At 43.5% G+C, this 71,290-nt stretch overlaps 2 protein-coding genes and 1 non-coding gene across 10 annotated transcripts; 1 reads left to right on the top strand and 2 right to left on the bottom strand.

Annotated features, from left to right (window-relative positions):
• Positions 1-28,722: 28,722 nt before the first annotated feature.
• On the bottom strand, positions 28,723-38,214 carry LOC129327710 (zinc finger protein 345-like). Its single transcript, XM_054976465.1, has 5 exons — positions 38,155-38,214; positions 37,198-37,309; positions 35,777-35,845; positions 34,116-34,229; positions 28,723-31,007 (listed from the first exon to the last, which is right to left on the bottom strand). Exons 2-5 carry the CDS (start codon positions 37,229-37,231, stop codon positions 28,723-28,725), a joined length of 2,502 nt encoding a protein of 833 aa, XP_054832440.1. The 5' UTR covers positions 37,232-37,309; positions 38,155-38,214.
• A 3,796-nt stretch (positions 38,215-42,010) lies between these two features.
• On the top strand, positions 42,011-70,298 carry LOC129327468 (L-amino-acid oxidase-like). 8 transcript variants are annotated; one of them, XM_054976154.1, is made up of 10 exons: positions 42,011-42,151; positions 48,652-48,769; positions 49,481-49,655; positions 53,299-53,386; positions 56,346-56,551; positions 61,631-61,743; positions 62,780-62,981; positions 63,914-63,982; positions 65,036-65,172; positions 68,656-70,298. In XM_054976154.1, the coding sequence occupies exons 5-10, from the start codon at positions 56,366-56,368 to the stop codon at positions 69,497-69,499; spliced, it is 1,551 nt and encodes a 516-aa protein (XP_054832129.1). In that variant the 5' UTR covers positions 42,011-42,151; positions 48,652-48,769; positions 49,481-49,655; positions 53,299-53,386; positions 56,346-56,365; the 3' UTR covers positions 69,500-70,298. The 8 variants fall into 8 exon arrangements, with proteins under 8 accessions (XP_054832129.1, XP_054832127.1, XP_054832131.1 ...); XM_054976152.1 differs by lacking the exon at positions 49,481-49,655; XM_054976156.1 differs by lacking the exon at positions 53,299-53,386.
• On the bottom strand, positions 50,659-50,746 carry TRNAY-GUA (transfer RNA tyrosine (anticodon GUA)). The gene is given in 2 exon segments: positions 50,659-50,694; positions 50,710-50,746. It is a non-coding gene; the product is annotated as a tRNA-Tyr (tRNA).
• Positions 70,299-71,290: the final 992 nt, after the last annotated feature.

Here is a 71,290-nt window from a genome sequence, read left to right as displayed (position 1 = left end):
TTGGGCAGCTGGCTGGTGAACACTGTATAACCCCACACTTAGTGGGAGGCTGGTGGGAGGCTCAGTGAGGATCTCATGCTGGCCTCAACCATACACCTGGTGGAGCATCTCTGTCTTACAGGCCCGCTGAAATGATAGATGATAGAAGATCCTTACGGGCCCGGGTGTCCCCTGTCTCGATCAATTGAGACTTTTATAAATCACTAAACAACCTGAAAGAAATGAAGAAAGTGTGCGTGTGTGGGGGGGAATACAAATAAACTCTCTCCGATGAAATCAGGATCTCTCCTAGCTTATTTCCAGTCAGCAAGTCGAGGAACGAGCAAAGCAGCAGAAGAAACTGACAGGAAAAAAAATGGAGGCTTCTGAGGAACTGAAGGCAGGAGATAACTCTCTCTTAATGTGGGAAGAATTTCACTGTTCTATGAATACTCTGAAGTAAAACAGACAGTATTGAGAAAGGATCCTTGACAAGATTGCCATTATAATAAAGCCTCTGATGGACAGGATTGAAGAAATCAACACCAATCTGCAAAAAGTCTCTCAAGTTGCTGAGGAGGCTATGGAATCAAGCCTGATGCTTCAAGAAAATGTTAAACACTTACAGGAAGCAGATTATAAAACAGAAGAACGAGTGGCAATTTTGGAAAACTCAAGTAAAAAATTTAATTAAAAATTTCGTGGGATGCCAGAGTGCTTGGAAGGAAACACTGACCTTGTCCACTTTATGTCTAACTGGCTGGCACACATTATGACTCTAGAAGAAGGGGTAACTCCAGTAATCAGAGCTGCCTACAGACAAGGCACATTAAACAATCCTGTCAGAACAGGACCCAGGGACATGGTCATAATACTGGATGACATGAGGAAAACATCCTGGATCTAGCCAGAACCAGAGGATCTTTAAATTACCAAGGATCTGCTATCCAATTCTACCCAGATCTCTCTTCTGCAGCAATACAAAAGAAGAACTCAAAATTATTACTTCAACTTTACAAGCAGCAAACATTCAATACAAGTGGGTAACACCGCTCAAGCTTCAGGTTTTTTACAGAGGCAAACTTTATTATGTGCTGGATGAAGACAGTGGCTATGCTCTCCTCAGAATTATGCAATTTGATGACCAGAATTGTATGGAGAAACAATCATCTAAAAGAAAGCTTGCACTTCAATCTACTCCACCGAAAGTATCCAAAGCTAGTCATCTGTGCTGTTAATTGAACCTACGATTTGGAAATCTGGTCCAATACGTGAAATAGTTTGTATTTTTCAGGCATTTCAGCTTTAACTCTGTTTATATTATGGTTGTTATATTTATTTATAAATAAGTCTCAAAGTTATCCCCTCAGAAGGTGGATGGGAATGAGTGGTATACATCAAATGACTCGCATTGCTGCCATAAAAAATAGCAGTAATAGCAAAAGGGGAGATACCACACAATTTATATATACAGGGGGAAAGGGTAGAGTCTTAGAAAAGTTGTGCCCTGAACAGTTTTGTCAGCCTCCAGCTAGGGGAAAAAAGAGTTGTGAACCCTGTTTCATCATTTGTTTTGGAGAGGAAGCTGATAGGCTTCCTCTGTGTGACCCATCAAATTAAAAGTTCTTATTAATTAATATTTTCTCTAACCTAGCACTTTATTAATCTACAAAATCTTAGGTGAATGGACAACACAGAAGGAAAAGGCAGGAAAAGACGAACAATGTTTTGTCTCATTTGAGCAGATCAGTAGTTGAGAAGGGGGGAGGGTGGGTCAGGGAGTAATTTTTGTTAACAATCAATTTATCTTAATCCATTGTGGGAATTAGAGATTAACTTTTTATTTCATTCTTGTGGGTAACAGAATAGTTAAGGGAGGGGTAAGGGAGGAGAGGGGGAATTTGGGAATAATATATAATACAGGGATTGAATTCTAATTTTCTAGAAGTGGGAAGAGAGGGAAAAAATTATTGGGACATTCTTTTTTTAAGAAGAGGGGGAACTGGAGGGAATTCTAGTTTCATATTTGATATTGTTTTTAGAGGGTAGAGGAATTTTGTGGGAGGGGTAGTTGGGGAAAACTGATCTGTTCTTGATTTGTATTCAACTTTATTATACTTATAATCAAATGTTATTTTTTTTGTTACCAATTTAAAATTGTTGACTTTTTTGCACTGTACTAATCTGATCTAAGAATTAAAAGACAGTGGGTTTTTTTAAAGGGGGGATTGAGGGGGGAATTCTAGTTTCATATTTAATAATGTTTTTTAGGAGACAGAGGGTATCTGCGGGAGGGAGTAGTAGGGGTAATCTAAACTGTTTTTGATTTATAATATCTAAATACAAATTTATGTTTATAATATAAATATAATATACTTATAATAAATTCCATTATTTTTATCATTAAACACTCATTGTTTTGTTAATGTTTTAAAATTGTTAATGCATTTGCATGGTAGTAATCACATATTCTAAAGTCATTTGAAGCTATTTTTTTACATACTATCCAAATGGAAGGGAGGTGAGAGTCTGGGTGAGAAAAAAGGACGTGAAGAGGTGAGTATAGATGCATAATTAACACACATCTCTAAAGCCAGCACAAATTAGTCATTCAACACCATATTTTACTGAAAGATAGTTAACAATAAGGAATCTAGATTTTTATCTTTAGCTCTGTTTTAAGGAAAGCTCATAATCAGAACCTTAACTGTATCTTTACCAAACGAGACAAAGCACCAACTAATAATCACTGCTTGACTAGAAATATTAGATAGTGACATTCAATCTAGACTAAAAGGCTGCCCTGTCCCTACTGCTATTTGCCCTGGGGATGGAGCCCCTAGCTGAAGCAATATGAGCCAATAAAAAGATCAAAGGAATACATGTAGGAAGCCAAGAACATAAAATAAGCTTGTTTGCTGACAATATGGTGCTCTATATATCACATCCAATACAATCTTTACCAGCATTGAGCAAAACACTAGCAGATTTCAGCAGTTTCTGGTCTTAGTGTGAATCAATAAAAATCAGAACTCTTCCCTATAAAAATTTCTGAGGAGGAAAAAGAGATTTTAAAAACTACTTTTACATTCAGCGGGGTCACCCCTAGCTGGAGACATCTTGGTATACAAACCCCTCTAGAACTAAAACACCTTTTCACATTCAATTATACTAACTACTGATATTGCAAATCAGCTGAGAAAATGGCATTAACAAATCCTAACCTGGCCTGACAGATTAGATCTAATAAAGAGTTTTGTGTTCCCAAGATTCTTATTTCTTTTTTGCTCCCTCCCAATAGTGGTATCTGATACACAACTAAACAAATGGCAAACAATGTTAAATAAAGTTGACATAGAGTCAACTTTAGAGTATTACATAATCACTCCAAGAAGGGAGGGTTACGTATACCAGATCTAAAACTATATTACCTTGCAGCTAAATTTGTCAATGTAGGTCAAATGCTAAACAAACATGTGACAGAGGACTGGATACACATAGAAGGAACTTATATTTGCCCCAAAACCTTAAATGAAGTATTTTGGAATTTTCCCTTCCTCCATCCCATTCAGGCACTGAAAAATGAATTCCTACATACATCCTTAAAGACTTGGGATAGGTGGAGAAAGAAATTAGCCCCTGATTTCTCTCCATTGCAGGCATTTACTAACCAACCGGTTTCCTCCAGGTAAGGAATTCCAGCCTCATTGGAAACAAACAGGCACGTTAACACTAGCTGACATTACTCACAAAGGTACTCTCAGAGGAAAGGTTGATTTAGAACAATCTTTAGATATGAAAATACCGTGGTACGGCTATCTCCAGGTATAACATTTAATGAGAGACCTAAATATACAGAAAGCACTAAAGAGACCTAAAACTGACTTTGAAAAAATACTCAATACAAATGAGAGTGCTACGAGAGGGTTACTCTCAATTATATATAAAATTTTGCTTGGAGAGGATGCAGTGAAGGCTCCAAAATATTGAAAGACCTGGCAGACTATGTGTGCAATAGATTTGACAGAGGTATATTGGAATCACATCTGGAAATAATTTTCAATGAGAGCCTTCCCTATTCGATTGCAAGCATTCAAAATTTTGACAAACTCCCCCAAAATTACACTATATGAATAGCTCTAGATCTCTCTTATGCTGGAAGAATTGTAGGAATCCTGGCATTTATGCTCACTACTGGTGGGCTTGCCCAAAAGTGAACAAATTTTGGAAGGACATAAAAAATATCCATGAAATAGTTGGGTGTTCCATATCAAATTCACCAGAATCATTGCTGTTAAATGTCTGGGGAAACAGGTCTGATTTTGTCATCAAGGAGAGAACTTACAGCCATTCTAGTAGGAAAAGCAAAAATGGCTATTGCAGCCAAATGGAAAGACAACTGCTCTCCCACCATTCAAGCATGGCATAAAAAACTATGAGAGTTTTTCGTTTACGAGAAAATATCACATAGTCTAAAACAATCTGATACTGAAGATTCCTAAGACAAAGTCACACAAATCTAGTTTCCGCTGCTGACTTAGTAAACATGGTATTCTAGCACCCTCCTATGTCCCCCAGGCACTCACCTCCTTCTGAAATGTTGGAATTTTACATATGAATAGTAAGCTAAACTCTTTTGCTGTTACTCTAATATATTCTATGTTCAGTTTTAATCTCTTCTTGCACACTGTTATATTTGATTCCTATATTGAATTGTTATTATTGGAAATTGCAATCTCTGTAATACGGACTTTTAAAGAGCAACAATAAAGTTTTTTTAAAAAAAAGAAATCGGCAATACCACTAGTTATTCATGAAAAGCACACTATAAATATGAGTCTTGTTTGGTATTTTATATGTGTACCCCAGCAGTGATTGTACAGTGATAATCACAAATGGAGAAGCAGCTATTTTGTAAGCTATAGAAAAAGTTATTTCACACTGTAAGCATATCCTTTGCTGGAACAATAGTATTAAAAATTCAGAATTCTGGATTTCAGTGCAAGGAGGGAGGGAAGGCTGACAGGAAAGTTTACACTAACATTGTTTGGCTGTTGGTCTGTAAGAGTGAAAGGATTTTCTAGAACTGCTGAGAAAACTGAAGGCCAAAAGAGTAGTGCCAGCTTTTTCAGTTACTTTGAATAGAAGCTGAGAAAAGTTCTTGTGAGAAAGTGTGGCAGATGGAAGAAATATATATAAGGAAACCAGCAGCAACAATGCATCTATCTGAAAGTATGAATGCAATGTTCAAGAGCCTCTGTAATGAAAAAGAACAGAATATGGATTAAATAATTCTGGCTTTTTACTTTAGTCAAGGGTACTATCTGAAAGAAATTTCTGAGAGGTCTGTGTGTCATTAGAAATTATCACACCTGAGTGGAAAATAACAGACCACCTGGCCTAGAACTTGCCTTTCATTCACAAATAAGCTACAATGATGAAAACACTACAAGTTATAAAATAAAAACCCTCAAGACCCTTTATTCTCGGTGTTCGTGGCTTTTTTTAGTTACATGAAAAATACTAGGCTTCTCTGCATACTCACTATCAGCAGGTTTTCTGGATATTTGGCCGGTGACAATCAGATCGTCTTTGAGCTCCTGTAATTCTGCACTTGAGGGAGTCAAACCAACGTGGTGTCTGGTTGGGATCTGTTTTTCATTTATGAACTTAAAAAAACACCCCGTTTCCACTGGGGGAATTCTAGGGGAAGATGACATGAGTGGTTTTGTCAGTGTAGCTTTTTGCATTACTATGTTGTAATGTTGGGACATTAGAGGGAGTTGTGGTTAATCTCTACCTCACCCAGTATTTAAGAAAAGGGGTGGACTCTGACATTTCAGGCCACAGTTCCCTCCCTGCTGTCCTCAGGTTCCACCACCAGATCTCAAGGGATTTCCCAACCCAGAGCTGGCAACCCTGCGTGGTCAGGGTCATCAGCAGTCAATGTCTTGTTATCCTTAATGGCATTATCTACCGACTGGACCCCAAGGGGAGAGAGCTCTTTCATTATACCACCTAATTAACCCTGTTGGAGGGTAGGGGGAACGTGCATGTAAGTGCATCTTTGGTGGTGGTGGTGGGAGCTAGTTGGGCAAAGATTAAAAGGTCAAAACTATTACTTCTCTCCACTCCATCTACTGTATGTTTATATTTAAACAGGGCATTTTTTTCAGCTGGAACATGGTGGAACGGAGTTCTGGCCCCTCTTGAAAATGGTCACATGGCCGGTGGCCCCGCCCCCTGATCTCCAGACAGAGAGGAGTTTAAACATGTGGCCATTTCCGCCAAGGGCAATTTAAACTTAAAAGAACTACCCCCCCATTGTTCCAGCTGACCCAAAGTGACGTCATTGTGTGGTCCTGAGTTCCACCATCTCTTCCCCCCCCACAAAAGCCCTATATTTAAGGCTTTATCCAAATTAAGCATTGCTGCCCCATTTTTTTTCTGTTCTCTCCCTTGCTCCTTGTGCATTTCTCATACAGAGAACTTCCTCCTTCCAAGACTTGCAGGTTTCAGGGATCTGTTAATGATATATTTTCACAGCTGCCCAGGGTCTACATAGTGCCCCTGCTACATTTCATCCAGCATGCTGAAAACAGCTGTGCTGGAATAGTTTGGGGAATGATGAGAAGGATTGTGAGGCAGCCGTCTATAGGATGGTTTAGTCAGTGAGCAGTCTTACTTCCTGCTAAAAGAAAATGGCAGTTTAAAAAATGGTGGGTGTGGTAAGGGGGGGAGAATAACTCTTTTTAAAAGGCTCTGTTTCAGATCTTAAAAGACTTCTTCCAGGGTGGAAAAAACAAAAAAAGTCCAACTTCTACCCTTTGCAGGGTCAGACCTGTCCAGCCCAATCTAAAAAATTCTGTATCTTTTTAATGGGGTTCTAGATTTTGTGTGAAAAGACAAAGTGGAGACCAGTGATATATTTCAGAATGTGTGGTGGCCTTTGCAACTTTCTTAAGTAAATGAGGCAAAACCCTGCAAATCTGGGTGCATTCGATACACTGGTAGCTCTTCCCACCTGTATGCATCTTCAGATGCTGCAGGAAGTGAGAGTTCTATCTGAAGTCTTGCTCGCAGTGTAGGCACAGGTAGGGTTTCTCGCCCTAATGGTTTCTCTGATGTTTGATCAGAGCTGACATGTCCCCAAAACATTTTCCACATTCTGGGCAAGAGCAAGGTCTCTCTCCCGAGTGGACCCCTTGTGGATAACCAAGTGCGAGTCCTGGTGGAAACTCTTCGCACACTACCTGTACCTGAAGTGTTTCTCTCCCACATGGATCCTCTGGTGTTTGAGGAGGTGGTCACAAAGCTCTTTTTGCAATCTACACAAGCTTTCTCTTCTGAGTGGACTTTCCTGTGAAGGAGAAGGTAGGAGTTCTGATTGAAGCTCTTCCTGCGGTTGGGACATTTATTGAGTTTCTCTCCTGTGTGGAGTCGCTAATGGATATCTAAAGCAGTCCTGGTGACAAATTTCTTCCAGCCATCTGTTTGTCCCCTGTATGAATCCTCTGATGCCTGATCAAGTGGGAGCTGTCCCCAAAACTTTTCCCACAGTCACCACATTTAAAGGTCCTCCCTTCTGAACAGGATCTGTAGGAAGCCTGAATTTCCCTCCTCTTGTACAGAGTTTTCTTCATGTACCAAGAAATCTTCCAGATCAACTATTTGGAATGTTGATTTCTGCTCTCCCTTTGCTTTGAAAAACCGTCTTCCACCACTTTTATCTTGTCCCCCACAAGTACCTCCATAGTCATGAATCTGGGAGATGTTCCACTCTGATCTCCGTATTTCCAACTGCAGCAGATTCACTCTTTTAGTGTCTGTTTTCTGGAAAGTCTCCTTCTCACTTATTATCCCAGTATCTGCTGGAATAAACAGAGCCATGACTTGTGGTGGCGATGTATAGCCCAAGGCTTTATTTCCAAGGCATGATTAGATGCCTCTGTGTGGTACAGTGGATACAGCTGGATTTGGGAGATTTTAAAAGGGGAGAGACAAATTATGGAAGTTACATCACCTACACTGACTATTTGCTGTGAAAGTTAAATAGAACCTCCATGTTCAGAGGCAGTCTCTCTCAAAGTATCAATGGTTCAAAATATCTGCCTCAAAGTAATGACTGCGGCAGACAAACAACAGAGACAGACTGTTACCTTCATTCTAAAACAAAGACATTACCATGCATACATACAAACCCACCTACCCATAATTCCACAACTGGCACAAAACATATAAAATAAAGGCATGCATATTCATATAACAGATTTCGACTGTCTTCTTTTAGCACAGAATTTGATGGCAAACACAGTCTGCAGTATGAATATAGACAAATGCCTGTACTCCAGTTAACAGAATGTTTGTTTTTAGTTTTGGAGAAATGGATTCAAACCTCAAAGTCCACTCCCCAAGGCCAACAGACAGCTTTGTTCTGCAAACCAAACATTCCAGTTAGGCAGCCGAAATCCAATGTTTGCATAGCAAACAGCTTTTAAGTTTATGTTTAAACATATATGAGACTGATCTCATATAGCAGCAAACCAACACGGCTGGTTGTAGCTGGTTGTTTTGCTGCTACAAACCAACACGGCAAACTCCTTTGAAGCCTCACACAAGCCAATTAATCTCCATACCAAAAGGAGATGTTTACATTTACTAGCAAAGGAATGTTTTGGTTGCATCCTCCTCTCCCCCCATAATTTCATCTTCTCTCCCCTCCCCTCCTCCTCTTCTATATTTGACCAGTTTCTGTACCATGCATCTGACGAAGAGAACTTGATTCTCGAAAGCTTATGCTACAATAAAATTGGTTAGTCTTAAAGGTGCTACTGGACTCTTTTTGATTTCAAAAGCAGCGTGCCTCTGAACACCAGCTGCTAGGAAGCAGCAGCTTTGGCCTCCGTGCCTTTGCTTACAGTCCTTCAATCCAACTGACCCCTACAGAGAACTCTAAACTGGAGAAGAGGGACTCTGGGTCGGATAAACCAGTGTTCTTTTTATATTCCTTAGGTGTCCAATCCCATAGTACAAAGTGGCATCAAAGATGATTTCCAGGTGGGCAGCACTGCTAGTCTGTTTCAAGAAAAATCAATAGAAAGTCTTACAGCTCCTTCAAGAAAAAAATTATTGTGACTTTCATATGCAAGCACCCACTTTGTCTGATAGAATGAATGGGCTGTAGTCCACTGCACATTATGCTATCATCATGGGGGGGGTGTCACAAGCCTCACCATTGTTTTTGCCAAAACAGATTAAAGCAGCCACCCCTCTGGACCCTGTTATCAGAAGTCAAGTAACATATTGGCATCAAGATCATTCAGTTACATAATATTTTTTCCAGGAAAACAAAATAATTCAATGCTATTAACAAATGAGATATTATCTTGCTCTGAGGTTTAGCAAGCGAGGCAGAGTGACACTTGTACAGCTTCTTTCTTTGCCCTCTACGGCCACTATTGCCAGTGAGAGTGGAGGTCAGTGACATCAGATAAGTTTTCAACACAGTGGTGGCCCTGTAAGAGCAGTGTGAGCAGGGAGAACTTGGAAATTCAGCAGCAGAATCTGGAAAGTACGGTTAACAGTTGCTCAATGCATGAAGTTGCCTTCTACTGAGTCAGGCCATTAGTTTATCAAGGTCAGTCTTATCTACCCTGACCAGCAGCAAGTCTCCAGATCTTTTTAATTGGGGGTGTCAGGGACTGAACCTGGGACCTTCTGCATACAAAGCAGGTGCCCCACCACTGAGTCACATCCATTCACTATCCTGATACCAGTTCTTGAGGGGGACCGTATGACATAAAGCCTACCCCAGTCACCAAAACAACTGACTCAGCCAGGGGTCGATTGGAATGACTGTTCCAGGAGCAAGCGGAACTGAGCAGCCCCCACAGTGCTGTGGTGATACAGGAGAGAGACACATGCACACCCAGGCTCTCATAATTACTGGCCAGGGCCAAGTCAAACACACCCTCCAGCGCTGCCAGCGCCACTGGGGCTCAGCTCAGCTGGACAGCAAAGACCCTAATCCACTCACCTTTGGGTTTAGCAGGGCACCAACCACTGAAAGGACTTCTTTCGATAGCAGGGCATTGCTCACTAGCATCATCTCAAAGCAGGGTAGTTGGTCTGCATTTGTTTTGTACTGGCAGGGCTCTTGCTCTTTTAACAGCCATGCTAGAATGCTATTTTCCCAGTTGCTTGTGGCTGGCTTTTTGTGCTTTGCCTTAGTTCAATGCTACTGTGATATTTTCCCTTCAGTTCAGCAACTGCTTATTGCATTGCTCTGTCTTTATATTAGAGGCATCTATCATATTACTGAGTGCCTTAAAAATGTTTGCAATCCTCACTTTCACAGCTGGCATGTTTAGTGTAAAGCTAAGAGTGCATCTGAGCATGTCCAAAGTACCTCTCTCTCAGGTAACTGCAGCATAAATTTTGGTAGTGGACCAGTTTGACAGGAAAGGAGGCTCCTTCTTGTTAACTTGACTTCACTACTAAGCTCCAGGTCCAAAGCATGTGGTAAGAAAACAGGGTTGCACCTACCTGTAACTTGTTTATCAAGTGTTCTTCTGTGCAGGCACACATGGGAACCATACATGTGCAGGCCAGCGGCTGGTCTGCGCATGCACAATCCCCATTTGGGACTGCACAGAAGACACAGCGATGGAAACAGGGTTCTTTTGTGCAGGCACACATGGGGACTGTACAGAAGACACAATGGTGAAACTGTGCTGAGCATCACCTGACTACAACTATGCAGGGACTAGACACAGGAGGATCTGAACTTAGTAATGTCTTTTGCAGTGTCACACTACTGGTCCCTCCAACTCAGCAGTCTGAATGGCACCAGTTCTCAAGCTGAGTAAGGTCCTTCCCAAGACTCTCATAGAACCTGGGACCTTCTACATGCAAAATCAGGGAGTCAGCAACAGATCCTTCCTAAACACGACAATGAGGATTCTCACAGATTTTAACTGAAGGCTTCTTTAGGGCTGCATTTCTCCAACATACTTTCAGTAATTTTTATCCTGCCCACCAGGGGGCTCTTGCAACTAGTCTCAGATGCAAAGCAGCATCTTTCCTCTTTGCCTTCTTAGGCAGGTATTCAATTGCACTAGGCAGTAACTTCATTAAGTGACCAACCTCTTCTATGAGGGATCTCTGCTTTCATAATCTGGTGGGGACGAGGGGAGTGCAGGGCATAACCAACCTAGAGTAGAGAGAGGCTGAGACCTGTTCACATTTTACCACCTTCCATGGCAGGCTTCAAAGGAGAGGTCAACAGGTGGCATCCTTTGCCCTCCAGCCTCCCACTCACTCCTGCATCATCCAAGATCCAGCCAAGAGAAGGAGCTTTGGAAGAACTCTTCAGCCTCTCACTGCCATTGGCTTGTGTGGCTGCTCATGCAGCTGAGTGGCTGAAGGGGAGAACTCTGTCCAAGAAAGACTGGAGAGCTCTCAGTTCGGGTGGAGGAAATTGGAGGGGCGCAGAATGAAGGCCACCTAAGTCTCTAATAGCTGACTTGAGTGCCCCCCCCACTTCCAACTGCTCACCTGCACCCAAACAAGCCATTTTTGTACTACATCATCTGCAAGCAAAACTTTGGTTGAGCTTAGGAAGAAGCTTCCTACAGAAAAAGCAGAAACTCCATTTGCATGATGTTTATTGGGACATCTGTTGCACAGACTATTATATAGACTACAATAACATGTTACAGTAGATCATCAGCTGTAAACTGCATACTGCTTGAGAGAAAATAAATACATTCAGATTTTTTTAAAAGAAAATTTTTCCACATTGACAGAATGTCCCAAAGATGTTCAGATTTGCATAGGAAAGGGAGGGCTGCTTGAATATAGGACGATGTACAGGGTAGGATGTTGTGCTGAGCTGCTGATAGAAGACACTTACTTTAAGCACAAGCATTTGGTTGTTGTACACATTAATGGGACTTACGCAAGATCAGGTGTTCCCTTGAATATCTCCCACAAGGCAGATGCAGAAGACATTTATGGTGCGGCAGACCTGCTTGCCTAAAAGATGAAAGTCGATTTGCAATCCCTCTAATCCCAAAGTTCTGGACGAATATACTTGAAACATGCCCAAGATAAAATTTCCTAAAAGAACTGGACGATTGAAAATTCCAGCTACCAAAGATACCATCGCTGTTACTGTCAGGCTGACATCACATATATCATGGCTGATGATGACACAGCAAAAAAAGTGAAGAAACCCAGCCTTTCAGGGAACTCTTATTTGCCATCGGTTGGCTACCCAAAGTGCAACCTGGTGCTACAAAGGATGTTTATTCCTACGCATGGAAGGCACCACTAGTGAAATTTTCCCCAACACAGACTCTAAAAGGGGCTGTGTTACTGCTGCAAGAGCTCCCCTCTTCAATACAGTTTAAGCCTGAAGGCTTAGTGCAAGGGAGGGAGTATTTTTCCCTAAACCACTACAGAAAGTACTAGCTAAAATTGTGTTAGAAGGGAGGGGGGGAGCTGAGAATATTATCTTTGACTCATGCAACCTTCAGAATTCTGGACACAAGATCCTCACTTAAAAAAGCCTGACATTTAACAAAAAAAGATGGACATAAATATCTCTAGACAAAGACAGTATTTAAAGCTTTGTTACAAGAAGTTTTGAAAGCTTCAAGTGTTCCCAGATGGATATGGTCAATACTCCATATCTTAAAAGTGACTTTTTCAGATGTTTCCTGACCTTATTGATTTGACTGGATTTTGACTATGTAAGTCAGTTCATACAGAATTTTAAAATTCTGTCATCCAGGTGAGGCAAGTAAATGTTTCAGATCAGCATTTTGAGAACCTTTCTATTTCCCCCCTTTCTGTTGTACTGTGTGCAACTATTTTTTCCTCTTGGTGGGTACCAAGAATGTTATTGTAACATCAGTTAAAAAACCAAAGATGCTTTGAACAGCAGCAGGAGGGCTACTTGGAAGACAACAGTCAACCCCAGTTGGTCTCAGTTTCCACTGCACTGAGCTCTTCTGTGAAGTGACTGAGAAGGCCCATCTGTTGTTCAATGGTGTGGACTCTTTCCTCAATGTCGGTCATGGCTTTCAGCAGCCCATCCACAAGACCCTTCAGCACATCCTGGTTCATCAAGATCTTTTGGAGAGTCTCTTGGTTCTTTAGGATGGCATCTGCCCAGGACAAAATGCATACTTTTAAAAGGAATGGGACAGATCTACAGTCATTCCTGGCTTGTCTGATCCCATTGTTTAGAACTTTACCCCCCTGTGTCCACATATGCATCTGTCAACTGAGTGGAGAAATAATGATACCCTGTCTCTCTATATAAATATTCCCAATATTGTAAAATGGACACTTGGGGAAATGGATTCTACTCCATAAAGTTGTGCTGCAACTACTTGCATCTGTCAACTGAGTGGAAAAATAATGGTATCCTGCATCTCTATATAAATATTCCCAATATAGTAAGATAGACACTTGGTGAAATGTATTCTACTCCATAAAATTTGTGCTGCAACCGAACTGCTATCCTTTAAGGCCTCCTGGGACTCAGTTTATACTAGAACAGTGAGGCAGAATTCATTCTCCATGGAAGTTATTCCAAGAAACTGACTATATATTTTTTGTAAAGAGAACAACTATTTTGTAGGGGTGCTTTAAGATATGCAGACAGTTGCTCCCTAGTTTCAGAGGTTTAAAACTATGGTACTAAAAGCATCTGTTTGCATAATTGCACTCCATATTTTCAAAAGGAGCTAGCCATAAAGCTACTCTGGACATTTTTCTGTCTTCAAGTCAAGTGCAAACAGATACAGGCTAGAACTTATTCAAGTAGGCTAGGAGAACCTATTCAACTCCAGACTATGTTTTTCTCAATTCCTACTCCCAACTAACAATCACAGGTTCAAACAAAGAGCCCACAAAAGGTTTAGAGGTAGTGTGGCTTATGAAAACATCTGCAGGCTATGTTTACACCACTGTTTCCTAGGACGTATCTCTGCTCGTTGTGAAGTAGCAGCTCTACATTCCTTCCTGAAACACTCCTATGTTCAGGGCTCCAGATTCAAGTTTAGGCCCCAGAAACACCATTCTTTGTAATTTATCCATAATGCCCAGGTTCTGCAAGGGGTATGATCAGAATTTGCCCTGGGCAAACAAATTTATACATTGCACAATCACTTCCAGTGCAAGATTCAGGCTGTTGGTTACAGATGCACAGGGGAAATATTGCAGCAAGTAGAGAATTCCAGGCTCCTGATGTGTAATCAACCAGATTCTAACTTTATCACCATGGGCTACTTACCAAGCACAGGCAGGCACTGATCGCTGTTGCTGCCCAGAGGGGTTGCATCAGTGACCCTTGAAGATATTGTCTGCAGAAGCTGAGGTATAAGTGGCAGCTCGGTGTTCTGTGTGGCTTCATCAGATGACAAGACAGGTACCTCTTGGGAGCTGCCTTGATCTCTGCCAACTTTAGCAGACTGACACGCTGCTGTAAAATATAATCAGGACTTAAATCTCATATTTGATATAAGATAACTGTCTGGTTCCCTCAGGTTAAGAAAGGTACAGGTAACAGAACATATCCATCCTCAACACACATACTTACTGCATGCACATTACATTGTCAGTTACCTTTAAAGTAGTTTTCTAACCCTCAAGGTTTCTAAGCAAATGGGTGTAGCAATGGGGCTACAAGGAAATGGATCTGAAAAGGTTAATGGGTGCTGGCCAAGTGATTCCAGCCCCTGAAATAGGAAGTGTAAGCAGGTCTCATTAGCTGAAGTACAACACCAGATTATTATCCTACTCAAGTCTTACTGAAATTCAGTTCAAAGGACATCACATGTACTTTCCTGCCATTTCAGTGGGTCTCATGCAGAACTCCCTGCTGGGCTGTACTTTGTTGTCAGATCCACCTGTTAACAGTATCTGAATGCCAGTTCTTAAGTAGCAGCCACAACTTTAGAAAGTTGCATGTTACACTTGGTGGGACCTTTGCTTTCCCTCCCCACCCACCCCCATTCAACCAGGCATCTGATAATGAAATAACCTAATTAGAGATTATGGATGCTTAGCACTGCTGAACAACTGGAAAGGAAGCATGAGCTGGGAGGTGTTCGGCATATATTCAGGCAGATGATCAGCATGGCTGCATTCAGTCAATTGCTTCTCACAACAAAAAGGTTCAGCAATATAGCTGGTTTTAAGGATTTTAACTGAGAAGGGATTAGAGAACAGGCTTTCAAAGCCCAAAAACCAAATGCTCAAAACTTTCACTTAAAATGTTCTGCTGTTTAATTGTGACTCTTGAGAACATCTCTGTACCCTATTTGCTCAGAAACCATGACAGCCAGAAACCTGGTGATTAAAAGGAATGGGACTGTAGGGAACAAAGATCATTGATTCATGGCTAAGCCCCACAAGCACTCTTAATTCAGTCCAAGTGCAGTCAATGCTTCACAAGACAAAGTTTAGAAACATTTGGAGTTAGAAAAGCTAGCATGCCAGGGGCTATTTAACTTGGTCGAGGTGGTTTCACTTTTAAAAAGTTGTTTCAGCTTTCCTCTAGCATATTCAGAGTGCATTCCCCTCACTCTCCAGCCGCACCAGTGCATCTTGATAGAAGTCAAATCAGAGCACCTCTCCACTGGAAAATTCTTAGCTTGAGCACCTCCGCTTGAGAGCTGGACCATGGGACACGCCTGGTTTCAGAACCACCTCGTGGGCGGGTATTAAAAGACCTCACATCATTACAAGACGAAGGAACCGGGGCTCCTCACCCAGTTCAACTTGCAGGTCGTCCTTCAAGGCCATGGCGCACTGCACCAGCGCCATGAGCCTCTCCCCCATCTCCTGCAACCTCACGGTCCGCTCAGCCATCCCAGCGAACCCACCAACCGCCCCCAACGCTCATCATATGCGTTCTGAGCGACAAACAGCCTCACCCCAGGCCCCGCGCCTCCGCTCCCTCCTGCAGGCTTCACTCCAGTCCGCCCACGGCAAGCTCCCGTCCATTGGCGCGTGAAGCGGCGCTCGCTCGCTCTGGTTTCCGTTATCCGGTTATCCTTTTCCCGCCCTTTTTAAAGTGGGAGTTGATATCAACAAGTTTCTTTAAATTTTCCTCTTTGCTTTTTTTTAAAGGGAAGCGGAGTGCCAGACAATGTGCTTTCCTTCACAAATGAATGAACTAGAGACTCGTGGCACTTTAAAGGTTTTATTCTCCCGTAAACTTTCGTGGACTCGTGAGCCATCCACGCAGGTTTATGCCTGAATAAAATCTTTTTACAGTGAAATCCTAAACAGAGTTAGATCAGTCTAAGCATATTGATTTAACTGTAGAAAAAAGCAAGAGTCCAGTAGCAAGTATAAGACCAATAAAATTTGTGGTAGGGTATGAGCTTCCGTGAGTTACATCTCTCTGTCAATCTATAAAGTACCCCCAAACATTTATTTGACTCTCGAAAGCTCATATTGTGGAAATCTAGTTGGTCTTTAAGGTGCTGTTGGACTCAGATCTTGCTCTTCGACTGCAGACCAACACAGCTGCCCCCCTGAAACAGAATAACACGGTTATCCTACGGAATTCTTTCCTTCGCATCCATACCGGTCTAACTGTAGAAGGTTTGTTTCAAACAAGATTCAGGAATCTCCCACTATTTCTCCCCCATTCTGTTAGAAAATCTGGTAACTCTTCAGTTTTATCTGGAATGGCAATTGTGCTAGAAATAGCTGTATGACATCCAGAAGTACAACAGGTGAAGCCTCTCCCTCCCCAGCAAGGGAAGCACTGAAGAAAAAGGTCTCCAATTCTGAACTTCTGCCTCTTAATCACCTCAGAAGCCGTGGGAGAGGAAGGCAAAAGATGCCCCCCACCCCACCCCGTTTCGTGCCAGACATAGCTGATGTACCGTGTGATACCTCAGCTGCGGAGCAAGTATTTATTTCGCTGCTTACATGTAGTTACTTTTCAGCCTCAAAAGTGAGATCAGCTCGCAGAAATCAACGTCCAGACATTATGGAAGAATAAGTTGCGGCTTCCCGCTTTAATTTAACGTCAAATAGTACCTGCCAAGCAATTTAAAGCAGGAAAACGACACAGAGGAAGGTCATACCTACCCTTTTTGGGAAACCCGTCCCCCCTTTTATTCCTTGGAAGAGCCGATCTCGGCTCTCCAGCTTTTCAGATCTGTTTTGTCCCTTAGCTATCACATCTCTTCTTTGCAAAAAACTTCGTTTTCAAAGAAGCAGAACCAGGAAGACATTTTGGGTTCCAATGGCAGCGTCTCCTTTTATTGAGGTGAGCCGACCTCAGCAATAATAATAGTACAATAACGATAATAATAAAGAATATTATAATAGTAATAATCATTTAAAAACACCCATACACACAACCTAACAAACTCCCGTGCTGCTGCGTTCCAGATGCAGAGAGTTCCTTTCAGATGGCTCCATGGCATTGATCTCCCAAGTAATAAAAACAGGGCTGAAAGAAGCAGGAAGGAGGGATACGGAGCAACACACACACACACACACAGAGAAACGCCAGTCAGAAAGCAAAGGGTCTGGTCCAAATTTTTAGGCTCTTGATGCGACTCTTAGGAATTCTTGCGATCAATTTCCTTCTTGGCAGGCAGCTGCTTTTCATGGTGCCTCCAGCAGCAGCAGCAAAAAGAAAGACCTGCCTCCTTCCCACCAGTAATTCAGCATCTTGTACAGCATTTTAATGTGCAAAGTGAACTCTTGAGGTTTTTAAAAAATCACAAAAAAATCACAGCCTTATGAAGCTGCTCACTCCAATCCTCATTTTACAGATGGGAACCAGTCAATCTGCAACTAGGATGGAATTTGAATCCATGTCTTAATTTCAACCTTCTCATCCAGCCGGCACCACCAGTTTTCCCAGACAGAACTCTAACTTTAAGAGCAAGGCCGTCCTCCTGATCCAAAGCATCCTTATTCAGGAGTAAATGCCAGTGACCTAAACTGCCATGCTTCCAACCAAGTAAGTAGTGCACAGGATAGCAACTCTTTATCATTACCACACAAAATCTGCTTTTTGGAGCAGTCTGTGTGGACCTGTGCATTGTTGAAAAGTTTCCAGGTCTCGTTTGAAAGTCAAGATCTTTTGAAGATTCAACTGCATGTAGAGTATATCTCCTGAGGGTTACCACTCCTCCCTATAGAATTTCTGGTCTCTTTTTCTTATTACATTCTTAAGGTGTTTACAAAAACTCTTGGCCTAATGTTTTGTATTCTGCTATGTTGCAAATATTAAGCTCGTAACAAAACAAGCAAACCTCTCAACAGTTTTTCCAATGTTACATTGCAGCTGTGTGGATACCAGAATTGGATCAAAGCTACTGCATGAGGTGTGGGGGGAGAACTCCCCCATGCCATTTTCACACTATTTGCTCATCCTCCCATCTCCAGTCCAAACCAATCATTTGAAGCTGAAAGTGGGAGAGAATAAATCTTCTGTAGTGACATCAAGTTTGGCCCCAAGAAAATTCGTGCAAGATACTGTACAAGAAATATGCACAAATATAGTGCAGGCTACCTCTATACCAACTGCTCTAAAGTAAAACACCCTGCCTTTTTAACAGAGGCTGAATGGGATTTTTTTTTAACCAGGTGATGTTATTTACCTTCATGCCAGGAAAAGATTCAGTTGCCACTTTCCACACATTATGCCTGTGTTAAAGGGGCAGGGCATTTTCCTCTAGGAAGCCCCACTATGAGATGGCTTTATTCAATAAAGAAAGCCACCACTTCCAGTCTGCAAGTCCTGAGCAAGGCTATTAATGTTAGGACATTTTGGAGGTGGTTTATTCGTAAGATCACCACAAGTCAGAAGCGATTTGACAGCACCTATCATGCACATGCTGTTGGCAACCAAGTGTGCGATGGAACCCCAAAAAAGGTCTCTCCTAACAGAGGAGCGATAGAGATGGGAGATGGCACAATCAGCCAGGCAATGTATTTAACCAGCATGCCCTTGGCCAGTGAAGCCTGTCTGTGGGTCTGTCTTCACACTACATATTCACAGAGGCCTCTTGCTTTTAGCTGGAACCTTCTCGTGACTTTCATTCCTCATCCCGAATCTCTGCAAAGCGTTAAGACCAGCTAGCCCTCAGCATTTCTCCTGAGGCAACAGAAGTTCTACCCTTCCCTTCCTCAGAAGGCCCTTAATCCCAATTAGATGGACCCCAGTCCTCTTCTGTATGATTCTAAGTAAGTTGGACTCTCTCAAGCTTGTTCCCTTGCTGGAGTTCATGACCACACTGCTCTCTCCTTGGAGCTGGGGTCTGGCATTGTCCCAGTTAGAAGGGAACTTTTAAATGTTAGTGCTTTCCACTTGGCTGGAAAGTACCCTCAGCCTGTTTTTCACAAGGGCCTAACTACAAGTTACAGCGTATACCTGTCCACACCAACTACAAGTTGCAGTTTACCTGTCTTGTCTCCCTGCATCCTGTTAGATATATTGCAAATTCCGTGTGGAAACAATTCCAAGACAAGTGAGAAGAGGGGCAATTTGGACTTGGATCACAGCCCATATGGTCTTAAGCCTCTCACCATGCTATTTTCCTCAACTGCAAACAGCCGTGGGAAGCCACTGTTTGCTTCACTACTGGTGGGCTACACATTTCTTCAACAAGGCAGTAACTTCCTGAGATCACTTTCAGGCTGGGGAAAAGGAACAAGGGAAGGCTTAGGTGTTTTTTTTTTCCAATTGGGCCCAGGTACACTTGGGTACAATCCAGAAAACAAGCGGTATAATGCTAATTAGGTCCTCAGTCAAGAAACTTCCAGCAAATCTAGGCATCAGTGACAATGACCTAACAGGACGAAAAAGTAGCCCTGTCTCTGCGTGTCCTACTCCTATTTGTAGGCATTATGAATGCTGTCTCCTCGGGGAGGGGCCAGCAAAGGTGGTACATCATTCCAGAGGTTCCAGCTAGGCACCTGTGCCTGTTGTGGCTGCTGGAGAGTCACACAATAATGAGAGGTCTGTAGCTGCCGTGCAGGGACAGTAAGGGATTATGTCACACCCATTCGCACATATTGAACCTCATCTGGGAAAGGGGGAACAAAGATGGTATAATTTGTGTGTGCAGGGAAGGAACTAGTGTAAGCATGGCATTTAGAAGCTACAAATCCCCTTGGCTCCCTGGAAGTTGCTTCATACTTTCCCAGAACGTTGGTCCATAGATCTGTACTGCCTTCACTGGCAGCAGCTCTGCTGGTGCAATTTTTGACAGACCAGGTGCTGGAGATTTTTTTTAAAATTTAAGCCAGCTGCTGCAGTGCCCACCCCATCAGCCCGAGAAGAACAAAAACGTATTATAGCTGTTCCTTGGGGCACTGTACATGCCTGGTGTCTCATTTAAACTGTGCTGCAACCCACACAAAGCAGCCACACCTGTTCAGTTAGAATGACAGCACATTGGCAAGGGCTGACCTGGAACTGTTTTGCATGGGTCACAAGCATTTTAAAAGACACTGGATCCATTTGTTCCCATAAGGAAATTCATTTTGCTTTGCCAGTACTGCATGTAAATTGGACTTAATGCTGGCCTACCATACAGTGTTATTGCAAAGATTTGAGATAATCATGTGGAGCACTTAGGGGCCATTGTGCTTTGTAAGATGAAGGCTTCTAGCTCCGTGGCAGTGTACATGACATGCATGCAGAATGTCCCAGGTTCAATCCATGATTCACCCAACTATAGGACCCAGGCAGCATGTGCTGGGAAAGACCTGCCTGATAACCCGGAGAGCTGCTGTCGGTGGTGGTGGTGGAAATGCTATCAAACTGCAACTTCATAGGCCTTTCAAGGCAAGAAATGTTCAGAGATGGTTTGCCATTGCTGCCTCTGCATATTAACTATGGTTTTCACTGCTTTCATTGCCATCCAAATACTGATTAGTGTCAATCCTATTTAGCTTCCAAGGTCTGATAAGATTGGGCTAGCCCGGGCCATCCAGGTCAGGGCACTGTCAGAGTAGACAGTACTAAATAGACCGAGAGTCTGACTTAGCATATGGCTGCTTCATATGCTCACTTTATGCTATTGCTAGTAAGATACCAGCAAATGGGTGGAGCTCTGGATCAGTGGTATAACATCTGCTTTGCACACAGGTCTCAGGCTCAATCTCTGGCATCTCCAGTTAAAGGATCAGGTACTAGACGATGTGAAAGACTTCAGCCTGAAACCCGAGAGAGCTGCTGGCAGTTGGAGTAAACAGTACTGACTAGGGATGTGCGTTTCGGCATTCAGAATGCCGAAAGAATGCCGAAACAAAAGTGTTTCGGCTTCTTTCGGGGAATGCCGAAACGTTTCGGGGAATGCCGAAACGTTTCGGGTAGCCGAAAGAAAAAAGCTGAAACGTTTCGGGATTCTTTCGGCTTTCTTTCGGCTTTTCTATGGGAAAATGCCTCCGTCTTCCAGGACGCCTGGAGGAGGCATTTTCCCACCGAATAAGCCCAAAATTGGTGGGGACCTTCCTCTAACCCTTCTCTAACAACCACCCAAGTTTCAGACAGATTGGACTTTGGGGGGCCATGTTATGGCCCCCCAAAGCAGGTCCCCCCATCCTCCCATAAGAAAGCGAAGGAGCAGCATATTGTTAGCATGCTGCTGCTGATCTTTCTTCATTATTTCCTATGGGGAAAAAATGAAGAGGCAGGCTTCCTTTGCCAGGGGTGGCATTTTGCATGCAAAATGCCCCCCAGCCCTCAGGGGCCCTTCTCCCACCCCTCCTCCCACCCCCCACCAAGGCTCAGCCTGCTCCCACTTGGGGGGGCCATTTCATGGCCTCCCCAAGTAGGTGCTCTAATCTCTACCACTGACAGCTGGGGGAGGCTTGTGTTGCCAGGGGTGGCATTTTGCATGCAAAATGCCCCCCAACCCTCTGGGGCCCTTCTCCCATCCCTCCTCCCACCCCCCACCAAGGCTCAGCCTGCTCCCACTTGGGGGGGGCATTTCATGGCCTCCCCAAGTAGGTGCTCTAATCTCTACCACTGACAGCTGGGGGAGGCTTGTGTTGCCAGGGGTGGCATTTTGCATGCAAAATGCCCCCCAGCCCTCTGGGGCCCTTCTCCCACCCTTCCTCCCACCCCCCACCAAGGCTCAGACTGCTCCCACTTGGGGGGGCCATTTCATGGCATCCCCAAGTAGGTCCTCTCAGCCCCTAAAGTCCACCCCTTACAGCCCCACACAAACCCAATTCCCCCCCAGCTGCCACACACAGACCCAAATCCCCACATTAGCCCCTCACAGACCCAAATCCACCCCCACCTGCCCCACACCCATAACCCCAGGAACAGGCTGGCAAAGGCCAGCCCTCTCCCTTTGTTCCCTATGCTGGGAACTTCTAAACTCTCTTTCCCTAGGCAATTCTGCACAGCCCAGGGGTGCCACAATGGTGGGCACACTTCTGAGTGCCAGCTGGTCCCTGTGAAAGAGCACCTGAACCACAGACACCCTCCCTCAAATTCCCCCACCACCTACAGAGATGGCTGGCCAGCCAGCCCCATTGTTCCCTATGATGGGAACCAACTGCACAACAAAGAATAAAACAAGAACAACACAAAATAAAGTTTTAAATTTTTTTTCTCCCTTCCAAAGTACAAGTAGGCAAAGCATTATGACACATTACACCAGCAGTCCCCCACACAGAAAAATAACACAACTCACTTAACATCAGAGAATCACAAAGCATGATACCTGTCAAAAACACTTTATTTCTTGAACAGCTTTAGGTTACACAGCAGGGGGGAACACCAAAGGGCATGGCAGCACTATCTTACACAAAAATAACACAACTCACTTAACATCAGAGAATCACAAAAACACAATTCCTGGCAAAAACACTTTATTTCTTGAACAGCTTTAGGTTACACAGCAGGGGGGAACACCAAAGGGCATGGCAGCACTATCTTACACAAAAATAACACAACTCACTTAACATCAGAGAATCACAAAAACACAATTCCTGGCAAAAACACTTTATTTCTTGAACAGCTTTAGGTTACACAGCAGGGGGGAACACCAAAGGGCATGGCAGCACTATCTTACACAAAAATAACACAACTCACTTAACATCAGAGAATCACAAAAGCACAATTCCTGTCAAAAACACTTTATTTCTTGAACAGCTTTAGGCTACACAGCAGGGGGGGGGACACCAAAGGGCATGGAAGCAGTATCTTACACAAAAATAACACAACTCACTTCACATTAAAGAATCACCCCAAAAAATAGCTGTCAAAAGTACTTTATTTCTGTAACTGCTTTAGGTTACACAGTAGGAAGGCACCGCAGAGCAGGAAAGCAGTGTACTACGCAAAAATAACACAACTCACTTCACATCAGAGAATCACACAAACACAATTGCTGTCAAAAACGGTGAAGTGGGTTGTATTATTTTTTGTAGTACATTGCTATCATGCCCTGTTGTGCCCTCCTACTGTGTAACCTAAAGCTGTTCAAGAAATAAAGTGTTTTTGCCAGGAATTGTGTTTTTTTTTTTTTTTTGAAAAATTTTTTATTGGGTTAGAACATTTTTATTTTTACATTACAATCAATTTTCCCCTAATTTTTCGTTTCTAACCCCCTCCCTTTCCCCCCCTTTTGTTGACTTCCAACAGCTTTCCCACCCTCTGTCCCTTTTCCCTTACTTCTATTAAATTCCTCTGTCTAAAACAGATATACATTCTCCATTATATTAAGCAGTGCATCATTAACTCCTTTAATTATTATACACCCAAACTATACGTCTTTAGATAAACAATTTATCCCATTTTCCAGTTTTGAATAATTCTATATAAACCTATAAAAATATATAAACCATAAAAATTTCCCACATTTAAATCAAACAATTTGATTTATTCTCTATATATTACTCATTTCAACTTTTTATGGTAATTCTATATAACTCCTCAGATACTCAATCAATTTAACTCTTCTATACATTCAGTTTGGTGCATGTAAATCTTGTCAAAGAAAGAAAATATTGTTAGTTAGTCAATCCTCATGTTTAAACCTTATCATTAATTATTCTCTATCAGTTGACCTATACATATCTATATATATCTCAATCAATTAATCTAACTGCTTATAAATTCACATTTCTCTTCCTCCCCCGGTAAAGTCACCCCTCTCTTTTATACTTTTATTATATTTCAGTAGTTCTCAAACTGCCACAGTTTTCCTCCCACCTCCCATTTCTTCTCCAGGTATTGTTTCAGCTTCTCCCAGTCTGTGTTGAACTGCCCTGAGTCCAGATCTCTCAGTTTTCTTGTCATCTTGTCCATTTCAGCCATATACAGCAATTTGTAGATCCAATCTTCAATAGTTGGTACTTCTTGTACTTTCCATTTCTGCGCATACAAAAGTCTAGCTGCTGCAGTCATATAAAAAATCAACGTCCTATGATGGGCTGGAATTCCCTCCATTCCCAAGTTTAGCAGCAGGAGTTCTGGGTTCTTATTTATTTGAAACTGTAAAATTTCACTCATTTCTCTTATTATTTCCCCCCAGAACTGCCTAGCTACCTCACACGACCACCACATATGATAGAGGGAGCCCTCATGTTTCTTACATTTCCAGCATTTATTAGAAGTATTCAAATTCCCTAGCGCAATCTTCTTTGGTGTCATGTACCAACGATAAATCATTTTGAAAATGTTCTCTTTAATATTGATACATGTCGTTGTCTTCATTGTAGTTTTCCACAAGTATTCCCATGCCTCCATTGTTATTTCTTTATTGAAATTTATAGCCCATTTCACCATCTGTGTTTTAACTATCTCATCCTCAGTATACCATTTCAGCAATACTTGGTATACCTTGGATATTCTTTTCTTGTCTTCTTTAAGAAGGGTCTGCTCTAGTTCCGAGTTCTCTGTTCGTATGCCCCCTTTTGCAAAGTCTGAGTTGTATAAGTCTCTAATCTGTCTATACTGAAACCAATCGTAGTTAGGTGATAGTTCCTCTTGCGTCTTTATTCTAAGTTTAGATACTTCAATCTTAGTTATTTCTTTGTATGTTAAACATTGTTGTTCATTATCCACAGCTCTCGGATCTATCACCTCATATGGAACCACCCACAAGGGGGAGGAATTGTGTTTTTGTGATTCTCTGATGTTAAGTGAGTTGTGTTATTTTTGTGTAAGATAGTGCTGCCATGCCCTTTGGTGTTCCCCCCTGCTGTGTAACCTAAAGCTGTTCAAGAAATAAAGTGTTTTTGACAGGAATTGTGTTTTGTGATTCTCTGATGTTAAGTGAGTTGTGTTATTTTTGTGTAAGATAGTGCTGCCATGCCCTTTGGTGTTCCCCCCTGCTGTGTAACCTAAAGCTGTTCAAGAAATAAAGTGTTTTTGACAGGAATCATGCTTTGTGATTCTCTGATGTGAAGTGAGTTGTGTTATTTTTGTGTAAGATAGTGCTGCCATGCCCTTTGGTGTTCCCCCCTGCTGTGTAACCTAAAGCTGTTCAAGAAATAAAGTGTTTTTGACAGGAATCATGCTTTGTGATTCTCTGATGTTAAGTGAGTTTTGTTTTAATTTTTCTGTGTGGGGGACTGCTGGTGTAATGTGTCATAATGCTTTGCCTACTTGTACTTTGGAAGGGAGAAAATAATTTTTTTAAAACTTTATTTTGTGTTGTTCTTGTTTTATTCTTTGTTGTGCAGTTGGTTCCCATCATAGGGAACAATGGGGCTGGCTGGCCAGCCATCTCTGTAGGTGGTGGGGGAATTTGAGGGAGGGTGTCTGTGGTTCAGGTGCTCTTTCACAGGGACCAGCTGGCACTCAGAAGTGTGCCCACCATTGTGGCACCCCTGGGCTGTGCAGAATTGCCCAGGGAAAGAGAGTTTAGAAGTTCCCAGCATAGGGAACAAAGGGAGAGGGCTGGCCTTTGCCAGCCTGTTCCTGGGGTTATGGGTGTGGGGCAGGTGGGGGTGGATTTGGGTCTGTGAGGGGCTAATGTGGGGATTTGGGTCTGTGTGTGGCAGCTGGGGGGGAATTGGGTTTGTGTGGGGCTGTAAGGGGTGGACTTTAGGGGCTGAGAGGACCTACTTGGGGATGCCATGAAATGGCCCCCCCAAGTGGGAGCAGTCTGAGCCTTGGTGGGGGGTGGGAGGAAGGGTGGGAGAAGGGCCCCAGAGGGCTGGGGGGCATTTTGCATGCAAAATGCCACCCCTGGCAACACAAGCCTCCCCCAGCTGTCAGTGGTAGAGATTAGAGCACCTACTTGGGGAGGCCATGAAATGCCCCCCAAGTGGGAGCAGGCTGAGCCTTGGTGGGGGGTGGGAGGAGGGATGGGAGAAGGGCCCCAGAGGGTTGGGGGGCATTTTGCATGCAAAATGCCACCCCTGGCAACACAAGCCTCCCCCAGCTGTCAGTGGTAGAGATTAGAGCACCTACTTGGGGAGGCCATGAAATGGCCCCCCCCCAAGTGGGAGCAGGCTGAGCCTTGGTGGGGGGTGGGAGGAGGGGTGGGAGAAGGGCCCCTGAGGGCTGGGGGGCATTTTGCATGCAAAATGCCACCCCTGGCAAAGGAAGCCTGCCTCTTCATTTTTTCCCCATAGGAAATAATGAAGAAAGATCAGCAGCAGCATGCTAACAATATGCTGCTCCTTCGCTTTCTTATGGGAGGATGGGGGGACCTGCTTTGGGGGGCCATAACATGGCCCCCCAAAGTCCAATCTGTCTGAAACTTGGGTGGTTGTTAGAGAAGGGTTAGAGGAAGGTCCCCACCAATTTTGGGCTTATTTGGTGGGAAAATGCCTCCTCCAGGCGTCCTGGAAGACGGAGGCATTTTCCCATAGAAAAAAGCCGAAAGAATGCCGAAATAATGCCGAAAGAATCCCGAAAGTCGAAAGCCGAAAGAGATTCTTGTTTCGGCTTTCGGCTTTAACGATAGAGAATCTTCTTTCGGCTTTCTACTTTCGGCTATAGCCGAAAATTTTTGGCTTGCACACCCCTAGTACTGACCTTGATAGATCAATTGTGGTATACAAAGTAGCTTCTTGAGTCCAAATAATTACTGGGGAGTCTTGTGGCTTGTCTGTTCATGTTGAAGGACGATCAACCCCACCCTGAGACTGAGAGGCTGAGAGCGAAAGCCAACTGAATAAAATCACCGTGATAAATGGACCTGGGAATCTAAATGGTGCCTGTGGCTGTGAGCACAGAGTTAAGGGTTGTAGTTATCCATGATTAAATTATCTAGAATAAACAAGGGTGTTCCTGAGCATTTGCAAACAATTCACAGTGCAATCCTAGGCAGTTGTTCTAGACGAAGCTCATTCCACTCAATGCAAAGTTACTCCAGTCTGTATCCACTGATTCTGATCAGCTCAGATAAGAGTAACTGCAACCTCCTTATGCAAGTTCTGGACTTCTCCTCCTCCATCACTGCTGCTCTGGTTCCTTAGACCTTCCTGCAATACAAGCGCACCCCCACTTAATAATTTCTAAAGAGAGATGATGATGATTGAAGCCAGCCTTGGATGCCATATGCTTGAAAGTTCTGATTCCTAAATACAGGAAGACACCAGACAGCTATAGCTCCTTGGAAAAAGAAATGTACTCTGCACATGGTCAAAGGCTCTCTTCTGCTTCACCACATGTTCTAGGCCTAGATTTGGAAGATGAATCCTGGACAAACCTGACTCAAGTTATGTCTAAATTGCACCCCACTGACCACTACAAGGGCAGTAAGTCTCATTTGGGGCACATCAGCTAACCCAGCCGACCAAGTAGAGGTGCCAAGTTTTAGCTCACTGCTCTAGGAGCACCTTTAACTGCAGCACTGGTAAATGTTAATAGTTATTACCATATTGTGACAACTATCACCTGCTGACTTTAGATTCAGCAGCTATTCGAAGCACAAGAGTAGATGGGGTAGTTTTTTCTGCTCAGTTGGCAACCTTACTAAAGTCAGGATATAACTAGCCGTGGGGGGGGGGGGGGGATGCACAGCAAAACCTTTCAAAATGGGAGAAAGGGGACTGATCCCTTCTAAACAGTGAGCTTTCCCCTTTTCTCATACACTTTTATTTGGTTAAAAAGCTTAAGACTGCTCAGCTGGGGTCTTAGATAATATGATGTGAGGTGGGATCTGATGAAAGGTGGTGGTTTCATAACTGATGGGCTTTGGGAGGCAGGTTAGGGTCTTGCTGCTAAGGCCTTATAAGACTAATAGATCTGGTGAAGTTGGATTTAGGATTTCTGGATTCAAATTCACCTCTCCTATGGCTTCATTCTCCAACCTTTCAGCAGGGTGTTCTCTATCTCAGCCTGTTCCCATTATTCAGAGTTAAGAATCAGCTGGAAGTTTCAGAGGAAACACATGGTACAGCCCCATCTGGGATTGTACCACCTCAGAATGCAGGTGAAGTGGGAGGTATTACATCCCTGAATGTCTCCTTCTTCAGAAGTACACGGAAATATAGCTTATCTGAAGGAAAGACTCTAAAACACAGCCTTCTTCTCAATGCGCTAGAGGTGTGCTGGCTGTTCTTTGATGGGAAGGAGTATCCAAACACAGTAACTCCTCTCTCCCCCAACCCCACTTAAGAAATGTGAGATGGAACCATCCCAGCAGAAGTGTACCATGTGGTTTTCTTAAGAGCTGAATTATTCTGGATACTAACACAGCAGAGAGTGTGAAAGGACAATTACTGTGTCCCTCGTGTAAGTGTTTCTGGAAGTCATGATCAGACACCTAGTCAAGATGTGGAGGGAGGCTGTGGCCAGCCCTCCTGGGTTAGAATAGATGCCCAGCCAGAGCTGCTTTCCCCCAATCTCCATGGATCTGGAGGCAAGAATCCCTTCATGCCCCACTCTCGCAGCCCCCCAGTTGGGGCAGTGTTGGAGATGGGTCCTTGAAAGGGAGTTGGGACCTCAGGCCAAGTGGAAGCTAATGGAGTGTTGCTGTTCCTGTCCCCCTCGCTCCACCAGGGTGGCAAGAGAGACAATGGGGGTTCAGGAAGAGTGGGCAGAGGGTCCTTAGGCAGCTTAGCACTGGAGGAAGAGAGGCCTTTCTCCCCTTGAGTTCCTCCTCGTGGCCCTCCCTTCAAGGGCCGGTCAGCTGAGTGAGTGCGCTGGTGGCGATTCCGGTGGGAGCTGCGACTGAAGCATTTCCCACAATCAGGGCACTGATAAGGTTTTTCACCTGTGTGGACCCGCCGGTGTCTCTCCAGGTGGGAGACAAAGCCAAAACTCTTGCCACAGACAGTGCACTCATAGGGCTTCTCACCCCGGTGGGTCCGCTGGTGTGTGAGCAGCTGAGCACTGGCCACAAACCGTTTCCCGCACTCCTTGCATTTATGAGGCTTCCCACTAGAGTGAGTTCTCTGGTGCTGGAGGAGAGTGGAGCTGACACTGAAGCTTTTCCCACATTCGTTGCAGCGGTAAGGCTTCTCCCCAGTGTGGATTCTCCGGTGCCTGTCAAGGTGGGAGCTAACACTGAAGCTTTTTCCGCAGTCTCCGCACTCATACGGCTTTTCCCCGGTGTGGATCCTCCGGTGCCTTTCCAAGTGGGAAGTCCAGCTGAAGCTTTTCCCACAATCAGGGCACCGATAGCGCTTGCTCTCAGCTGCATGGGATTTCTGGTGCTTTGTCAATGACACCAATTCTCCATAGGTTTTCCCACATTCAGCACACTTGTGGGGCCTGTCAGGGGAGTGCACACGCTGGTGCCTCTCCAGATGGGAACTGACACTGAAGGCTTTGCCACACTCTTCGCACCGGTACGGCTTTTCTCCTGTGTGGATCCTTTTGTGTTTGATAAGAGCTGAGCACCAGCTGAATTTTTTCCCACACTCTGGGCACTGATAAGGCCTTTCTCCTGTGTGGATTCTCTGGTGTTTAACCAATGACGAACTCTGACCAAAACCTTTCCCGCAATCAGGGCACTTATAAGGTTTCTCACAACAAACCGGTGGGGAGGGTGGAGGTGGGGGCTCTGGAGCAGCCCTGAGTTTACGGCTACATTCTGCACATTTTGTGGGGTCCCTGCCCCCATTTGGAGAAGTCTGGAGTTGGTGAAGGGTAGCTGCACTGAGGTAGAAGTTCTTCCCACAGTCTACACACTGGCGTGGCTTTTCTCCTGTGTGGATTCTCTGGTGCCTGTAGAGGTGGGAGCTGCGGCTGAAACTCTTCCCACAATCCGTGCACTGATAAGGCCTCTCTCCTGTATGGATTCTCTGGTGTCTCTCCAGGTGGGAAGTGAAGCTGAAGCTCTTCCCACAGTCAGGGCACTCATACGGCTTCTGGCCCAGATGTTTCCTCTGGTGGGCCACAAGATTAGTGCTGATGTTGAAACCCTTCCCGCAATCCTCACATTGATAGGGTTTGTCGTTGGTGTGGGTCCTCTGGTGCTGGACCAGGGTGGAGCTGACAGTGAAGCTCTTCCCACACTCTTTGCACTGATATGGCTTCTCCCCTGTATGGATCCTCCGGTGCCTCTCCAGGTGTGACCCAACACTAAATGCTTTCCCGCACTCCTTGCACTCATAGGGTTTCTCGCCTGTGTGGATCCTCCGGTGTCTTTCTAGGTGGGAGGTCCAGCTGAAGCTTTTCCCACAGTCCTCACACTTGTAAGGCTTGTCACCCACATGGCACTTGCGGTGTCTGGCTAGAGCCTCGGCTTCTAAGAAGCTTTTCTCACATCCATCGCATTTGTGGGGCCTCTCGTCCAAATGAAGCCTCTGGTGCCTCAGAAGGTTGGACTTCTGGCTGAAGCTTTTCCCACATTCAGCACATTGGTGTCCTCTTTCGCTCCCTTGTGGTTTCCCGGGGGGCAACAGGGGTTTGGAGATACTCACTACCTGAGTGAGTGGTTTCATCTGCTGCTGTTTCCCTTCAGTTGTTGAGGTTCCCAGTCTTTGTACTGGCTGGCTCTCTCCCTCAACCGGATTCCCTTCCAGGGAGCTCTTTGCTCTTAGATCTGTCTTGCTGGGAGCCTCTTGCCGAGGATGATTTCCCTCATTCTTTCTCCTCAGATCATCACCTGAGGAGATAAATTCATAGAACGGGGTGAGCCAGATTAACAGAGGACAGATCTATCAGTTGGAAGGGATTATTCCTAGTCACATAGAACATACATAAGAAGCAGCAGTATACTTCTAAATATCAGAGCCAGTGAATACCAGTGCAGTGTAGTGGTCAGAGTGTTAGCCTAGGTTCTGGGATACCTGGATTCAAATCCCCACTCTGGCATGAAGCTTGGTGGGTGACATTGGGCCAGACACACTCAGCCCCAACCTACATCGCAGGGTGGTTGTGAAGACACACTGCTTTGAGATCCTGAGACGCTGGAGAGCTGAAGCAGAAGAGTTGCCCATGTCCTATGTGGGACACTGGAACCGACAGACTGTCATTGATCTGATTCAGCAGGGGTGCTCTTAGGACAAAGGATACAGCTTTCTTGTAAGGCATTCTTTCTTATAGGTAACAGAAATGATAACATCTTTTAGAGCCCAAACTGTCAAGAACTATAGCACCACCCTTCAAAGGGCCTCACTCTTTGAAAAAGTGCTTATAAATCACATCAGGATTTTTCTTCCCCATTCTGAATATGGTAATTCTATGAAACACTGGAAATTTTATAACACATTATTGTTACTCCTTTTAGGGCTTTTTTCTGTTCATTACCATTACTGTTTTGCTGCTTTCAATTGGCCCTGATTCCAGCAATCACTCTGCTCAGTTCTGATGTTTTAAGAAGCCTGGCTTGCATGGAGCTGGACCCCCATGAACACACATGAAGTTACTTTACATTAGCCTAGTACAGATGACAGCCCCACACAGTCACATCCTACAGATGACCAAGCAATCATGCAGAGGCAGCAGGGGGAGAATGCTTGCACCCACACTGTGATCTGTTTCTGGATAGTTAGAGCATTACTTCATCAAAAACTACCATCTGCTCTGCCAGGCAGTATTTCTTCAGGATCTCGGGCACAGTCCTTTCACATCACCTTATGAACCTACCTAGCCGCTGTAGTCATCTTTCAAGGCCCTGCTTCAAGTGCTCTGGCCCTCTAAGATGAGGCAGATGGCAACCCAGCAGAGGGCCTTCTTAGTCGTGGCACCAAAATTCTGGAACCCTCTCCCTAGGCAGACTTGCCTGTCCCCTTTCTCTTGCCATCTTCTATCAGCATCTGATGGCTTATGTATTTAAAACATTTATTAGCTGCCTTTCTATCTGAGAGGAGCTCAAGGCGCCTTACAATATGAAACAGAAATATTAGGCAGTCCCTTAGTGATCCCTTCTTCCAGTTCAACATTTTAATTGTTGTTTTTATATTTTGTATTAATTTCAGCTATGGCTTTAATGATGTGTTTCTTGTTGATTTTACTGTTTTTAATGATGTGATTTTGTTATGTATGTTTTAATTTTTTAGCTGACTTGGTGGTCCTTCTGAAGACAGAAAGGTGGGGTATAAATTTTGTAAAACAAATAAATAAATCACCTACTGCCTGATCCTTTTAACTGGAGATGCTGTGGATTTAACCTGGGACCTTTTGCATGCAAAGCAGATGCTCTGCCACTGGGACAAACCTCTTTCCATTGCTCCATCTAGCTGAATATTGTACTCTACACACAAACAGCAGTTTTCCATAGCCTCAAGTTGAACAGGAGCTTTCACAACAATTGCTACCATGAGATACTTTTAACTGGAGGTGCCAAAGACTGAACCTGGAACTTCTGCTCATAAAACAACTGAGCTGCAACCCTCCCCAAAGAATTTTCCCTTGAACAGGGACGATCTCCAAGCTGTAAGGAGTGGGCTTTTAACCCATGTGTCTCTTCAGAGAACAGAATGCTTGAAGCCTTCGTAGGTATTCTGACATCACCTACTATCACAGCCAGTCTCTGGCTGCGTCTCAGACTCACAGAATTTCCTTTCCTTTTCTCTGTTCCTGTTGTCCAATTCTCTGTCCCACTTTCTGATTCAAAGTAACTATCGTTTGCTTCCAAGAACTGGAAACTCACTTTAGACTCTGGTTTCACAATCTGATTTGGAAGCAAACCCTGGTTTAAGGTGAACATCACCTACCCAATTCATATGCAGGAATGAAACAGGCCATACTGTCCAAACGAGGCCATTAAATAAACATACTAATTAGAATCATGTACTGAATTTAGCATCCCAAGAATCTCAGCTGTTTTTTTTATAGCAGGTTTCTAGTACTTTTGATTGTCAAAAGTCAATTTGGCAAGCATGTGACTAGGTGAAATTTCACACGCCTGTACAGGATCTCCAGTGGTCAGTGCCTTGGGATCCAGTGCCCAACACCAGCTATTCCTGTTTGCCATGAGTAGTGGACAGAAAACGAATTGTGCTAATCAGTACATTTATGTAAATCTGTCTGCAACCTTAAGATTCAATTTTATCTTTTTTTTTTTTTTACTGCAGACTACATATTGTCGCCTGTTGTATTACTTTCAGCCCGAGGCATCTCTGGGTTTACAACAGGATGTATTATTTATTTCCACAGTGCAAGATAGAAGAAGGCACACTGCTGCCCTAAGGGCTTTACAGTCTAAAGAGCAACACAAGGGAGACAGAAAGGGAAGTGTAGGCAAGCATAGGATGGAGAAGACTATTTGTTCGTTCCAGCTTCACAAGCTTAGGATTTGTCTTAAGTGCCGTCCACAGCAAAGTCATAATCTTCTAAATCCACTGCCTTTAATAGACATAGAAGGAATGCAACTCCATTTAGGATGGTGCTGCAAATGAATTTCACAAAAGAAGGGGGTGGGGGTTAAAGGGATTTCTCATTGTTTGCTTATCCAGTGCCACTGAATGACTGGAGTCCACTGAAAAGCACTCTCTGTGCAGTGACAAGAAAGCCATGTGTGGGGTGGGGGGGTGGGGAATCTCCACTGGCTCATTCCCATTTGCAAGTCATTATTAGCTGCAGCAGTTATTCAGCTGTGAACACAGGGATGCCAACTACCCATAGGTCTCCTGAAGGAGACTCAGGTATGCCGTTTCCTCTGTTACTGAACTGCAGCTCCATTCAGCTCTTCCTGGGCAGAATCTGCAGCCATTCTGTTTCAGGAAAGCCACTTCCCCATCCCCTCTGTTTTGGAGAATTGGTTCCTCACCTGGGCTGGCTTCCTTCAACATCTCTCTGCCCTCAGATTCCTGCAGTTCTGGAACCCAAAGATCTTCCCCTCTGTCCATCCAAGAAAGCAGGTCGGGTTTCGAAAGTGGAAATCCTGCAGATGAGAAAGGAGGGGCTTCAGTCCCATGAACAGCACCCCATTCCTCTCTCCAACTGTGGTGCTCTCCTGGACATCTTTAGTCCGAACACATTTTAGCCGGGAATGTGCCACTTATTAACTTTATTCCTCTGGGACAGGAAAAGGAAGTGGGCCATTTTGCTGTGAAATGCATGGGGTTCTAGATTTTTATAAAATCAACAAGGATCAGAAAGAGAGGCCCTATAACACACCCATGTCCACCCTCCATTCCCTTTCTTCTTCTTGTTTCCCATCTTTAGGCCAAATTATCTCCAGAATCTGGCAGCTGCACAATTACCCAATTTGTGTTTGGCCAGGGGAAGTCTGTAATGCAGTAACAGAGCACATGTCCTCCCATGCAGAAGCCCCAGGCTCAACACCCCCTCCCCTAAAATACCACCCAAATGATCCCCAAAAGTTCTGGTTGGAAAAATCTTGCTGCTAGGTATTCATTTCTATTATGGAAATCTGCTATTATGTAAACAGATATTTTATTTATTTATTTATTTGATTCGATTTATATTCCACTCTCCCCACAACAGCAGGCTCAGGGCAGATTTTACTTACTGCTGTGTTTCTGTTTTACTGAGATGCCTTTAATTGATTTTGTTGCTGCATTCCAGCTGCTGCATTCCTTTTTGATAACTTCTCTTAATTATCACACAGCTGTTTTTATTTAGCATATTGTTTTTAGTTTTATGGGGTTATATAAGCTGATCATCTGGAGGATGTAGTAGTGGCCAGCTTTGAATGGGGCAGCTCTATCACTGACAGATCACATGAAAAGCTTGGAGATGAGTCAGCTGATGGAGTGGCAGCTGGTGCTGTCACCAGGTATTCCTTCTTTCAATTACGCCTGTTGCAAAAATCGACCCGTTTAGATCCATCCAACCTAGTAATGCTGATTCATGCTATTGTAACTTTGAGGCTAGATTACTTCAATGCACTTTGCATGGGGCTGCCCTTGAAACCAACTGAGAAACTCCCATTGATTTGGAAAGCAGCAGCCTCTCTTTTAAGGGATGCGTTTTTAGCATTTAACACTGGTATTGAGCATTTATATTGTCTATTACTATGTTTTTGGGATTTAAGGAGTTGCTTTTAACCTTTAAAGACATACACAGCCCAGGACCTACATACCTCAAGGTTCACCTCTCCCTGTATGAACCAGTGTGCCACCTCCATTCATCATGCTAACTCCTATTTTCCATCCCTTCCAACAGCAGTGGCACCTTCCAGAGCTTTCTCACTCCAGAGACTTAGATAGTTGGAATAGGCTGCTAGTGAAGTTCAAGGCACACTCTTCCTTCCTTTATTCAAACTGTCCTACAGTCTTGTTTAAAAGAGGTTTTGTCTGAATTAATTGAGCTGGATTGACTCAGTTTCAGACAATTTTGTGTGTTCTTTGGAATGGGCAACTGGCAAAGCTTATCCAAAACAGGTTTCTTTACTGCATGAATCTGATTACTATGATGCAGAATATCAGTGGTTTCGGGTTCTTGTACTGAGCATGCTCAACTTACCCGATGCCAGCCCTCTCCGGTGGGACTCAGCCAATGCGGTGATCCGAGGAAGGCTAATAGCCATCTCTTCTGCTAACAAGAAAGAGGAGAGAACCCCATGAGGACATTAGATGGGTTGGATGACTGTGCTTTGACTTTGGGCATCTCAGAATCATGATTTCTCTTTCTACTGTGCTGACATGTTATCCCCAGTGCTAACTTTCTACTGGGACCATTTGCGTTTTCCAACTTTTGAGGACATCTGTGTTGTGCCAAGTTCCACCGCTGTGCTAAAGTCTGGAGAGAAGACAACACTTGGGGTCATGAATTGGGAAAGCCATGCCTGGAATCCAGCCATGTTAGATGCAGTCCCATCTTCTGAGATTGATGTAGAAGATAGGCTAGCTACAACATGAAGGGACTGTGGCTCAGTGACAGAGCACACATTTTACAGGCAAAAAGGTCTCACATTCAGTACCTGGCATCTCAAGTTCAGAGACTGCAGGTAGCAAATGACAGAAACCACCTGCCTCTACTTGAAACTCAGGCAAATTGCTACTGAGCAGAATAGACTATACTGAGCTAGATGGACCAGCTGTCTGACTCAAGGGGAGGGTAGCAGATCTGTGATATTTCTGTGTAGGTAAGAAAAGTGACCCTTAATGACAGAAGATACTATGGTAATTTGGAATGTTTCTTTGTTCTGTTCAGGAGTGGCACATAAAAACCAGAGGCCAGCCCCTTTAACAGTTCAAAATCCCCTCCTTTCAAATCTCGTTTTGATTCCTGTTATTACTACATATGCTTCTTATGTGTGCTCCACTTACTAAGAATGTACCCTGAACTTCTTCGGTACCTTCAGACAATAGGCTGCAGGTAAAAATAAAACATCAACTAAAAAAAAGTCACATTTCCCCCCCTCCCACAATTGTGAGACAAATTATGATTATGATAACATGTTTGTCTGGGCCTGTCAAGAGGTGAGGAGAATCTCACCACACTTCTATACCTGATCAGAAATCTGGGAAGCAACACAATTCTTCTCTCCTTTGACAGTATAATAGAGCTTGCCAGGCAGTGACATGAACACCATGATAAGTTATTGCTTGACAAACAGTGGCCTTCATTCATCTGGAGACAGCGCCAGAGTGTGATCTGTTCCACGGATCTCCAAAGAACCAACAGAGACAAATTCATGGCAGATCAGTCTATCAAAACTATGAGCCTAGAAAGCTATATGGAAAACCTTCATGCTCACAGGCAGCATACCTCAGAATACTAGGCTCTGACTTGAAAATGCTACTGTCTTCTTGGCAACTTCCTGGAAGTTATCTCACTGGCCACGGTTGAAAACAGAGTACTAGACTACATTGACCTGAGATTGGACTCACCAGAGATGCTCTTATGTCCCACAGTTCTTCACTGAAGAGCTAAATGCTTACCCAGAGAGATGAGCGTCTCGTAATTCTCCTGCATGGCGTTCCAGTGAAGGCTTCAGGCAGGACACTCTGCTCTTGGCCGAGACACAACTGCCACCTTGGAGGACTTTGGCATCTGAAACAACAAACACCCTATCAATTCATTTGCTCTCAGATCCTTGTCCATCTAAAGTTGGAAATTTGTCAAAAATTGAAACATATTTTCCTCATTACAAACTGAAATGAAAACAGGTTGGAAACTTTTTAAAAAATGAGATCTAAAAGACCAAATTTGTCAGGTTTTTTTATTTAGGAATCTTTTATGCCACCTCATAGAAATAATACCATAACATCAGATTAATACTTAACATTATTTCTGGAATGTTTTCACTCATCATCAAATAATTTCATTTTTAAAAGCTTTCAAAAAGCTGCATTGTGAAACAGAAGTGAGGAAAAATCAGATTTCAAAAGGGCATGGAATGTTTAAATGTGTAGACAATTCCAGTTCAGGTCAGGCACAAGAATCCCACCATAGCAACTCTGCCATAGATTAATCCCTGCTACAATGCAAAGACCTACAGAAGCATGTGATTTCATGTCAGCAGGTTCTAAGATCTATAGGCAGCAGTTGCCTATGAAACGTATCAGGTCCAGTGAGCCTCTACCATTGAGATTAGCAGCTGCAAACCCCTGGGCCAAATCTGACCTATCAGGGAGACTACCCGCCTATCTATCTCCTTCCAGTTGTCTAGTTGTAGGCAGATCTGTAAACTACATTAAATGCATTAGCTGAAAGGTTATATATGAATGTATCAAAGAAGTAAGGACTGACGTCCCTTATTATGGCAATACATATCCATCGTGAGAGTGAAAGAAGGGGGATTTCCTTTGACTGTGAGTCAGAAAAGGCAGCTAAACCATGTTAAAGGAGCAGGATTCATTTGTATGAAGTGCTCTTCAGGAGGCTGTTATACCTACCTGAGGAGCAGGATCTGGTCCTTTGTTATACCCGGAGAAGCAGCAGAAAATAGGAGTTTCATTCATACCCTGTTAGAGACACAAGGTGTAGGGGAGGGATTAAATAGATTACAACATAGATTGCGGTTCTTTCAGCAGCATCACTGGCCTTTGGCTATTTGGCTAGGGTTTGTAAGTGGGCCATGCCCTGTCTTAAAAGGGATGTCACCACAACATAAGCTTTAAATGCATTCACAGAGGAGAGACCACGGCTCAGTGGTAGAGCATCTGCTTTGCATGCAGAAGGTTCCACGTTTGATTCCCAGCCTCTCTGGTTTAAATAAGGATTATGTAGTAAGTGATATGAAAAACCTCTGACTGAGGCCCTGGAGAGCTGCTGCTGGTCAGAGTAGACAAAACTGATGTCGACAGAATGGTCTGACTTAGCGTAAGGCAGCTCCATGCAAATATTAGAACCTAAGAACAGCCCTGCTGAATCAGACCAACGGTCCATGTAGTCAGGCATCCTTTTTCACCCAGTGGCCAAAACACTTGCCCTGGAAGGTCAAACAATCAGGGAATAGAAGCCAACACCCTCTTCTTCTGCTGCTGCCTCCCTCCCAGCCCTGGCAGTCGGACATTTGCTACCTCTGTAGATGGAGGTTTCTTTCAGTCACCATTGCTCGTAGTCATTGATGGACCTCTTCCCCATGAATATAACTAATCCCATGTAAAGATATCTATGCTGTTGACCATCACTACCTCCACTGCCAGTGAATCCTACTATTTAATGACTCATAGAGTAAAGACATGTTTCCTTTTGTCTGTCCTGAGCATATTGCCTGACCATTTTATTGGGTGCCCGGGGTTCTGATACTATAGGACTGGGAGAAAAAGCTCCCTGTATCCACTTTCTCCATCCCATCCATAATTTTATAAACTTCTATCACATCTCCCCTTAGCCGTCCTTTTTCTAGAGTCCCAGACTCTCCAGCCTTTCCTCATAGGAAAGGAGCTCCAACCCCTTAATCATCTTGGTTTCCCTCCTTTGTACTTTGAGCTTTTTGTACTTTTCCCAGCTCTACAATGTTCTTTTTGAGAACCAGAACTGGACTGCACACAGCATTCCAAATAAGGCCACACCATAGCTTTGTACTATGGCATTACCGTATTAGCTGTTTTATTTTCAAACCTTTTCTTACTAATTCCCAACACTGAATTTGCCTTTTTCAATCTTTGCTATACATTGGGTCAATATTTTCATCAAGCTTTCCACTACAACCTCAAGATCTCTTCCAGTCTCAGTCAGTTCAGGACCCTATAAGCATATATTGAAAATTAGGATTTTTGTTCCAATGTGCATCAGCTTACACTTACCCACATTTGCCCACTCATCCAATTTACAGAGATCCTCCTACAGCTCCTCACAACCTGCCTTGATTTTCACCATCCTGAATAATTTGGCATCATCTGCAAGATTGGCCACACACTGCTCACCTCCAATTCCAAATCACTTATGAACAAATGAAATGGCACTGGTCCCAGTATGGATTTTTGAGGGACCCCACAGATCACTTCCCTCCGTTGTGAGGGCTGTCCATTTAATTTCTATGCAAGAGGACCCTTCCTCTTATAAAATGACTGCTAAGCTTACTCAGAAGTCTTTCATGAGATACTTTGTCAAAAACCTTTTGGAAGTCTGACTATATAGTATCTACTGGGTCACCGTTATTTACATGCCCACTTTCTCAAAGAACTCTAAGAGGCTGGTAAAGCACAACTTCCCAATGCAGAAGCCATGCTGATTTCCCCTAAGCAGCCTTTGTTCCTTGATGAGCTTAATAATTCTTTCCTTAATATCAGTTTCTACTAATGTATTCAGAATTTATTCTGGATATCTATTCTGTTAGCCTCACTAGCCTGTACCTGGATCCCCTCTGGACTCCCTTTAAAAACTGGGGTGACATTTGCTATTTTACAGTCATCTGACACACAATCTGATTTACTGAAAAGTTATATTATACTTGTTAGCTGAACAATCATTTGGCATTTGAGTTAAGAACCCCTGGGTATATGCCACTGAGACACAAAGTGGATAGTAGAAAGATAAGAAGGGGAGAGGAAGTCTAAAAACCATAGAGCATGTAATTTAGTGCAGGTGCTAATTATTCTGTGTTTAAAGCACACCAAGGCCCACTCTTTAACCATCTCACATATTCCAACTGTCCAGAAACAGATTCAGAGATTTCTTGAAGGGGAGATTTTGAGAGGTATGGTGGGATGTCCAAATAGTTGCCCGTCCATTCTATGATTCTTCACAGCTTGCTCTGAATTATTCATAACACACTGTGAAACATGAAGGTAGGTTTGTGGGGGGGGGGGGTATCTACAGATATAGATATAAACAAGCACAGCCTTGGCTTTTAAACCAGCAGAGAACAAGCTATTGCAGAACAAATGAATACAGCTTACCACAGACAGAAAAGAGTGTTCAACAACCCCTTGTGCTGAAAGATCTGCACTGGTTATTCGTATGTTTGTGGGCAAATTAAAAATTACTGTTTCTTACTTTTAAAGCCTGGATGGCTTGCGACCAAGATAACCCGAAGGACTGTCTCCTCCCATTCTATCCAGCCCACCAGTTAAGATCTTCATGTAAAACCCTTGCTCTCTGGGTCTTTTCAGAACAGTGACTAGAGACAGGCCATTTTGTGTGGTGGCACTTTGCCTTTGCAGTGCTTTCTCCTCTGAGGTTTGCCTGGGGCCTACTTTCTTTTAGGTGCTAGGTCAACACACCTTTTCACCCAGGCTTTTAATTATTTTTTTTTAAAAAAACCAGCTTTTAAATGGTCTGCTTCTGCTTTATGGATAGTTTTCGTGCTGTTTATGTCCAATAACTTGTGCTTTAAATCTTGCTTTAAATCATTATGTAGTTTTGCCTTGCATAAAAAAGCAAGATTTGGGTCCAGTAGCACCTTAGAGACCAACTAGATTTCCAGGGTGTGAGCTTTCGAAAGTCAAAGCTCCCTTCGTCAGAGACATGGAGTGGGAAAAGGTGGTACTGGACCCAAATCTTGCTCTTCTATTACAGACCAATATGGGTACCCTCTTGAAACTGCCTTGAGTAGGGCTCTGAAAAGGCAACACAGAAATACCCTAAACAAATAAGTAGAATAATGGATGTGTGTATGCATGCATGTGCATAATAATGGATGCGTGTGTGTGCAAGTGGAGGTGTGTGATCTTTGGTGTGAAAGGGAAGGAGAGGAATCCATACCTATCAGGGTAGTTAAAAGATCTCAAGACTTAACCTCAGAAGACCGTTCCCTTATTGTTCCACGCCATTTCATCCAGAGTAAACGCCACTCCTTGGGGTTGTAGTCAGAACCACGAATGCAGATTTGAATCCAACTTTCATTCATAAACATGCACTGGGGGAAAAATGGGGAAAGCCCATTACTTTACCATCCTGAATGGACAGATATCGAGGGGCAGCTGATTTATACAAAGCGACCTTAGAAACAGCGTCCTTCGTTTCCTGGCCAGTATTGGCAGCAGATCTAAGGTGGGCAGGGACCAAGCAGCAGGACCGGACTATCGGGGGATTACAACCCCACCCTTCTCGCCCGCCTCAGCCTTGCATCTCAACCCGAGCGCGCATCAGAAACGCGTCCCTCCTGCCCGGAATCGCGTCTGGCAGGCCCGGCCAGTTCCCACCTTGGCGAGCCAAAGCGAGGAAGAGCCTGCCCAGGCTGGCATGGATCCCACCGGGGCAGCCGCTGATCTGGCTCGGTTCTCCCTCCAGCTGCGGCGGCATCCGCGTCACCCAGGAAGCTTAAAGCCTGCCGCTGCCCCGAGCGCAGGAAACGCAGAGCAAGCGAAAGAGGGAAGAGCCGTTCTCGCTTCCCCGAGCCCTCCCCGGAGCCCTCTGGTGGCTGCAGAGGACCAGGCCTCCTCTTTGGCCTGCTGGAGAAAGCGTATCCTGCGCGCAGCTGCTAGTTGGGGTGGTGGCGTCCGTGTAAGTAGTAGCTCCCCGTGAACTATTGCAGGCTTCGCAACGGGGGGGAGGATTTTTTTTTTTTTTGCTTAAAAAGGAGTTATGGATTATTAGCTAAATGGAGCCTCCTTGTTCAGGAGTGGTTGATCGGATGAAGCCCTGCAAGGTGAGAGATCATTCGGTGGAAGGGCTGTGGCCGAGTATAAGGCAGCTTCACGCGTTCCGGGAAGAGAGGCTTGAGCTTCAAGTGTTACAGCGGCTTGTAGCTCAGAACTTAGAGCTATCCTGGCTAACCACGATATCACAAGACCTCACTCGCAACTGAACACTAACACACATTAGTTTAGGTGAATCAAGATGGGTAGCTGTGTTAGTCTGTCTGTAGCAGTAGAAAAGAGCAAGAGTCCAGTAGCACTTACAAGGCTAACAAAATTTGTGGTAGGGTATCTGAAGAAGTGAGCTGTGACTTCCGAAAGCTCATACCCTACCACAAATTGTGTTAGTTTTATTAATTTAGGTGGGTAGTTGTGTTGGTCTGCAGTAGCACAACAGACAACAGGATATGAGTCCAGTGGCATCTCGGAGACAAACAAAAATTTCAGAATGTAAGCTTTCAAGACATGAGTAAGATTTTCAGAGTGCAAGCTTTCTTCAGACACCAGTAGGAATGAAGATCTCAGAGCCTTTATATCCTAGCCAAAGGTGGGTGCGGTATTACAAGGGAAGACGTCAGGATGTAAAGGTACAATGCAACAATCAGTATTTGGGCTGCAGACACTTTCCTCGATTTTTGATCTACATGCCAGTAATCAATATTGTTAGAGGTGTGTATTTTCGAGTTATACAAACAGACACACTTATACTACTGTAGTTGTTTCTTATACTAGTTCTTTGTTGATCAAATTCCTGTTTGGCTGTTTTGTTCGCTTGAAAGCTAACTAACCCATCTAACTAAATTTAGGTCCCCAAACCACTAAACAATGAAATGAGCTTGTTTGCAGGAGTGTTGGACAAGTGAATTCAGTACGATTTTTCCCTTTAAGTTACAAGATATAAAATCATAACATAGTGCTGTATTAAATTATGTCATCTAGATTTTTTAAAAAGAGTAAATGTATTTTTTTATCTGAGGAAAAATATGACAGTGCAGTGAGAGGAGAGGCTTTAACAACATTCAACACAAGACCTCTGATAATCTTAAGAAGGGTTTGTGTGGCCAAAGGGAAGAATTGTGTACTGAATTGTGTACACCATTCTTGTTAAATCCAGCACTGTCTAAGTGAAAAACAGACACATTTCTGTAATGTTTTGCATGTAATGTATTTAATTTGGATTTTATTTCTGCTTGAGAATGTGGGTTTGTAAAATATATTTGTTACTGTGGATTTAAAATGCAGGCCTCTGAAGAAAGAGGGAGGGGATCTGGATGGGTGAATGGGGTCTGATTTTAGTCAGAGAGCTGAGGAAAGCGGTTTTCAGCCAGTCTTTGGGTGTCTCAGAGAAAGGATTCTGTCTAAATCAGGCAAACTGCTGTGTGCCTGGTTCAGTCTGTGTATATCTGAGAGAGATTATTCTGTCTAGATCAAGCAAGCTGTGGAAAGGCCTGAATGTACCTGTGTCTGTGTACATGAGAAGAAAGTTTAGTCTGCTAGTGAAGATCTGTGTGGAAAATTAGACTGTGTGACTGAGTCTGTGAATATACCTTTAAGAAGAGATAACTGTTTTTGAAACCACCAAGCTTAAGAACTATTCTGAAACCACTACGCTTATCAAAAGTCTGCAACCATCATACCGGCTTACCTATAAATAAATTCTATTTTGTTTAAGCAAGAAAGATCCCTTTTTCACTCTCTCAACTATCCTCACGAACTGACCATTCTGTCAAACTACCATCTGTAACAAGTAGGGTTGCTGATCCCCCAGTAGGGGTGGGGGATCCCCCACTCCCACCCTCTTGCCCCCCCTCACCTGGCTAGCAGGGGAACAGGCCTCTCAGGCCATGCTCCCAGCACGGCAGTGTCTCTCCTAGGAGTGATGTTATCACACTGGCTGCGGGAATGTTCCCGCACTTCATGCTAGTTTGGTTTAGTGGTTAAGAGTGTCAGGACCCTAATCTGGAGAGCCAGGTTTGATTCCCCATCCCCACTCCTCTGCTTGAAGTCAGTTGGGTGACCTTGGGTCAGTCACAGCTCTCTCAGAGCTCTCTCAGCCCCACCCACCTCACAGGGTGATTGTTGCAGGGCTAATAATAACACACTTTGTTGTAAACCGCTCTGAGTGGGTGTTAAGTTGTCCTGAAGGGCAGTATATAAATTGAATGTTATTATGTTATTATGCCAGGCCAATTTGGGCCATAAATAAGAGCACAGGAAGCTCAAAGCGCGAAGCACAGGAGTGCTTCCAGGGCCTGTGTGATGATGTCACTTGGGACCTGATAACCCTAGTAACAACAAGCCTTCCCATATTATCAATTAAACTGAGGAGGTCTAAGACAAAAAAAAACCTTTGGTGGCAGCGAAAACTGTTGCCTGGAATAAGGGAGGCAGCAACATAAAGGTCACACAAACAAAAGGAAGTTGTTCTCTAGGTAAAAGCCTGGTAAAGTCGAGAACACCTAGGGTTACCAGTCTCCTTCCCAGGGTGAGGGATCCCCAGCCCCCATGTCCCACCTCCAGCCCCGCTCATCTGGCTGGCAGAGGGAGACATGGGTGAGAGAAACATGCAAGCTCTCACAATCTCCCCTTGCTCTGGAAAATGTCATTTTCTGGCATGTTGGAGGAGCTGCAGGTCACCCTGAAGCCCAGTTCATTAAAAATCACCTCCAAAGGGGTGATTTTTTATTACTCTGGTGTCATTTTCTGGCACAACGGGAGCATGTGGAAGTATGTGCACTAGGGTTGCCAGGTCCCCTTACTCTCCTAGTGGGATGTTGTGGGATCTGGCACTCACCTTTTGGGACTTCTTGCGTGCACTCCCAACTTGGTGCAATGACGTCACTTCTGGGAGTAACGTCATTACATCTGGCAGCAGGCATGCTCCCTGTGGATTTTGCAGTGATGTCACTCCTGGAAGTGATGTTATCAAGCCTGTCGGGAGTGTACCTGCTGCGTGCTGGCCTGAGAGATTTCTTGCCTTTTCCCCAGGGCCTTTTCCCTCCACTGGCCAGGTGAGTGGTGGCAGAGGCTGGGAGCGGGGGATCCCCTGCCCCCACTGGGGGACTGGCATGCCTAATGTGTACAATTCATGTGAGCATTTGAGGTAAGTATCCTGCTGTCCTCTACTCCCCAGCACCTACCTCCCCAGTTTGGCCCCTGGGGGGCCTGGCAGCCCTAAGAACACCTGAAGCTCTGTGTAAGCGGAAATAATCATAATCATAGTGTGTTTATATACTACTCTTCTAGACAGATGAATGCCCCACTCAGAGCAATGAACAAAGTCTGTGTTGTTATTATCCTCGCTGTACAGTGATAATCTGGCAATCACAGAGAGAAAGCTTTGCGTTTGCAGTTCTAGACCTTGGTCACTAGATGGTACTGGGTGCTTAGAGACCGGTACTATGAAGACTTCCATGGGGGATTGTCTGAAGGATGTCCTTGCTATGTTATGAAACATTTGGGGGAAACTTTCTGTACAATACATGCTCCATTGTTACATATTGGCAATGACGGATCACCAAATTCATAACATCTTTAAGATAATGTATACTTTTTAAAAAGTCACAGCTTTATGCTACTTACAACAGTACCACCTCAGGAAATATGCAAAACAAGACCTTTCGGATTAATATTTTCATTAATTTCTACAAAATATACAACAATACATATTTTAAAGGCACGCAAATAACATAAAATATACTTCCAGCTCTTTCTAGACTATCAAAAAGTGATGAATAAACATTAATAGCAATTAATGCCTACGTCAATGGTGAGGAGTTTGGGCATGATCCTGAATGCCGCTCTTACGATGGAGGCTCAGGTAGCAGGAGTTGCCAAATCTGCATTTTTCCATCTTCAGCAGGTCAGGCTGCTTGCTCCGTGTCTGACCTCCCAGGACCTAATAATGGCGATCCATGCACTGGTCACCTTCAGACTGGGCTACTGTAATTCGCTCTATGCAGGGCTACCCTTGGGCCTGATCTGGAAATTACAGCAGATCCAGAATGCAATAGCACATGTCCTCATGGAGACACTGTCTAGGGCTCATACCCATTTGGTGCTGTGTCAGCTACACTGGCTCCTGGTTGAGTTCTAAATCCGGTTGAAGGTTCTGGTTCTGACATTTAAAGCCCTTAAGAGACTGGGACCAACATACCTATGAAACTGCCTCTCCTCTACCAGGGTTTTGTGTTCCGCTGATAAGCAGTTGCTGTTGGTCTCTGGCCCGAGGGACATTTGTCTAGCCTCAATCAGAACCAGAGCTTTTTTGGTCCTGGCACCAGCCTAGTGGAACGCTCTTCTGATGGAAATCCAAACCCTGCGGGATCTGTTACAGTTCGGTAGGTCCTGTAAACCAGAGATGTTTCACTTGGCCTATGGCTGAGCCAAGGCATTGGGGAGTTGTCCCTCCTGACTGCCCATATCTCGCCATGTCCACCCGGAAAATGATCTTATCCTACCAGTTGCATTTTGCAGCTCTGTAACAGCCTTATTTGGACATGATAGCAGACTCCTCTGTATTTTGCATTATTGGTATTTACTTGGTTTTATTGTTTTAATGGAAATTGTATCTGTACTATTTGATATTGCTGTGATCTATCCTGAGCCTGCTCATGGGGAGGGCAGGGTACAAATGGAATAAATGAAATGAAATACCATCTTTTCCCCCAGCAGTCAATAAATGGATTTTTTAACCAACAGTCAAAATTGGGCTCCAGCTCTTAACAGACTTTTCAGTTTGTACTCCTCCATTATTTCAATGGAATGATCTCGCGATTTAAAGATTTTGACTGCTTCCTCAATCTTTTTAATCAGCTTAATTGTGAGAATTTTAAACCTGTGCAAACTTTTCTTTTGCTATAATCATTTTTTGCTGTCCTTGATACATCAAATATCAGAATACGTTCAAAGAGATTATACAAACCATGTTTTTAAAAAAATGAATTGTGGGGCATCCTTTTATCTCTCATGACTCTCAGCTGAATGTGAATCATCTGCGCTGGAAAAATTATTTATTTAAAACTATTGGCTATCTTTCTACCTTAGAGGAGCTCAAGAAGGCTTACAATATAAAATAGAAGCAAACATAAAAATACATCAAAACTCAGTTAAAAACTACCTATGTGTTAAAAAGTGGTTAATTGATGTACAAATTCTTCTTGTGGCAATTCAATTGTGATGCCTCATTCACACATTCAAGTCAGCACTTGAAGCTGCAGTTATTGTGTGGGGAATGAGTATGCGTGAACTGCGATGAAGAAAGACACCCCAAAAACAGCAATAACAAAAACAACTCAACTACCAGCTAGGGTCAAAGTCAATAATTCAAAGGACTCACATAGGCAGCTGGCTGGGAATAGGATCCCCAGGAGTAAATATTTGTGCAGACACTAATTTTTCTGCAGTGTTTCGACAGCACTCAGACTGATAATCAGGCTGCCTGTATACAGAAAAGGAGGTTGACGGGGCAGAACGGAGGCACGTATTCTGCAACATGTCAGTAACTGGTCTGGCTAATTCCCCCTATGCCTTTAACAGCTGCACACCTAGTAGAAATTAATACATGGGTCCACAGCTCCACTCCAACTGAAATGAAACTTTTAAAAAACTACAAAATACAAATCTTGTATCTTGTGCCACTTTAAAGACTACCGCATGTGTTATGGCATAAGCTTTCACAGGCCACAGCCAAGTCCACCATCATAAATCTGTTCTTTAAGGATTTGCTGTAGGTGATGGACATGGAGCCCCCTCTTGAAATCAAAGCGAGTAGTCGAGGCTTTGAGGGGGACTAGGGTGCCATAATCTGGGGGGCTGGTCAACCAGGGGGGGCAAGGGAGGTGAGAAAACCATAGGGTGGATACTACCCCTATCCTACCACTCCACTGGGTAAAGTTTCTCTGTTGGAGGAAGGCTCCCCAGAGGATGGTTGGGTTTGTTTTCATATGGTATTCAAAGCAGATCTAGGAGGTATAATTGACTTTTTTTATTTAGCTTTCTTGATTTATTTAAAGCATTTATAACTTGTCTCTCCAGGTATGTGCTCAAGGCAACTAACGAAAGAAGATCTAACAACAAAATATGCACATTTAAAACAATGCATAGACACAACAATTGCAAATCAGTTCAGTGGAACTTGCATTAGTGCAGAGAGCCAAGCTATGCTCTTCTGAGTGCTTCACACTAGGCCTGATGTTATAAAGGTTTTTCTAAAGTGTGGTTATGTTGGGGTTAATTCAAAGCAGCTCAGAGTTCTGTGGGGACTTGTCATCTCCCACCCTCTAGCTTTCTGTTTAATTATTTTCACTCCCTTGTGTGTGTGTGTGTGTGTGTGTGTGTGTGTTTTGCTTGTTCCTCAAACTCCAGATGTTCAAGGCCCCTGTGACAGCTTTCTGGAGGCTGAAGGCAAGAACAGGCAACCTCTAAATGGCTCCACACCAACTGTGGATGGAGAGGCCCAACCTTAGGATCATGGCCAGGTTTGGTAAGCATGAGGGGTGATAGAAAGAGTAAGTATTTATGAACCAGTGAGAAGGCAATACACCAAGGGATGGGTGTTGCATCTGTAACTGGGGGATTTTGCATTAGAGGTACAAAAATTCAAACATGACCCTGATATTTGTGAACAAGTACAAATTTAGTTCGGTGGGGAAAAAACTGTCTGCAGGTTTGAATGCTTTTTAATCCACAGATGACAATTTTAGGAAGTGGGGAGGCGTCAACTAGAAACAATTGATTTTGCCTGCAATCTTATGCATGCTTACCTAGGACTCTTAGAGTAAGTCTTGGTGAACTTGGGGTTCAACTTAAATGTAATGGCCACAAGCATAGATGGCCACAAGCATAGATGGCTTTGCAGGGGGGGCTTAGACAGATTCACAGAGGAGACATCCAGGGCTTTTTTTCTGGGGAAAGAGGTGGTGGAACTCAGTGGGTTGCCCTCGGAGAAAATGGTCACATGGCTGGTGGCCCCGCCCCCTGATCTCCAGCCAGAGAGGAGTTGAGATTGCCCTCTGCGCCACTTGCAATCTCAACTCCTCTCTGTCTGGAGATCAGGAGGCGGGGCCACCAGCCATGTGACCGTTTTCAAGAGGTTCCGGAACTCCGTTCCACCACGTTCCTGCTGAAAAAAAGCCCTGGAGACATCCATTAGTAGTTACTAGCCATGGTGACTGAAGGGAGCCTCCATCTATAGAGGCAGCAAACTTCTGAATACCAGTACTGGGAAGCAGCAGCAAGGGAGGGCCTCTGCCTCTGCACCCTGTTTGTAAGACTTCAGGTCAACTGGCTGATCACTTTGTGAAACGGGATGCCACACTATTTGGATGCTACACCTACCCATGCAAATATATGCATGTTTCTCCAATGAGGTAAGTTGCAATTCCCCAAGGCTTTTTTTTATCTCAGGGCAGTGCCATGGGAAGGGTGAGGGGCTTATTTATTTATTTATATTCCACCTTTCTCACTGAGACTCAAGGTAGATTACATAATGTGAGATTAGTACAATCTATAGCAAGGACGTTTCCATGCAGTATCAAGAACATTTCCATATAGTGTCGAGGACATTTCCATAAGTAATGTCATAGGATAAATAAATACAAGTTTACAAAGACATAGTGTTAGCAAGGATCCAATACGAAGTTGAAGAATTTCTGAAACAGAATGTAATCAATTCTAGGACTAACGTTAGACAACATGAAGCACAGGTAGGATATAGGAGTATGTGTTTAAAGCAACAGATATTATGTAAGGCAACATAGTGGTGAAGTCTAAGGTCCCTAACTCATTAGTGAAGCATCTAAGACCCCCTCCTTACAATACCACCCCCCTATCTGAGTAAAAAGCCTTTTTGAATAATTTGGTTTTGCATTGTTTGCAGAAAGTCAGGAGAGCAGGGGTTCTCCTGGCCTCCTCAGGCAGGCCATTCCACAGGGTAGGGGCCACCACAGAGAAAGCCTGTGTACAGGCTGCTGTTGATTTTGCCCACGGGCAAACTGGCACCTGCAGGAGACCCATTTTGGATGAGCAAAGCTGCCGTGGAGGGACATAGGGAGGGAGGCAATCCCATAGGTATACTGAGCCAAGGCCATGAAGAGCTTTGTATGCAATAACCAATACCTTGAATTGAGCACGGTAACTGATAGGTAGCCAGTGGAGTGACTGACCTTCCTTGCCTTCCCACCACAGTCTTGATCCAAATCAAGCCCTCAATTGCTTGTATTTTCAAAGGGGAAAAGGTACCTGGGAACTCCATTTAGGGAATTTGTTGCTTCACAAGAAGTTGGGCCCTGAGTTTAGCACAGACCAACTTCAGCTTCATATATAAAAATGCCCTGTTTGGCACTATGAATGTCTGTGAACAAAAAATATCCGTCCTTCGAGCCGGAATCGAACCAGCGACCTAAGGATGACTTTAGTAGCTTCCTACAGTCCTCCGCTCTACCAGCTGAGCTATCGAAGGGATAGAGCTTCTATGCCACACTGCGCTTTGTAATTTGGGGTGTAACACCTACAGGGCATGGTGCTGGCTTAAAGACTGGAGTGTCTTCTTTGATGTTCTTCCTCCACCCTCTTGTATCATAGCCAGCAGATTTAAAGGCTTGGTGAGTTTGCTTAAGAAGTATGTAGATAAGGATGATCTGGTATAGGGGACTCTTAAAAATGCTTTTATTGCCTGTCAGCCTCTTCTGATGCTTTTGCCTGATAATTGGATAGAAATGGTTTAAATCAAAAAATAAATGTTTTTTATTACCCCCTTTTCTGTATTGTGACTCACTGGCTGGGCTGTTTCTGAATCCTTTATTATATGTTTCAGACTAAGGGTCAAGCTACACATCATAGTTTTTACCATGTAGTATCTGCGTTCCCTTGACCACTGTGTGGCTGTTCGTGTAGATTATCAGTACACCTTCAGCCCCAAGGGTCAAATTGGGAAAACAGGTGCAGGGGATGCAAATGTCACTTCTTATTTGATGCCATGGTCCCAATCTAAATCAGGGCCTCCCAAGATTGAGACACAAGTTCCCTCGCACCTGATATGTGACTGAGTCAAAGTCAGGTCAGGGGGACCCAGACCTGACACATTAAAAATATAGTGTGGTCTTAAGCTTTCACAAGCTGAGGAACAGGGGAACAGTAGCGAGCTGAGCTGTGCTTTGGTTTCTGTACTCTTGAGTCATTTTGTTTCTGCACTGGTTTGGTCCAAAGTATGATAAGAGTTCCTTTTCCATGGAGTTTTGTGCAAACATGGCTTTAGTGCAAAGATCAGATTAAGATTTTCTTTAGGTTTGCCAACATGGGTATTCTATGCACTTGGCTGAGATTAAATATTAACCTCCCATTTCACCAGCCAGTTTGTGAACTGAGGGCTGGTTTTATGGTCACAGCATGGAATGGGAGGAATTTCCTTGTATCTTCACTGATGTCATGGGCATTAGCTTTTGGAGAGTCAGGGCATTTGCACAACTACATTCTGGGCATGACCTGCAATCGCAAGCTGTTTGCTAACAGGGAGCCAAATCAGAAATGCGTGATCTGTTGAGGAGCTGAAAAATCAATTTGCATGTTTCAGTCAAACATTAATTAATATAATTAGTTCAACATGGATGCAACAGGCACTTGCATTTGTGCTGCTCTTGTTCTATAGAAAGCGTGATTGTGAAATTGTTGGCTTGAAACACAAAAAACTTGTTTCAGCCTTGAAATTAAGGACAGATTCACATTAGGGTAGTCACCAAGTTTTGCAGCCTCTCTGTTTTGCCTTAAAATTCCCTCTTAAAATTTTGTTTCTTCCTAGTGCCAATTGGACTGAGTCTTTGCAGTATTTTCTGTTTCCAGTTGTCATCCCTACCCTGAATATATGTAATTTTAAACATTATGGGGGTGTACCAAAGTCATAGGTTGCCTGGAGCACCAACAAACCTTTCTACTGGCCCTGCATCATATTGAGATACGATTAAATTCCAGAGCTGACATCTTTTTCCTCACCTAGGACTGATAGGTGCATAGCTAATGTAGTGTCAAGTGATAGTATCTTCAGTTCTTTCTGGCCTCTGACAGGACTAAAACCATTCAAGCCTGATAAAGAATATCTTTGGATCCTGAGAAAGAAGATGTTCGGAATATCATACCATTCTCCTTTACAATTGGCTCCCCCAAACTCCCACCCCCCCCCCCTGAAATCCTTTAATTGCCCAAAGAAGGACCAGCTTGCAGTAGTTTGTTTGTTGCAGTGCAGCTCCTCGGGGCATGATCCAACAGGCAGTAACTGGGCATCACAGGCAGGCAGACCCCCCCCTACTCCCCCCGCCCAATATTCCTCATCTCTACTGTCTTCTTCAAGGTGCCCAAGGCCACTCAGCCATCCAGTAATAATCCCTTCGTGAATATAATTCTGCAAAGTCAGGCAAAAAACCCGTCAAGTTCACCTAGCTTTTATAACTGTCCCCAGACTAGATGTTTGAAGGAGTATGTGGAAGCATGAATTGAAAAGCCAGTTCCATGCTATATAGACTTCACTAATTTGTTAAAAGGTACACACACAAAACACAGCTTTATACTAAGCCGGAGAATTGGTCTATCAAGAGAATTGGCCTATCAAGGTCAGTATTGTCTCTTTTGTCTAGCAGCAGCTCTTTCTCATCATATACCAAGGAATTGAACCTGAGATCTTCTGCATGCAAAGCAGATGCTCTACCACTGAAGCACACCCCCTTCTGTGAGCTAGCTTCTTAAAAAAGAACAGTAGCTTCTTAAAAAGAACAATAGTCCTTTTATAGCTCAGATGGTAAAATGGAGTAGAATGCCAGTAACGTATCCTTTTGCCAAATGGTAGAAAAGTCCATGGGCAGCTTTTATGGAGTCTGTTCCCTTGTGAGAAGAGGGCATTTGGAATCAATGTTTTCTGTAGTGGCTAGAATCTTGCATTGGGAAGAGCCAGGTTCAGATCTCAACTTTGTCATAAGCCTTGCTGGGTGACCTTGTGTCAATCATACTCTCATCCTCACCTCACAGGGTTGCTGGAAGATTAAAAAGACAGAAAGGAGAACCATACATGTCCCCTGAACTCCTTGGACAAAGGGAAAGACAAGCATTGATAGAGGTGTCTTTTTGTTTTACAAAATCTACATATTAATATATCTAATTCTCAATGTGGCCCCATCTGTGGATACTTAGATCCAGAAATTGGGGTCATGGACAGACAAGACAGAGCTTTCTACAAACCTGAGGAAAGCCCCAGGTTTGCAGAAAAATCTGAAATCTTTAAAAAAAATGGGAGGGGGGCCTAACCTCTCCCCAAATGATAAAAGGAGATCTGTAGCTTTAAAAAACAAATGTCCTCAATGGCCATCGATAAACAACCATAATGGTATTGCCTGCTTCAAGTCTTTGTTTCTGTCAGGAAGAGGAAGAGGGAGGGGTCCAGGACCCTTTCTAGGGCTGTTCTTGCTTTTGAGAGCAGACTTGTTGGGACCGGGCCTGGCAGCGACCACAAGGTAACTTGATAGCATGTGAATTGAACCCGTGCCTGGCTATTTGCTACTATAGTTTCAGACTATGATATAGGAGATGAAGGTTCCAATTACCACTCTACTGTGGAAGATCACTCCCCACACCTTTGAGGGCTTAGGGGAGGGGGTTAAAAATCCTTGGTTGAATATTGTTATATTGTTCTAATGTATCAGGTTCTCTGACTTCCCAGCTTTTGTTTTTTAAAAGAGTAAGACTCTAGCCCCTTTTATTGCAGAGGTATAAGGGGAAAGGCATACTTTTACAACACAAGGGGCTAAAAACTTACTTTAAAAAATTAAACCTGTGAATTCAGAGAACATGATTCACATATTGTTATATTGTCATAATGATATGACAATATTCAGTTACCATGAAAAAAACCTGAAAAGGCCCTGGGGGTAGGGGGATGGTTGCTGCTGGGAGACTGGAGCAGTGAAACTATGGGAAAATCTGCCATGTGGAAGCCTCATTACTGCTGTTCTGTATCGGCAGCTGCAACCGCAGTGGAGAAACTACACAAGCCTAGAAATCACCTCTGCGGGGTAGATTAGGCTGAGAAAGAGTAACTGGCCTAAGGGCTCCCCACTTCTTAACTGCTGCAAGAAGGCCACATTCCATACTTGCACATCAACCCAGCAGGCGGGATGTGACCTGAATTTCAAGATCTAGGAACATTTACTGATGGTAGCTCTCAGGAGCCATTAAGCAAACTGCTTTAGCCAGCAATCTGCACAAATGCCTACAGATGATAATTTCTTTATTTGACACAGCACACAGTGGCATTCCTGTAACTTCATTATACTAGCTGGCAAAGAGTTGAAAGCCATGTAGAATCAGTACATTAAAACTGGAGCTATAGTGTGTTTTTTTTTCCTTTGAGGTAAGCCAGGATTTTTTCCCCATCTTTGCGATGCAAATGATGAATATACATATCACTAATTCAAACACTGGTTTAGATTTCACAGGGGTTTCTCATATATGGAAGGTGGATGATATTTACCTATTCCATCCTCGCTGCTAAATAGGCCTGTGACTCTATCCCCAGCAGTTCCTGGAAAACCTCTTTCCCCTGGTGAAATGTCATGTGGCATTTCAGGGGACATTTCGGATTGCAGAGGAAGGGGGACAAATTCACAGGCAGAATCCTTCTGTCCTTCTTGTAATCCAAGCCACAGATTCAGTAAAGAGTTCCCTGCTTCCCAAGCTTTAGGTAGGCAATTCATCGTTCTATTTTTTTGAAGCACCACATATACTGTTGCACAGTTAAGATGATATAACTAAGTAGTTGATTTTTATTCTATGGCTATTGCTCCCCCCTCCCAAAATCAAGTTAGATAAGATGCTTTCCTTAATGATTAATATTATGAATAATATATTTACCCTGCAGTCCTATCCCATCCTCCTACCACAGAACTCAAGAGGCAGCATATATGCCATTTTATCATCACAGTCATCCTGTAAAATAGGTGGAGTTTAGACATAAGTGACAGGCCTATGGTCAGCCAGTGACCTTTCCCCAGTAAGCTGAATGGTTCTCCCTGGCTTGGTTTCATTAGTGTGGAATTTGATTGCTACAGAAGACTGAAACAGTTTGTGTAGTGGTTAGTGTGTTAGACTAGGTTCTGGGAGACCTGGGTTTGAATCTCCTGGATTTGGTGTCCTTGAACATGTCATTTTCTCTCAGCATAACCTTCATCACAGCGTTGTTCGAATGGGAGAAGGAGGAGAGCCATGTGCGTTGCACTGAGGTCAGGTCCTTGAAGGAGGCTGAGCTGAAAGCATTGTGGACAGATGCATATTCTGCACACCAGCTATTGGGATAAATTGGTCAAAGAGCAAACGTCCCACCACCTATTTTCCCTGATTGCAGCTGTTTTCCTTCATGTCATATAAGTGAAGTTGTCCCTTCTCTTCGCTCCATTCACTGTATTAAAAGAGGAAAGGGCCATAATCAGGAAAATACTTGAGAAGAAATCCAGTCTTCTCACTGTGGCTGCTTTCAACAAGGAGCCAACATTTCTTTTGGCCTGAGGTAGGAAAACGGTTGCTCTGGCATGGATGGCCCAAGATAGCCCAATTTCATCAGATCTTGGAAACTAAGCAGGGTTGGCCACAGTTGGATGGGAGACCACTAAAGTTGCTACACAGAGGCAGGCAGGAAATGGTAAACCATCTCTATTTGTCCCTTGCTTTGAAAACCTTGTGGGGTTGCCATAAGTCTGCTGTGACTTGATGGAACAAAGCAAAATAGTTTCATAACTCCCTGCTCATTAGGGGTTAAATACCACTCAGCCCACCCCTCCTCACTTCTTAAGGAAAATTGTCCAAGTTCCTTCCCTGTGGAAATAAAAGCATCTTGGGGATGGCAGTTTGAGAGGAAGCAGCATATGAGAAAGGGTTAAAAAGCCCTTGCCCTAGTCTGCCCCTGGAAATTGCAGTTCTAGCAGCTTTGGTCTGTAAAGGGAACAAGGTCCTTTAAAATAATCACAATGTGGTTCTGCCCCCATTTTTCCCTTGAGCAGGTTGCTGAGGGCTGTGTATCTTTTCAGTGCTTCTGGGCCTGGCTGTTATGCCAACTACGCAGAGCTTCTTGAGTCCCTTGGAGAGATGCTTCGAAGACCCAGAATACAACAGTCTGCTGGAGATTGCAAAGAACGGTTTGGGCAAAGCTGAGAAACCAAAACGGATTGTCATTGTGGGAGCTGGAATCACTGGCCTTGTAGCTGGGAAAGAACTGCTGGATGCTGGCCATCAGGTGATGAGGCACTGTGGCATAGTGATTAGATACTGGGTTAGACTAGGATTCGGGAGACCCAGGTTCAAATCCCCTCAACTGGGTGACCTTGGGCTAGTCACCCTTTTAACCATACCTACCTCACAGGGTGGTTGTGAGGATAAAAATGGAGAAACGATGAACCAAGTATGCCACCCCGAGTTCCCTTGAGAAAGGATGGGATAAAAATGCATTGGGTATTTAGAGAAGAGGAGACATTGGCAGCTGTCAAGGTAGATATATAGAATGGATTAAGAAAAATGAGAAATTTATAGGACTCAAATTCCCCTTCCCCTCACCCAAATCCATGCCCTGGTCAAAGCCCCCCTTGATTTATAATCTCTAATCATTCCTTCCTAATCACTTCTGTCATCCAGGAGAATAAGATTAAGCTGCTTTTCCGCAGATTGGATAATGCACTTTCAATGCACTTTTGTGATTGTTTCACACAGGAAAATCCAGTTATAAATGGTCACTAAAGTGCATTGAAAGTGCATTATCTAATGTGTGTGAAAAGAGAGTGCAATTCTAAGCAGAGTTACACCAGTGGGCTTAAAAGAGTGTAGTTCTGTTTAGGATTGGACTTTAATGAAGAAAATGTAAGTTTAGGCTTTTCAGGAAGGTGCATTTTGTATTTTTGATTCTTTATGGGCTGCATCTAGCCTCTGAAGGAACTTTTTCTGGTCCTTAGTTGTCCTATCACATTTTAATTAAGAGATGATAATATGAGGGAGTTACACTCATTTTCCCATTTAAGGAAAAGAGGCGTTGAACATTGTATGGAATTCTCATATGCAGGCCCACATCCTTAAAAGGATGGCCCACTCGCTGAACGCTGCCAGCTTTTCCTCTTTACTCCACATGTCTCCGATTTCAAAATGGTAGCAGCTGTTTGGTTTTTGGTTTTTCGGTGCCTTTTCTGAGAACATGCTTTCACATGGTCCCTGAAAAGGCGCCAACAAAATGGAAGCCAAACAGCCTGCTACCATTTTGAAATCAGAGACATGTGGAGTGAAGGGGGAAAGTCGGCAGCTTTTGGTGAGTGGGCTATCCCTTTAAGGATGTGCGGAAATGGTTGTATTTAGGGAAAGAAAAGGCTCACTGTCAGACTTCTACAATGCAAACATAGCTCTGGTTTCCTGTAAACCATGGTTTGCAAATCAGCAGCCAGTCTGGTAAATGTCCCAAGACTGGAGCTCTAATTAGCTTCTGTAAAGATGTAATGCTGAACCTTGGTTAAGATGTCCAGAGGAGTTGGCAATTCACAGCAGGGAGCGAAAGGAAGGTAGTTTCTAGGTCCAGCTTCCCATTTGCTACCTTAAGGACCACCTATTCCCATATGAATCTATCTGAACCACTATGGTAATCTTCAGAGGCCCTGCTTTGAGTGTCCCTGTTATCTGAGGCTATATGGGTAGAAACCCAAGAAAGTTATGACACCAAATGTATGGAATTCCCTCTCCAAGGAGATTTGCCTGTCCCCCTTGGTCATTGTCTTCTGTCATCTGGTGAAAACATTTCCATTTTGTTTGATGTTCTCTCAGTTATAGTCCTTTCTGTTTAATTATTGTTTTCACTTTCTCTGTTTCCCTCTTTGTCTGTGTGCACATGTGTGTTTAAAGCTGGTTTTTGTTTTTGATTGTTCGCCACCCTGGGAAGCTTAACAGGTTGAAATAAGCTCGGTATGTTTAACTTGGAGAGGAGACGACTGATGACTGAGAGGTGATATGATTAGGGGTGAGCAGGGACATAAAGATTCGGTTTTCCCACTTTGGAATTTCTGAAGTGGGAAAAAGTATGAAATAAGTGATTTCCAAAGAGGCAAGCCACTTTGGAAACCGCTTATTGCCCCGTTTCGGTATGCTCCGTGAAGATTTGGAGCACACCAAAGCTTCTGGTCCCACCACTTACTTCACCCGACTGGGTGAAATAAGCTGCAGCAGGGCTTCTTGCGCTCCAGCTGGCCAGCGGGGGGGGGGATCCCCCCGCCAGCCAGCTGAAGTTTAAAAGGCCCTTTATATGATACCCCTCTTCAAGAAATCTGAAGGGCTGTCACATGGAGGATGGTGCCCCAGAGGGTCGGACCAGAAACAACAGGTTAAAATTAAAGCAAAAGAGTTTCCAGCTAAACATTAGGAAGAACTTTCTGACAGAGCAGTTCCTCAGTGGAACAGGCTTCCTCAGGAGGTAGTTGGCTCTCCTTCCTTGGAGGCATTTAAGAAGAGGATAGGAGGCCCGCTGACAGCAGTGATGATTCTATGGCTCAATATTAACATATGCCAATCAGAAGAGGGAGGGCATGAAGGGATGAGTCAGTGCTAGGCTCTCATGGCCCTTTCTTACATGGCTTGGGGTAATGCCAATTGGCACTTTGAGGTCAGAAAGAAATATTCCCCTAGGCCAGATTGGCTGGGTATCCCGGAGTTTTTTGCCTTTCTCTGGGCATAGAGCAGAGGTCACTGGGGGAGGCGAGGGGAGGAGATAGCTGTGAATTTTTGCATTATACAGGGGGTTGGACTAGTACCCATCCAGCTCTATGTTTCTAATTAAATGATAAAAATATGGATGTTCTTCCATGAGCTAACATACCTGCCTTATGGTATGACCTGTGTTACGCAAATCCTCATGGAAAAGACCATCTATGTTGTGGTGGTTCTGAATGCAGACAGGAGGTTTGTAGACTGGGTAGCTCAAACATCAGGATAGGGGACCTTCTTCCTTCAGGACATGCTGGCTTGATTTGAGACCCAGGTGTGCGTAGAAGATTGCTACTTGACTCCATTTCCTGTTGAAATGATTTGATTCTTAGATCAGAGTGTTTATTATGTTCTTTTTCCCCACCATCAACTGAGCCAATTGGCGTTACTTAATTACTATTTTCCACCTTGGGGCTAGACTATTAAAAACCAATTATATAACTGGGTGGGCCACAGAATGTAAAGTTGCACAAACCTATGTTTAATAAAACAGGCACACAACTGGCACAATCACTTGTATATTCCATTTGGCAAATGTAGCGCACCCTGTACTTTTGTAAGCTGGGTGTGCTACTGTACAATATAACTTGCAGACTCTGAGTAAGATCTACAGAGACATGTGGAGGATCTAGAAAGCAGCGTTATTGTCAGCACATGAGAATGGAGACTCGAATTTTTAATCATATAAACTATGGCCTGGTGCAGGTGTCTCCAGTGTAGTACCTGTGGGCGACATGGTGCCCACCAAGTGTTTTCAGAAGGCGGGAGGGGCCAAAGCTTCTGATTGGTCATTGGTGATTTGATCGGCTGTGCAGATTTTTTAAAATGTTGCTTTAGCAGTGGCTGCCACCACAGCACAAAAATGTTCACTGTGTGGGGAGGAAGACTTAATTTGGATTGTAATCTGTATTTTGCAAGGTCAACCACTCCATCAATATCTTACAAAGTTTTAATTTTTTAATAATGGCAGTATGAAGGGAAAGCATTATTTGTAGTGTTGTTATATGTTGCTGTTTTTTTTCTTTCCTTCCCCTGCCCCCCTTCTTTCCCTCTGTATTGTTAGTTAATGTAGGTAATAAAAAAATAAAAAAATTTCAAAAAAAAATGTTCACTGTGTGACTGAGGGCAAGCTGTGGTAGCCATTTTGTGGCTGTGCCTACTACCTTGCATCAAAATTTCAAAGGTGCCCACAGGCTCAGAAAGGTTGGAGATCCCTGGTCTGGTTCATTTTTGAGAAAATATTTTGTTTATTTATGGCATTGATATGTGACTTGTCTGCCTGGAGGAGCCCAAAGCAGCTCACAACCCCCGCAGCCCAAATACAATAATATAACAAAATACCAAATGGAACAATCAGGTCCTGGTTGAAGAGGCTGCCTAACACAGGCCCAGAGCCAAGGGGAGGGGGAAAGGGGCAAAATCTCTCCCTCCTTCTTTCCTAAGCGCAACTGCACTGATAAAAGAAGCAGTGCCTTTCTCACTGCAGCCTCATGACCCACATATCTATTACTCCACATTGGTCTCTGTACCCCAGGAGTCGACTTTCCTGGGGTCAGAAAGCACTACTGTAGTGAGGGGAAATCAGGGACGATACGCAACATCAACACCTTCCACTGATGGTTCACTAGATCCAACCCAGTTGCTTAAGTTTAACCAAATGGGACCCTCAGTCCTTAATGTTAGTCTCTGGGGAAGAGTGAATTGTTATAAGGAGTGTGAGAACCTGTATACCTCTCAAGAGGTGTATTTTTTCTTCTGTGTGAGATACATGCGGGCACTGTGGGCCCAGAATATGGATGAGTGTAGGGCCACCTCCATGTCCTGTGGCCTTAAATGGTTTCTTCTTTGCCAGGTAGCTCAACAATGCACAACAGTTAGGCCTCCCAACAAGAGCAGTAGTTTTATGAGCCAGACCTTGTGGTTTTATTTGCACAGGTGCATCAGTTCTGAAACAGAGCAGTTAATAAACAGAAAGGCAATCCCTGCCCTTGGGGATCTTAGGTAATCAAGGGCAAACAGCTGTTCTTGAGAGTGACGGTTTCAAGAAACTGACAGAATACATACCATGCCACAGAACAAAAATGTTCCACCTTTTTTTGCAGTAGTGTTTCTCAGACTCTTTGAGCACGATCCCTAAACTTATTCTACCTCTTGCTCCTCTCCCCCAACTCAGCACCAGCTATCTGTTCCGCACCCAAGTGTGCAGCAGCCCTTGTGTACAGTCATGTGAATGCAGCCTACAGCTGTATGCAAACATCTGATCTCACACTAGCATTCAGTGGGAATAGAGCAAGATTCCTCCTGGGAACATGTCCTCCTTCCAGACATTCCATGCTAAGATCTATCCTAGAATTTAAGGACCCCACCTCTAGACAATACCATGAAAACTTCAGAAGTAGTTTGGCAATAGAAATCTATTGCTCATGCAAATAATGAGGCTTGGTGGAAACTGATGTCCTTCAAATTCCACGATTCTGGGTGTGCATGACTGTACCATCACCGTCCTGGGTCACACTGTCAACAACATGCAATGGAAGTGTTTCATTATCACCGCAGTTATAGTTCCGATGCTTTTTGCCCCTAGGTGACCATTTTGGAAGCTAGCAATCGTGTGGGAGGCCGAATGGAAACTTATCGGGATCCAGCGGGTGACTGGTATGTGGATTTGGGCCCTAGGCGTTTGCCTTACAGTCACAGGTAAGTACTGATTATGATCCTCCTACTATGGTAATGTGTCCTTTAATATCACTACTTCCAGAATCTGGTCTATTCCCAGCTAGTAAAATGGTCATCATTAAGACAGCTATTGTGTGTAGAGAGGGCTGGTATATACCATGTGGGCAGTTCAGTGCATTGTGTATGCATTACACATACACCCTGCAGGATCCCTATCAGTCAAAGAGGGACACCCAGTTTCATGAGTAAAGCCGATGTTGAGCTCACTACAGTTGTGTCTCCAACAGCAATGCTTTACTTTTCCCTGTAAGAATGAATGTGCAAAAGTAAACGGTTACACTCGAGAGTTAAACTTGCTCCTTGGCTCAGCCATGAAAATCAGACTTTCTCCTAATTGTTTCTCTTTTCTTGGTCATATTAATGCAGGGGTCACCAACCTTTCTGAGCTTGTGAGCACCTTTGGGAATTTGAAGGGAGGTAGTGAGTGCTATCCTAAAATGGCTGCTGCAGGAAGCAGAGTAAAATCCAAAATGGCTACCACAGGAGGCAGAGCCAAACACTTCCTTCTTGTTTTACAAAAGAATCACAGAAAGGGAAGGGAGGGAGAATGAGAAGGGGGAATACAAAGAACAAAAGCCTGAAGACAGAATGGACCCATGCACCAACTAAGGAAAGCCCATGTATTCACCAGTCCTCCTCCTCCAGTGGTTCTGGCTGCGGCTGCTATTGCAGCCAGAGAAACCCTTTCATTTGTATGAGGGCAGCTACTAACAAGCCCTGCCTTACAGTGGCCCTACCTACTTTCTGAAAAGCTCAGCAGGCACCAGGGAAAGTACTGACAGGCACATGGCACCCACATTGGAGAATGCTGCAGTAGCGTGTGGTCAAGTGCTGTGGTATAAGGCAGAATGTGTGGAACTGGCTCTTTTTAAGCATGGGAGATGATGATAATACATCTGTACCATGCATTTAATATTATCCATTCCTCCACTAACATCCCCCTTCCTGCTGTTTCTCTGTGATGCTGTCCTTTCTTCTTTCCTGTCACGTTTTGCAGAATTGTCCGGGAATATGTAAAAAACTATGACTTGAAATTGAACTATTATTCTGAGGGCAATGGCAATGCCTGGTATGCGGTGAACAACATCCGAGCCCGGGTCAAAGATGCAGAGAAGAACCCGGACATTCTGGGGTACCATCTGGATCCTTCAGAACAAGGGAAGTCTGCTGTGGAATTATACTATGAAGCTTTAAAACCAGTAAGTGGGGGATCTCCCAAACACTTCTGTGTTATAGATCCAGAGGAGTTAGCCATGTTAGTCTTTAGTTGCAAAATACTAAAGAGTCCATCTGATGAAGGTTCTTGAAAGTTTCTTGAACTTTCTTGAATGGTTCTTGAAAGCTTATGCTATAAATAAGTTGGTTAGTCTTAGAAGTGCTATTGGGCTCTTTATTTTTATGTTAATTCTACTTTGCCTGCTTGCTAACACTTTGGAATGGTCCTCACCTACTTTGAGAGAACTGATTACTCATTTGGTTAGATATTGTTTTGATCTGGCCTCTCTTTGTAACAGCCTCCCAAACACCTTTCTGTTGCTTATATAAATATATTGGCCCAATGGCTGGACACTTTACACATCTCATGAAGTGAGCCTTGACTCACAAAAAGCTGGAATAAATTTAGTTAATCTTTAAGGCGAAACTGGACTCCTCTTTTATAAGTGAGAGGGTGGATGCTGGGGCAGGAAGAAGTCACCCTAACCTCAACCCAGAGGTAGTTGTATGCAGCAGTTTGCACATGATTTCTTGTCTAAGACCATAATAAAGATGTGCATTTCTCACTGCTTGGTTGCATGGTAACATTTTAACATGCATCCCTCTCTGTACAGTATAATGTGATGGGGAAAGTTTTGGATGATTCAAGCCAAATATGGCTTGTGGAGTAACTTTGTGGGGTGCACATCTGGGATCCTCACTGAGAAATGATCTTTGCACACCATTGCTGATCCAGCCGTAATTATTCTTGATCTTTCCTGGCCATGTCACGTCACATTAATTCCCTGCATGTTTTGATCCAGGTATTGCTGCTGACCAGAGACTGATGGGGGTCCTCACAATATTTCCATGCAAGGTACAGGATTGCCATTCAAGTATCCTTGACAAATAACCATTCTTTGTTTCTACTTGCCAGATAGAAGAGGACTTAGAGAGATCAAACTGTAGCAATGTGCTAGAAAAATATGACACCTTTTCCCTCAAGGTATCAAATGTCTGTCTGATTTATTAATACAAGTAGATGATATTTAGAGATTAAGCCATTTGAGGTCCGAGAGCTGCTTATCATTGTATTTTTTCATATAATCATGTTAATTTGTGGCCAGACTAGATATTATAAAAGATACAGAACTGCTCCTATTCTCTTCCTTGCAACGTCTAACAGAAAGAGAGTATAGTAGTGGCATCATCATGGTTACATTACCCCACTCTCACCTCACATCGTTGGCTGGTGGGAGTGGGAAGGCAGGAAGATTGACAGTGTGATGTCATCATTCCATATATTGTTTGTTTCAGACATTACTAGTCAAAGAGACATAAATGAGGTCGTTCCATGTTTCTAATACAGCAATGACTAGTTTAGCCCTGAAAGTGCAAGCAGATCATAACCTGCATGAGACTTTTCTGGCCAAGTCACAAACCCTACCTCGGTTTTTGCAGGCTCAAAAAATCATGGGTTTCTTCTAAGAAAGTGTATGCGGAAATTAACAGGAACATAAAACACGATTAATTAAAATATGTAACTTCAAATTGGAAAACTCAACATGTGTAAATTTCAAAGACTGAACTTAAAATCTGAGAATAAGATCCTGATGAGTGAATTCAGAAATGGTCTTCAAATGTTGACACAGAGAAATCGCTATCTGAATTTAAAATTTTAATGACAAAATTTCAATGTTTGAATTTTCACGTTAAATTTTGGATTTTAAAATGAGGAGACAGTTTTTTAAAAATACCTCCAAAATGTTTTGAATGCAATTATTATGTATTTACAAGGTTTGCCAACATATGACTTTAGGGTTGTTGTTTTTTACACTCTAGTATTTCATATTGATAACTGTTTCCCCCTCCATAACGTATAGTATTTACGAGGTGGGGGCTAAAATCATATGCTGACCATATTCTGAGATAAAGTCATATTCTAGAGGGGATAAACTACACTGTGAATTCAGTACAGGGGAATGAAAACTCAGAATTTGAGTTCTACTCTAATGATACTTTGTAATATACTTCCAACATTCCTTTCCTCTCACAACAGGCCTATTTGATTGAAAAGGGGAACCTAAGTCATGCAGCAGTGCAAATGATTGGAGACTTGCTTAACCTGAGTGCAGAGTTTTCTCGTAGTTTCATTGAATTCCTCCGGGAGATTTTTCTGTTTACTCGGGAAAAGAGGTAAAGAAACAGTGGTGGGTGGGGAATCCAACCCCTCCCTACAGCTCCCAGTTTTTCTCTTTCTCAGTTGAACCAGGACGCTGCTCCCTGCACCCTTGGGCCCGTGAGTGTGGGGGGAAGAGTGAAGAAATCAGCAAGCAATTTGAGCTAAGATATTAGCCTCACAACCCAGAATTATCCTGGTCCTCAGAATCAGATGATTTCGAACAGCCTATTCTATGCCATACTGTGCTTATGAAGCACTTAGCTGTGCTTTCCCTCACTTAAGCCAGCAGGCTATCCCTCTGAGCCTTCTAATGTCTCAAATTATTGTCAGACCGTGGAAGCTAAGCAGGATTGGCCTTGGCTAATATTTGGATGGGAGACCTCCAAGAAAGTCCAGGGTCACTATGGAGAGGCAGGCAATGACAAACCACCTCTGTTTGTCTCTTGCCTTGAAAACCCACTGGCTGTGATTTGATAGCACTTTACACACACATTTGCCAACACTGGAGCCCATCACTTGAGTCTGTTCCTCTGCCTTCAAGACATCAGAATACTCTGTTTTTTTCCAACCTTCTTTCCAGTATAGAATGAAAGTTCTGAATGAACAGCTGTTGTCTCCAGGAAAATATTCCCTGCTTGGATAAAGTAGAGCAGGTTATGCAATTCTTTGTTTTCTTGGATGAGAAAACGTATGTAGACCAGATTCAACTTGTGGTTGCCAGTAACTCATCAGCTGATGCAGAGTAGTGCATGAATCTCCTAGAAGCCCTAGGAAAAGATTGCAAAAAGATCTGCTCTTGGGTTTTCTTTTTTAAAAAGCTTTTATTACACAGGATTTTTCTCTGTACCAAGGAGATCCATTTATGGTGTTCTTCCTAGTCTATGTTCTGCTTCTGGGACAGAATAAAACTTAGTAACATCATCATCATCATCAGACTGCCTTTCACACTGAGATCCAAGGTAGATTACATATTGCAAGTGAATACAATATGATATCAATGGCTAGGACATTGACAGCAAAAATACAATAGGATCAACAGTTGGGACATTCAATGAAAACAGACACAATAGAGCATGGTAGCTGCAAATGTGAAATCTAGCATAAAGCTGAATATATAGATGAAATCTTTCTGAATTAAAGCATAAGTAATTAACATGAAATCTTTAGCAATGTTGAACTACCCAGTAGGAGTATATCTACATCAGCAGACAGTACCCAATAGCCTAGTCTACAGTCCCTGTCCCTTCCCAAGGTATTTCTTTGAGCTATCTCATATGACACAGTCCTATAATCTCTATATGATATCCTCCTGGATAATTCAGTCTTTTATGGAAAGCCAAGAGAGTGGGAGTTTTCCTGACCTCCTCAAGCAGGCTATTCCACAAGGTGGGGGCTACCACAGAGAAAGTGTGTGCGTGGGCAGTTGTTGATTTAGCCTAACTGCAGGGTGGTATCTGCAGAAGGCCCTGTTCCGATGAGCAGAGCATGCTCATCTGAAAAAGACAGGGGGAATGTGACCCTGTTGATTCCTCTTGGACCTCTCAGTGGCTTTTGAGTCATAGTAATTATACTGAGATGACAATGAGAACATCACATTCTAGTAGTTCTGTTGCTATCTGGCAGGCCAGTTCCAAAACTTGATGTTGCAGAATAGCATCTCATCTCCTTGGAACTTGAGCTTTGAAGTCCTGCAGGGTTCTGCCTTCTCCCCCTGCCCCTTGTCAACAGATTCAGATGAGGTTGGATGTCCTGAATGGGCATTGGGCAGCAATAAGAGGTTAGAAGAGAGGCAATAAACCAAAGATCAGTCCAGAAAAGACTTAAGGTGTTTGTTGTTTGATAATGTAGAGGAATTAAGGAAACAGCACTGCATGAGGTTGCACTCCTCCTAAAGGAGAAAGATCATAGCTTGTGGTTGCTATAGATCTGGGTCCACAGATTTAGTTAAAAAAATTTAAACTCACCCAACATAGTTCCAAGAGGGAACTTGTTAACTTTCAGTGAGTATTCTATTCCCTGGATTGTGGTTTTCCACTTTTTGTTTCAGCTGGTCTGTTTTGTAGCACGTAGCACTTACACAGAGAGCCAGTGTGGTGTAGTGGTTAGAGTATCAAACTAGGATCTGGGAGACCCAAGTGCAAATCCCCAGTCCATCTGCCATGGAAGCTTGCTGAGTGACCATGGGGCAGTCACACACAAAGAACCTAATCTACCTCACAGGGTTGTTAGGATAAAATTGAGAAGAAGAGAATGATGTAAGCCGCTTTAGGTCTCCATTCGGGAAAAATAAATAAATAGAGCAATCCTAAACTGGTCTACTCAGAAGAAAGTTATGTTATTCATTGTGGTTTACTCCCAGGAAAGTGTTCTTAGAATTGCAATCTTAGTCAGCTTTGGCTGGTGTGTTGCTGGCTCTGCCCTTTCTTTGTAAGGCATCATCTGCCTACAATTACCCTTGCTTTGTTCACATATTACTGTAATATGTTGTGGGTGTAGTTCCTTTTGAAGCACTGAATTTGGCAGCTAGTTTAAGTTGTGGAGACCAAATCTCACCAGTTTTGAAAGACCTGGCTCCCAATTCCTTCCTAGACAGAATTCCAAGGGTTAGTTATTATCTTTAAAGCCCTGAATAGTTTGAGGCCAGGGTACTTGAACAAACTCCCTGCTCTCATGCAAGTCAGGCCATCAGCAAAGATTTTTTGAAGAAGCCCTGTTCTGTAGTCCCCCACTTTTCAGAGATGGGTGGCGACCAGAGACAGAGCCTTCTCTGTTGTGGCACCTCAACTGTAGCGTTCTCTTCCCACCGCTATCTTCCAGCATGAAGCCTACTGAGCTTTTAATGCCAGATGAAAACTTGCCTATTTTGTCGAAGGCTTGCCTATTTTCTTGGGCATTTGTGTTACTGTTCTGGTTCTGTGTGGGTGATGCTGTGGTTTTATTGCATGATGCTGTTCTGATTTATCTCCTGGTTTTCTTTTCCATTTTTCTTGCTTATTGTTTGAGTTGGGAGCTGCATTGGGAGCTGTTTCAGCCATGTATGTAATCACGTAATCATTTTGGACCTCTTCTGTATATAATCATTCTGTATATAATTATTGTAGTATGTATTTATAATTGTGATCATTTTCATATTGAGCACCTTTTGCACTTTATATAAAACTTGTAAAAATCTATAGTATACATCATAGTCCCCCCGACAGGCTGCGCCTTTCTCTTTTTGGTATGTACATAATCACAGCATACAAACAAAGCAAATCTATAACAAAAGTTCCCCCAAAGCAACCACCACGAACCATTTAAATGAAAGAAGATGTACTCCAATGAACTTGAGTAATAATATTTTGTGGCTTGCAGAATTTTACAATATGTTACCCTTACTCAAAAGCACTGGATTTCAGTAGAAGTGGGCATTTGTTAGTGAGAAATTCTAGGCCCCTCATTATTTGATGAATGTGCATACATCAGAAGTAACCTCTCTGTCTCTCGTCATGTTGCAGGTTTGATGAGATTGCTGGGGGCTTTGATATGTTACCCGGTGCCATACACCAGTCCCTTCCAACTGCTTCCGTTATGCTCAATAGCACTGTGGTGGAGATCCTGAGGAAAGGAGACATGGTTATGGTGCTCTACCATCCTTCTGGTTCCTCAGGCCCAGCAGGCATTGTTCTGGCTGACTATGTCATTATAACCTCCACAGCAGAGGCCACCCGCCTCATTTACTTCCACCCATCCCTCTCACCGGCTAAGGTCCAGGCCCTGCGGTCACTGCATTCCACAGGGGCCACCAAAGTGGCACTGGCCTGTACTAAGAAGTTCTGGGAAGAAAAAGGAGAAGAGATTTATGGTGGCACTTCCATCAGTGACCTCCCCTCCCGGATCACCACCTACCCCAACCACAACTTCTCCAAGGGCCTAGGGGTCATCCTGGGCTCTCAGACATATGGGGATGACTCTGAGATTTTTGCAGCCCTGAGCCCCCTAAAAATCATTGAAGTGGTCCTGAGGAATTTGGCTGCCATCCACCAGCGCCCTTTGCAGGAGCTGCAACATCTTTGCAGCCGGTGGGTGGTCAAGAAGTGGAAGCAGGATCCCCATGCGATGGGGGCTTTCACCCTCTTCAGGCCCTACCAACTGAGTGAACATGCCGAGGCCTTGGCCATTAATGAGGGAAGGATCTATTTTGCTGGGGAGCACACGGCGTTGCCGCATGGATGGATTGATACTGCAATTAAATCTGCTTTGAAGGTAGCCCGGGATATCCATCAGGATGGAGGGACACAGGACTGTGTTCATGTCAGAGACAACAGATCGTGGGAATTAGAATGTCATAAATCTCCTTGATCATTTGCAAGGATACATTCAACTTTCCTTCCTTGAACTGACCAAATAAATGTGAACTTGCGCAGTTCATACAGCAGCATTTCAAAACCAGGTTCCTGTGTGGACCAGACGGACTAGCCTAGCTGAGTCCTTGACAAATTTTCTTTGGTTCTAGGAGCCAGCGCCAAAATTTAGGAGCCAAATCCATGTTTCAATCTTCAGGTTTTATATTTTAATAACTATATTTCTAATTATTTCTTCCATAACACCTAACTTCACAGTTTTTCATAATTTTACTAAAGCGATGACAAAAGAGTTGTAGTATATAAGTAAGCCCTGGTCTAGACAGTTGGGCAGCCACAGAGTGAAAAGACTGCTGTTAGAGGGGGAGCAGCCAATCTGTTAGTCCCAACAAAATGAACTCAGTTTTTCAAAACCCTCAACCAAAATGCTCGATGCGCTCATGTTATTAGCCACTGTTTCCAACAGAGGGAGTATTTTCCTTGTCTCCTTGAATGGATTTGAGAAATCTGCTGTCTTTTAGACTCCAGCCTGTAAAATGGGCATGATAGTTACCTGCTCATAGAATAGAGTTTAAAGGGTTCAATGAGTAAATTTAGCCCAATGATCTTGAAAGAACTTTCCTCCCTTTTTGGTGTTTTACTGGGTCCAATAATGTGTTTTATATTTTTATAACACTGAATACAAAAAGCCGGGAATCCACCAGTTAACCAAATCTTACTATTTAAATATAGGTGCAAAGTGCAAGTGCAAACAGTGTAAACAGTGTACAATAGCAATAAATGAATATAAATATGAATGCAGTTTCAGTTCTTCAAAGTCCGTATACAAAATCCATAAATAATCCACAATAGGAGATCCGGAGGTAGGAGAAAGGTGTGCCAGGGTACCAGGTAAGTACCAGGTAAGTAGACCACAGTCCACGCAGGGGTAGAAGATGAGTGTGCCGACGGGCAGATGCGTGCATAGATTTCCCAGTTCCCGTTTCGTGTTGGAAACACTTCTTAGGCACAATGAACATGGACTGTAATAAATTAATTTAAAAGTCTCTAAAATCACAATGATCAGTGTACAGTCAAAATCAATAAATCTGTTACTCACAGGGCAAAGTTCTCCCAGTCACAAACACTCCTAGATCATGTCTTTTACTGTAAGGTTATCCACGGACAGATGCTCAGGGTGGGGAACCCATTTTAAACAAGACCAATTAGTTAAAGCGATAAGCGCTTCCCCGGTCTAAAAGGGACCGACCATTTAGCAAACATACAGTAGTTTAATATACAAAGATAAAAATACACATTCCTATATTACACAAACATCCTCTGCAAAGCTCAACAGCTGCAAGTAAAATGACATGTAGTTTACAGAGAAAAGGAGATTCCCAATCTCTCCACGGCATATGTAAACGCTGACTCGTCGCTAACCGAGGAAGCAGGAAAAGTCTATTTCCTGGTTCAGGCCCATCGGGGCCAGGCTCTGAAGTTCAAAAATCCACTTAGTCTCTAATTGCAACAATTTCCTTTTTGCATCATGAAGGCAGGATTCCTGTACTGAATCCAACACAGAAACACTAAGCTCACTGATATTATTATGGACTGATAAGTAGTGTGCGACCAAAGGTGCTTCATGGACCCTGTTTGTGATCCTAGAGATATGCTCTTGGATTCTGATCTTTAAAGGGTGTGTGGTACTGCCCATGTAACAAAGCATGCAACTACAACGGATCACATACACTACATAAGACGTCCTGCAAGTGGAAAAACTTCTAGATTTGGTCCTGCCTGGAATAAT

The sequence above is a fragment of the Eublepharis macularius genome, chromosome 4, assembly GCF_028583425.1.
Source record: "Eublepharis macularius isolate TG4126 chromosome 4, MPM_Emac_v1.0, whole genome shotgun sequence".
NCBI lineage: Eukaryota > Metazoa > Chordata > Lepidosauria > Squamata > Eublepharidae > Eublepharis > Eublepharis macularius.
Note: the sequence above shows the minus strand (reverse complement) of the source record. Positions and strands in the feature narration are given on the sequence as shown.

What these genes read in the sequence shown, in the direction of transcription:
- LOC129327710 (XM_054976465.1), bottom strand. Translation starts at nt 37,231, where the DNA reads ATGCAGGAGAATTACGAGACGCTCATCTCTCTGG. An exon ending in CGAGACGCTCATCTCTCTGG is followed by an intron (nt 35,846 to 37,197) that starts GTAAGCATTTAG and finishes TCTTGTTAGCAG; the next exon opens with AAGAGATGGCTATTAGCCTT. An exon ending in CCGGAGAGGGCTGGCATCGG is followed by an intron (nt 34,230 to 35,776) that starts GTAAGTTGAGCA and finishes TCTCATCTGCAG; the next exon opens with GATTTCCACTTTCGAAACCC.
- LOC129327468 (XM_054976148.1), top strand. Translation starts at nt 48,712, where the DNA reads ATGGCTCCACACCAACTGTGGATGGAGAGGCCCAACCTTAGGATCATG. An exon ending in TAGGATCATGGCCAGGTTTG is followed by an intron (nt 48,770 to 56,345) that starts GTAAGCATGAGG and finishes GTATCTTTTCAG; the next exon opens with TGCTTCTGGGCCTGGCTGTT. An exon ending in TGCTGGATGCTGGCCATCAG is followed by an intron (nt 56,552 to 61,630) that starts GTGATGAGGCAC and finishes TTTTGCCCCTAG; the next exon opens with GTGACCATTTTGGAAGCTAG.